Source organism: Mus caroli, unplaced genomic scaffold, assembly GCF_978045245.1.
Source record: "Mus caroli unplaced genomic scaffold, Mus_caroli_1 scaffold_18, whole genome shotgun sequence".
Classification (NCBI taxonomy): Eukaryota; Metazoa; Chordata; class Mammalia; order Rodentia; family Muridae; genus Mus; species Mus caroli.
Genome location: NW_028227273.1, coordinates 46,896,712 through 46,962,157, shown reverse-complemented (window position 1 = coordinate 46,962,157; position 65,446 = coordinate 46,896,712). Strand labels below are relative to the sequence as shown.

At 49.6% G+C, this 65,446-nt stretch overlaps 1 protein-coding gene and 2 non-coding genes across 3 annotated transcripts; 1 reads left to right on the top strand and 2 right to left on the bottom strand.

Annotated features, from left to right (window-relative positions):
• Positions 1 to 18,836: 18,836 nt before the first annotated feature.
• Positions 18,837 to 35,979, bottom strand: Mdfi (MyoD family inhibitor). Its single transcript, XM_085832762.1, has 4 exons — positions 35,645 to 35,979; positions 27,329 to 27,508; positions 23,901 to 24,128; positions 18,837 to 19,494 (listed from the first exon to the last, which is right to left on the bottom strand). The coding sequence occupies exons 1-4, from the start codon at positions 35,718 to 35,720 to the stop codon at positions 19,238 to 19,240; spliced, it is 741 nt and encodes a 246-aa protein (XP_085688888.1). The 5' UTR covers positions 35,721 to 35,979; the 3' UTR covers positions 18,837 to 19,237.
• Positions 35,980 to 43,871: 7,892 nt separating this feature from the next.
• Positions 43,872 to 44,041, bottom strand: LOC115029791 (U1 spliceosomal RNA). Its single transcript, XR_003835355.1, has one exon. It is a non-coding gene; the product is annotated as a U1 spliceosomal RNA (small nuclear RNA).
• Positions 44,042 to 52,304: 8,263 nt separating this feature from the next.
• LOC115029763 (5S ribosomal RNA) lies at positions 52,305 to 52,423 on the top strand. The gene has a single exon (XR_003835329.1). It is a non-coding gene; the product is annotated as a 5S ribosomal RNA (ribosomal RNA).
• The last annotated feature ends 13,023 nt before the right edge of the window (positions 52,424 to 65,446 follow it).

Here is a 65,446-nt window from a genome sequence, read left to right as displayed (position 1 = left end):
TATTTTATTATTTTTTAAAGGATTTATTTATTCACTATGTATATATTGTTCTACTTACATGTATACCTACACACCAGAGGAGGGCATCAGATCTCATCATAGATGGTTGTGAGCCACCATGCGGTTGCTGGGATTTGAACTCAGGACCTTTGGAAGAGCAGTCGGTGCTCTTACCCACTGAGCCATTTCTCCAGCCCTTATTTTATTTTTTATGTGTACTTTTTTTTTTTTTTTTTGCCTGAGCGTCTGTCTGCACTATACATGAAGTGGGCAGCAGATCCCCTGGAACTGGAGTCACAGGTGGTTGTGAGCGGCCACGTACGTGCTGGGAATTGAACCTGCATTCTATGGACGAGCACCCAGAGCCTGTCACTTCTCCAGACCCTCACTGCTACATTTGAAAATTTTAATTATGTGTCTGTGTGTCTGTGTCCACATGTGAGTGCAGGTCCAGAAGAGGGCGCTAGAGTGCCGGGAGCTGGAGTTATAGGTAGTTAGGAGCAGGCACATGTGGTGCGGGGAACTGAACTCCGGTTTTCTACAAGAAGAGTTCATACTCTTAACCCATGCTCAGCTCCTAGCATCCACATGGTGGCTGCACCCATCTGTAACTCCATTTCCAGGGGATCAGATTTCATCTTCTGACCTTGGGGTGGGGGGAGGAGGCACCAGGCACCCAGGCAATGCATTTGCAGGTGAAACACCCATACATATAAAATAAATAAATCCTTGTTAAAAAACAAGCAAGAAAAGAGGACCTACCAATAAAACGGGAGACTTCACAAAGCTCACAGGCTCTTGTCCTGTGGGTATCCTCCTCCTCCACGGTCTACCAGTCACGTGATCACAGTAAGGGTTAAAAGCACGGACTCATTTTGACCGCCCGGGATCGCTGTCTAGGTCTATCAAAATGTGCAGTCACTCCACCTCTGCCTCGATTTTCTTGTCTGTAAGATGGGGGATGATAAGGGCTTCTGGGTGTAGACAGGGTTCAATGAGTTTATCGGTGGAACGCACATGGTGCCTGGCACAACCCTGGTAAGTGTGTAGGGAGGCTTGTGTCCTGGCAGAGGATGCCCTCCAGGATGTGAAGGCAGTGGAAGGTAGAGCCGGGGCACCCTCCTAAGGCTGGGTGATCAGGGAGGGCCTCAAGGGGGAAGCAGGCTTGGGATTGTAACCAGCTTGTCTGTGAACCAGTACCCTCCTGTGCTGCTCAGCCGTGACCTGGTCCCTGGTGGGTAGTCACATCTGAGCAATGGGGACAGCTGAGAGTGTCTGGGAGAGGCCAGATGTGGGGCCACCCATTCCATATGCAGGGCCAATGGCATTCCTGCTGTACCTGCTATGGTCCTATCGGTGCACCCAGGAATCTAAACGGGCCTAGGGAGGCCACATATCTGCTGGCTGAGTCTCACAGGAGGAGGTGATATCCTGGAGAAATGTCCCAGGGAATACTCAGAGGTCATCGGTGAAGGAAGTCAGGATAGGAACGCAAGCAGGGCAGGCTCCTGGAGCCCAGAGCTGACGCAGGGGCCATGCAGGAGAGCTGCTTACTGGCCTGTTGCTCATACACTGCTCAGCTAACTTTTCTCTCTTCCTTTGTCCTCCCTCCCTCCTTCCCTCCCTCCCCCTCCCTCCCTCCCTCCCTCCCTCCCTCCCTCTCTCTCTCTCTCTCTCTCTCTCTCTCTCTCTCTCTCTCTCCCTCTCTCTCTCAGCAGGATCTCACTGTGTTGTCCTGGTTGGCTGGCTTGGAACTCACTATGTAGACCAGGCTGGCCTTGAATACACAGAGAGCCAGCTGCCTTTTCTTCCGAAGTGTGCCAGCATGTCCAGCTGTACTACCCAGGACCACCTGTCCAGAGGTGGCACGGTCCACTGTGGGCTGCCCTCCCCCCCACATCATTCATCCGTCAGGAAAATGCCCCATAGACTTGCCCACAGGCCAAGCGATAGACACATTTTCTCAAGTGAGGTTTCCTCTTCCCAGCTGACCCTAGCTTGTGTCAACCAGCATAGGCGAATCCCAATCGTTTTCTTTCTCTTTTGTCTTTATGTTTTCCTTACTTCCTGTTGTTGGTTTTTTTTTTTTTTTTTTTTGAGACAAGGTCTCTATGTAGCCTTGGCTGTTCCAGAACTCAGTATGTAGACCAGGCTAGCCTCAAACTCATAGCTTCATCTGCCTCTGCCTCCCGATTGCTAGGATTAAAGGCAAAGCTACCACACCAAACTATGAGTACCACTCTTAAATGTTGCTAGTTCAGGAAGAGATCAAAAGTCAAAGTTACAAATCTGGTTTTTTTTTTTTTTTTTTTTTTTTTTACTGCATATGATTCTTTTTGAGTCACCTTGAAGTTAAAAACACACAAGCAAACAACAGAAACCTACGGATGGGACCAGAGGAGGTGGCACTCATCTGGAATCCTAGCTCTTGGGGGATAAAGGCAAAGAGAGCAGTACAATACAAGTCCATTTTTAGCTATCAGCCTGATAGACATGAAATTTTGTCTCTTAAAAAAATGCTGGGCATGGTGGCATATGCCTTTAATTCCAGCACCCGGGTGGCAAGGGAAGGTGGATCTCAGTGAGTTCAAGGCCACCTTGGTCTACCAAGAGAGAGTTCTAGGATAGCCAGGGTCACACAGAGCAACTCTATCTCAAAAAGCAAAACAAAACAAAACAAAAAAGTCAAAAGAGGGACTGGGATGTGGCTCTGTTGCATACATAAGTCCTGAAGTCCTAGGTTCGACCTCTAGCACCAAACCAACAGGGACTGGTGGACCACATTTGTGATTCTAGTATTTGGGAGGTGTAGCTAGGAGTATCAGGAGTTCAAGGTTATCCCTGGCTACTTGAGGCCTTGAGGTCAGCTCGGGCTACTTGAGAATCTGTGATCACCTGGGAAGCATATGTGTTTGCATTGGTAAAGGGCACTGGATCCAGACTCCAACAGTGAGACCAACCGCTCCCAGATATCCTCTGGGGTGGGGTGAGACTGGGGTGGGCTACTGCTTTCAGTGGGCAGAGGGCCTGGGAAAGGGGAGGGGGGAAGGCTGCTTTCTAATGAAAAATTAGTGTCTGCTGTGCTTCTAATCATGTGGTTCCATGTAATTAAGAAGCTAATTAGTGCCGTGTCAATTCAGGTTTAATTAGTCCCCTCTTCAGAGAAGCCAGGAAGACCCTCATGCTAAGAGCTTCTGGAATAAAAATGTGGGCGTGGCATGGTAGGTGAAAGGGAAGACGTCAGGTATGGGGTAGGGGGAGCCCCACTTCCTCTTGTGATCAGTGACTTGGGCCTCCTTTATACCGTCCCTCAGTGACCTTGGCCGTGGAGACACTGGGGCCATCTGAGGCTCTCCCCGCGCCCCAGCATCTGTGGGGACACTCTACTAAGTGCCCTTATGATACTGTGCTCCTTTCCGGATTCACCCTGGAACCCATAGTTCACACCCCATTCTTTAAACTTGCTTTGTGATAAGCATTGGGTACTTTCCCATAGATGGTGGGGGAATAGGTACCCAGAAAGCTTAAGGAATCCACTCAAGGTCGCACGCACATCCAGTTCTGTGGGGGCACCCAGCCTGCCAGACCCCAAGCCCTGTGTGACCGAGGAAGCAAAGCTTGGCCCTCACACTAGGAGCCAGCTGCACCCTCCAGCGCTCACATCTTGCTGTTTCTCTGTGCACTGGCTGGGTTTTGTGTGTCAACTTGACACAGGCTGGAGTTATCACAGAGAGAGGAGCCTCCCTTGAGGAAATGCCTCCACGAGATCCAGCTGTCAGGCATTTTCTCAATTAGTGATCAATCGGGAAGGGCCCATTGTGGGTGGTGCCATCTCTGGGCTGGTAGTCTTAGGTTCTATAAGAAAGCAAGCTGAGCAAGCCAGGGGAAGCAACCCAGTAAAGAACATCCATCCACGGCCTCTGCATCAGCCTGCTTTCTGACCTGCTTGAGTTCCAGTCCTGACTTCCTTTGGTGATGAACAACAACGTGGAAAGTGTAAGCCGAATAAACCCTTTCCTCCCCAACTTACTTCTTGGTCATGATGTTTGTGCAGGAGTAGAAACCTTGACTAAGACACTCTGTGATGATGGCGGCTTCCTCTTCAGGCCTCTCAGATGAACGTCTCCGCAGTCAGAAAAGCCTCTGGACCCTGCTGGAGAACAGCTCACACTCCTTGTTGTATCTCTAGTGGAGCTGGGTTACCACCATGGGCTGTCTCTCACCTGAGATGAAAACTCTGCATGGGGGGGGGGTGCTTCCTGTTCTGTTCTGAGCTCCTGGCACCTAGGCTTTGTTCTGAATCTGTCTGTAGAATGAATGGACAGACATGCCCACGGGCATCAAGAGCCCTGGCACAATGGCTCTGTGCAGTCTACCTCTCTATGCACTCCCCACAGCTGAGCCTGATCTGACTCCTTCACCAGCCATTGTTTCTTCCCCAACCCCTTCTTTTGGTGACAATCTCATGTAGCCCTGTCTGGCCTTAAACTTAGTATGTAGCAGAGGATTCCTTGAACTCCTGATCCTCCTGCTTCTGTGTCCCATGTGTAGATTGCATATATGTGTATGAATATATGTATGCATATATAGGCATATATGTATACACACACATATATATATGTATGTGTGTGTGTATTTATATATACATATATATATATATTTAAAAACTGGGCACCTGGAATTCAGTGTGCAAAAATAAAAGATAAAATTCATTTCTGGTTCTGTTTTGAGAGAGGATCTCCTATATTCTAGGCTGACCCCCAAAGTGGCTCGGAAGGCAAAGATGACCTCAAATTTCTCTCTCTCTCTCTCTCTCTCTCTCTCTCTCTCTCTCGTGTGTGGGTGTGTATTTCCATCTGGGGTGTGTGGTCATGTGTGCATGCCAATGTGTGGATTGCCTGTGTACACGTGTGGAGATCTGAAGCTGATGGCGCGTGTCTTTTTGTGTCTTTTTTTTTTTATTGTTCTTCACTTTCCTGACATAGTCTCTCCGTGGAAGCCAGAGTCAAACACTTGCTAGACAGTCTAGCCGGCTTGACCTGGGCATCCCGCTCCCTGCTGCACCTGCCCAGCTCCTGTGTACACCCATGGGTTCCAAAGCCTGGTCCTGAGGCTTGTTTGACAGGCCTTTTACCCGGTGAGTCATTTCGTGCTGGGCAAGCATTTCTCCAACTGTGCTGGGTCCCCACCCCTCTTCTTGTCTTTCCCCTCTGGCCCCAGATTTAACCATCCTTCTGTTGTGGCTTCTTAACAGCGACCCTCACCACCCCTTCCCCTGCTACTCAGCCCAGACCTGCTGGTTGGGTACAGAGCAGTCCTGATGGCCATCCTTCTTGATGTCAGGAGGCAGTAGGCAGGGCAGCCAGAGGCATGCTGGATGGCCAGGCCTCCAGCTTGTTCAAAGACACTTGGAGGCATGTGTCACACACTGTGGCTTTTCCTCTTCTTGCTCAGTCCCCAGACAAGAGTAGAACATTTCATCACACCAACACAAAACCCTACATCCATTGGCAGTCACTGCCTTCAGCTCCCCTCCTTCATACCCCGGGCAGCTATCTGCTTCCAGTGTCTCAGGGGTGGCTTGTGTAATGGACAGGACTCTGGTCTTCCCTGCACCCTGAGGGCCTCCCTCTCTTTCCTCAACCTCCCTACTCCGTGGCAGAGTTTGAAGTCCATTGAGGACAGTGTCTGCTGGATGTGACAAAGGCAAATCACGGGCCACTGGGCTTCATCTGCTCAAACCCCCCCTTGGCCCTCTCTGTCTGCCAGAAGCCATTTGGAGTCATCCAGGCCCCAGCATCCTGGCCTGGCCTGCAGCCCTTCAGTTCTGTGTGGCTGGAGTGACTTTTCTTTGCTAGCTGACTGCCTTGGGCTCACTGGGTGAAGCCCACATACCTCCAGGTCAGAGAGAGGCCTATTCAGTTCCTCACAGCCAGCAGCCTCAGCTTTGACTGCATCCCCATACCCTCCCAATAGCTTAGCCTGACCTGACTCTATCCAGTCATTGTTTCATTTCTGTTTGTTTGTTTGTTTGTTGAGATGATCTCACGCAGCCCAGTCTGGCCTGTAGCAGAGGATGTTTTGAACTCCTGATCTTCCTGCTTCCATGTCCCATGTGCTCATTGCAGATGTGGAACAAGCTCCCCCCCCTCCCCCCCCCCACCCCCCGTTTCTGAAGTTCTGGGGATTGAACCCACAGCTTCCTGAATACCGGTTGAACACTGAATCAGCAGAGCTGCCCGGCCTGTGGAGTTTCCTCTTAACTCCCAATTTCTTGAGCCAAATGTCAGCTGTCTCAGGTCCAACGGTCTTTGCAGCCCAGAAAAATCACTTTTGAGCACTTTCGGAAGGCAGGCTGGGACCTCCAGCCAGACCTACAGGAATAATTGACAAGCCACGCCCTCTGCGTTTCCTAAATGGCCCCAGAGTAAACCACTAAGTGCAGGGATCCTTGGGAGTAGAAGCCCATCAGAGGCTGGGACTGAGCAGAGGATCGTGATTGTCATGGGCCTCTGGTACCCTCCCTCCCCCACCCACAGGAGGTGGTCCCACTGAGGGAGGAGAAGCAGAGAGATGTGGCTTGAGGGAGAGATGAAATGAAGAATAGATAGAATTGTTCCCATTTGACAACTTTTTCTAATTAGGGAGCAATTATATCTTCGGGTACCTAACTGGGGTCCTGGTAGATTCTCTAGTTTGCTAAGTAATTAGTGACCAATAGTCCTGGCAGGGGGAAGGCAGGGAAGGGTATATTGTCTCAATGTTTTGGTTTGCTCTGCTTGTGATGTGGGGGTGGTGGTTGTAGCTTTCTCCAGGGAGCAGGCAGGTACACTAATAATATTCGGGCTGTTTTGCTTTCTCCCTGTCCCTGAGTTCTGAGCTGGGAGCTCGTTGTTTCTTTGTAGCCATCAACCAACACGTGTAGGGACATCTGGGCTTGTGCTTCTTTAGCACCCATGTGTTCACTCAGCTTCCAGTAAGCCAGTCACTTTCAGTTTAGAAATTGTTCTAGGATGCTCATTTGTACATGTACACACACACACACACACAGAAACACACACACACATACACACACCGTGGCAGAGAGAGATTTAATGATATCATTATCCCTACTTTATAAGCAAGAAAACTGACATACGGAGTAATGTAAATATAAGGATTTGCCCTACAATTATCAAGGTTGTGACTGAAGGTACTGGAGAGATGGCTCTGTGGTTCAGAGCACTTGCTGTAAAAGGACCAGGCTTCACTCCCCAGCATCCACAACCATCTGTAACTCAAGTCACAGGTCTGCTGCCCTCTTCTGACTTCTTTGGGTTCTGCAGCCTGTGATGCACATATTCAAGCACAGACAAAACACACAGGAAAAAAATTTTTCTTAAAATGTGCTCGAAGAGTTTCAAGAAATGATCTATTTATTTTTATTTTGCGTGTGAGCGCTTCCAGTCTCCTGCTCTGTGGAGAGGTGAGCAAGTGGCCAATATAAACTCCCATCCTGAGGAGGCCCCTACTGCCATGCCCTCCTGCTGTGACAGACCCGATCCCTCAGACTGTGCACCAAAGCAAACTCTCTCCCCTGAAGTTCAGCTTGTCAGCTATGTGCTTCCAGCCACAAGCAAAAGTGATTAATACTTTTTATAAAAGTGATTTATGTATTTGGTGAACAAATATTTTATTATGCATATGATTTGTAGGTATTTTATCCTAGCTTGTGCCCCCCCCTCCAGGATTAAAACCCAGGGCCCTATCCCTGGTAGGCAACGACTCCGCCACCTCAGTCACTGGGATTTTTGGAGAAAGACAAAGCTGGGGTTTGCTAACTAGCTAATATAACCTACCTGGTGAGCTCCAAAGCCAATTAGAAACACTGTCTCAAAAAACTAAGGAGGCTGGGGGCCCGTGCCTTTATTACCAGAGGTGGGGACTATGCCTTTTAGGTCATCAGTGGCCCATGCCTTTAGTCCCAGGAAGCAGATGTCTTAGTTTGAGGCCAGGCTGGTCTATTGAGTTTCAGGACAGCCAGAGCTACACAGAGAAACCCTGTCTCGAAAAATCCAAACCAAAGCAAAATAAAAGAAAACAAAAAAGACAAGACAAAATAAACCCCCAAACAACAACAACAAACAATGTGGATAGTGGTGCTGGATATTTATTTATTTATTTATTGCATGTGAGTACATATACACATGTATATGTTTTTTTTTAAAGATTATCTATTTAAAGATTTATTATTATAAATAAGTACACTGTAGCTGTCTTCAGATGCACCAGTAGAGGGAGTCAGATCTCATTACAGGTGGTTGTGAGCCACCCTGTGGTTGCTGGGACTTGAACTCAGGACCTTCAGAAGAGCAGTCAGTGCTCTTACCCGCTGAGCCATCTCACCAGCCCCAGTACTGGCTATTTAACTCAAGAGGAGTGCTTGCACAGCAAGCACAAAGCCCCAGGTTCAATTCTTAGTGTGAGAAAGAAAAAGTAACATTAACAAGGTGTGTAGTACCGGAGATTTTTAACCTCCACCTATGCACAGACTCATATGCAAACATGCAGACACACACACACACACACACCCTAGAAAGTTTAGAAGTCTTACAACTTCAGGGCAGACATGACATCAGGAGGCTTTCACTGTCTTGACTCCAAGTCAATGTGTACAATAGGCTGACCTTTGAACTCTCACTGGTCGGCTGCCCCGTCTTGTCTCCCATGAGCTGGGGTTGCAGGCAGGAGCAGATAGAAGTTTCTGGCCTCCTTGGGAGCTGTCTCAGCTTCCCAGACAGGGCTCCTTCATGGCGCAGGAGAGAGAGCACTGCAGTGTTAGCAGGCTTGCCTAGCATGTGCAAGGCACTGGGTTTGATAAGCAAAGCAAAGGTTCGTGTTCAGGGTTATATGCGGAGAACGGTACAGAGCACAGAAACAAGAATGCCCCTGCCCAGGTCCTTGGAGCCTCAGCAGATGATCCTTGCGCTTCATCGGCCAGATACCCATTTCTAAACCAATCACTGGCAAGGGTCAGGGGAACACCGTGGCTGGCTTAGATCAGTCATGCTTCCTGCCCTGGAGCAGGGGCCTGCCAGAGACAAATCAGAAGTCTATTCACCAACAAAATAGGTGGAGCTGGAAAAATGGTTTAGCCCGTAGGAGAACTTCCTGCTCTCATAGAGAACTTGGGTTCAGTTCCCAGCGCCAGTTCCAGGGATATGACACCGTCTGAGAGCATTAGGCATGAATACACAAATACACTCAGGCACAACACTCCGACAGGTTAAAACACATACGTGCATGCACACACACATGCACATGCATACAGAAAGAATGTACGGGCCTGATGCAGTTATTCTACATTTCTTTTTCTAACTTTTCCCTGCTCCCTCCTCTTCATCCCTTTCTCCTTTTCCTTTTCTCCCTTCACTCTTCCCCATCTCATTCCTCTTCCTCCTCCTTCTCCTCCTCCTCCTCCTCCTCCTCCTCCTCCTCCTCCTCCAGGTCCTCTTCCTCCTGGTACTGCTCTCCTTCTCCTCCTCCTCCTCCTCCTCCCCCCCTCCCTTCCCACTTTCTCTGATCTAGGGATTGAACTTGAGACCTCATGCACACTAAGCAAGCACTCTACCACTAAGCCACACTCTCAGCTCAGTTTTTCCATTATTAGACATTTTGGCCAAGCGCATGGCCACCCAGAAGGAAGATTACACTCCCAGCCTCTTGTGCAGCTAACTGTGACTGGTGGCAGCGTTCCAGCCAATGGGAAGCTGCAGATGTTTCGGTAGCTCTCGGGAATCTTCTTTAAGGGAATCTTGGCATAAGCCTTGGCTCTCATTTCTGTCTTCTCTCCATTTGCTGCCTGGAATGTGGGTGTCGCTGTCCTGGACCATGAGAATAAGAATCGTGGCAGTTGCGAGGAGCCTGGGGCTGTGAGACGGCAGGAGCAGAGTCCAGTCTCTGCTCTGAATTAACATGGGGAGAAAGGAGCTGGAGCACACACTGTCTCAATGGAGACAGCATCATCAGTTACAGATAGCAAGAGTCCAAGTGAACAGAAAGCCTAAGTCAGCACCCAGGGTTTGGGCTCACTAGGAAACAATGTAACAAAGTAGGATGCTTCCAGGAGATCTGGAAACCAGGCTCAGTGGGATACTGCATTGGAGATGCTACTTAGAAAAGGTTGCCGGGCCAGGTGCTACAGGAGAGTGATTCCAGCTACTTAGGAGGCTGATACAAGAGATTTGTAACTTCAGGGCCTGCAAAGCAAGTTTAAGGCTAGCCTAGACAATTTAGAGAGCTCTTGCCTCAAAATAAATGGTATAAAAAAAGGGCGGGGAGACGGTTCAGTGGTAGAGCATTTTGGCTACCATGTGCAATGTCTTGGGTTTGATAAAAAGAAAAAAACCAAAAGGTTAGCTGGCTCTGCAGGTTGGTTGCCTCATCAGTAAGAAGGGGACAATAATTCCTGTGCTGGAGGACACTGGGTGCACAGCCCAGGAACTCACGAGGCCAGCAAATGTGGGAGATGAAGTGGGGGCTGCATAGCCTGATCTCTGGTAAACATACAGATGGCTTCCAAGGTGACTCCCACTGATTCCAGCTTCCCAGGTTCACTGACTCACACCCTTTCCGTGTCTGCTGACCTGAGGAGGGCTGTCTCGGGCCATTTAGGGTCCCATTTGGCTGAAATAGATCATTAGCTCTGAGGAAGCTGGGTCCAGTGAGTGAGTCCACTGAAACATCCCTGCAGCATTCCCCGAGTGGTGGCACATGCCTTTTATCCCAGCACTCGGGGAGGCAGAGGCAGGTGGATTCCTGAGTTGGAAGCCAGTCTGGCTTTAAGTTTTATAAAGGCAAAAACCCACCACCAACACACACACAAAAAAATCCCTGTAGCAAGGTAGTATAAAGGACTATACTGAGTATAGTCAGTACCGACTTCTAGCCACAGGAGTGGTCCACTGTCTTAGGGTTTTATTGCTATAGAGAGACCTCATGACCACAGCAACTCTTTTTTTTTTTTTTTTTTTTTGGTTTTTTCGAGACAGGGTTTCTCTGTGTAGCCCTAGCTGTCCTGGCACTCACTTTGTAGACCAGGCTGGCCTCGAACTCAGAAATCCGCCTGCCTCTGCCTCCCGAGTGCTGGGACTAAAGGCGTGCGCCATCACGCCCGGCTCACAGCAACTCTTATAAAAGAAAACATTTAATCAGGGTTGACTTTCAGTTTCAGAAGTTTAGTCCATTATTATCGTGGAGGGAAACATGGCGGTGTGCAGGCAGACATGGTGCTGGAGGAGCTGAGAGCTCTATATCTTGATCTGAAGGCAGCAGAAGGAGACTGTGTCTCACAATGGGTATAGCTTGAGTATATGAGACCTCAAAGCCCACTTCTATAGTGACCCACTTCCTCCAACAAGGCCACACCTCCTAAGAGTGCCACTCTCCATGGGCCAAGCATTCAAACACAGGAGTCTATGGGAGCCATTTCTATTCAAACCACTCAGTCACCTTGGAAATAGGTTCTCTAGTCCCATCAAGATGACAAGAGATGGTTCTACATGATGTAATTACTGCCACCACCATCATCATCATCACCATCACCATCATCATCATCTGTTACTAAGGGCTGACTGGAATGAAAATGGTCCCCACGGCTCATATACTTGAATACTTGGTTCCCCAGTTGGTAAAACTGTTTGGGAAATATTTGGAAGCATGCCCTTGTCGAGGAGGTGTGTCCCTGAGGGTGGACTTCGAAGTTTCAAAAGCCCAACCCATTCCCAGTTCGATGTCTCTGCCTTGTGGTTTCGGGTCAAGATGTAAGCTCTCCACTGCTGTTCCAACGCCACGCCTGCCTATCTCCCCGCCATGCTCCCCACCATGACGGTCATGGGCTCTAACCCTCCAGAACCATGAGTTCCAAATTAAATGCTTTTCTTTATAAGTTGGCTCGGTCATGGGGCCTTATTATAGCAATAGATAAGTAACTAAGCATTGTCATCTAAGCCAGGGTCTCAGATAGCACAGGCTGCTCTAGAATTTGCTTTGTAGCAAAGGATGACCTTGTACTTCTTTTTTTTTTTTTTTTTTTTTTTTTTTTTTTTTTTTTTTTTTTTTTGGTTTTTCGAGACAGGGTTTCTCTGTATAGCCCTGGCTGTCCTGGAACTCACTTTGTAGACCAGGCTGGCCTCGAACTAAGAAATCCGCCTGCCTCTGCCTCCCGAGTGCTGGGATTAAAGGCGTGCGCCACCACGCCCGGCTGACCTTGTACTTCTTCTTCTCCTGCCTCTACCTCCCAGGTGGTGATATGATAGGTGTGTGGTACCAATGATTCACAGTTTATGTAGCACTGTAGATGAAACCAATAACTTCATGCATGCTAGGCAAGGATTCCATCAGCTGTGCTACATCCCCAGAAACCCCCACTCCCACCCCAGCTACCATCTTGACTGGAATCTTCCTGAATGACCCTGAGCCAGACCCAAATCACTCTACTGTGTGCAAATTCCTGAGCTACATTCCTGTGTGAAGCCATGGCTGTTTCAATGGTTTAAAGCTGCTAGGTCTGGGTTTATTTGTTACATAGCAATGGAAATGAGCAACAAATTAGCACAGACTAGCTGTGAGTCCTCCCTGTTCCTCCTCCTCTTCTTTGGTTTTTTTGAGACAGGATTCCTTTGTGTAGCTTTGGCTCTCCTAGAACTAGCTCTGTAGACCAGGATGGTCTCGAACCAACAGAGATCTGCCTATCTCTGCTTCCCCGGTGCCAGGATTAAAGGCCTGTACCACCATTGCCTGTTGAATTCCCTCTTCTTTCTGGCAAGACTTTTCTTCTCTGCAGGATCCTGCTCCCCCTCACTCTCCATATGATTCCCAAGTCCCAGAACTACAGAAAGAAGTAAGAAGTAGCTCACGCTGCTTAGAAGGTGCCACCGTGCTGCCTGCAGAGACAGAGAACCCAGAGATAAGGCTTATCCCCAGGGGCATCCTGACTCAGCTGCCATAGAGGTATCTTGTGAAAGAAGATGGGATAGGGTCTGGGATGTGGCTCAGGTGATGGGGGAAGGGGATGGGGAATGGAAGAGAAGGGAAGGGGATGGGGAAAGGGAAGAGAAGGGAAAGGGAGGGAAGGGAAGAGGAGGGAAGGGGAGGAAAGGGAAGGGAAGAAGAGGGGAGGGGAGGGGAGGGGAGGGGAGGGGAGGGGAGGGAAGGAGGACTTGGGCTGCAAGAATGTCCCCATAGTCACAGGCATTTGAACATTTTATCCATAGTTGGCAGTGCTGTCTGCAGGTCTAGGAACTCCCCTCTAAGGATGTGCTTTCCCAGGAAGTTTAAAGACTTGTGCCATTTTCAGTTTGCTTTCTGCTTTTCCTTGTGGCTCAAGATGTGACTTCTCTACCCACTGCTGCAGCCGCCATGCCTGCCGCGTGCTGCTGTGCTTCCTTGGCATGACTGGGCTCTTAGCCTTCTGGAACCATAAGCGAAAACAGTCTTTCTGCTAAAATTTGCCTTGATCAGGGGGTTTTAGCACAGCAACAGGAAAGTAGCCAAAAGGAAAAACCTCAGTCATTTGCCTGCTTCCCAGAAGTCCTGCAGGTTCCTTCCAGCCCTACCCCATAGGACAGCATTGGGTGAGAGTGATTCTGACTTTAGCACGGGGGATGGGTGCCCCTTGACCTCCTGCTGTATGTGTACAGAGGCACACGTGTGGCACCCTTCACTTCATCCCTGACTTTGCGAGATGTGTCCATGTAGTTAGAGGCAGTGAGGATCCTGCCTCCTCATTGCTGGGGCGAACTCAATACACTGGCCTGTGTGTCTGTTCCGCCATCGTGAGACCATCAGATTCTCCACCGGGAGACTATGGTGAGCAGTGTCTTTGGTTTGGATGAGTCCAAGTTGTTTTGCACATCGCAAGCAGGTAGTATATATATAGTATGTGTATGTCGACTTGGTAGTATGTGCCCAAGTAGGTGCTCCAACCTGTAGTTGCCAGGGACAACATGTGAGGGGTAGGAGGACACTGGTGTACACCACCCTTAAGAGATGGGACTCGAGCTCAAGCCAAGCACTTGACAGCTGTCTCTGAGCGGGGGAAGCTGGACTTCACCCTGAGAGCAGGCACTCTGGAGAATCAGGACCATCTCTGGCATCAGTCCTTCTAGTCAAGGTAACAATACAGATGAGACCACACTGCCAGGCGGTGGTGGCACACACCTTTAATCTCAGCACTCAGGAGGCAGAGGAAGAGGGATCTCTGTGAGTTCGAGGCCAGCCTGGTCTACAAAGTGAGTTCCAGGACAGCCAGAGCTACATAGAGAAACCCTGTCTTGAAAAGCCAGAAACCAGGCCTGGAGAGATGGCTCAGTGGCCAAGAGCACGGACTGCTCTTCCAGAGGTCCTGAGTTCAATTCTCAGAAACCACATGGTGGCTCACAACCATCTGTAATGAGATCTGATGCCCTCTTCTGGTGTGTCACAGGTACAGTGTACTCATATAAATAAAGTAAATCTTTTTTAAAAAAGAAAGGAAGAAAGAAAGAAAGAAAGAAAACAAAAAAGAAACTAAAATCCCAAACAATGACCGCAAGCCCCACACATGATTAGGTGTCTGCTGTTTGCAGAATATCACTTACTGATGAAGCTTTGAGCCCTTTGGATGCCAATTTCCCCACCATTATCCTCAGCTTCTGGGATGTGGTCTTATAGAGGGGCTGAGAGAGGGTTGAAGTGAGGGGGAAGGCAGAGGAGGCCACAGGCTTGAACTCCACAGGTTGGCGGAAGACCTGGAGCTGTGTACCGCTGGTCCCAGAAGGGAAAGAGACACGAGAGCGGCTGGTGTCTGGGGTCCCAAGGACAAGGATGAAGAGGACAAGAAGTCCCCCCATCAATCTGACCACAGAGCACATTATTATTGTTATTATGAAGTATCCCGGGGCTGATGCTCAGCCTGGCCTGGCCGGGGGAGGGGAGGCCCTAATGGTCCCATAAATCCAGGCCATAAAGAGTAATGGGGGGAGACAAATGAGATAATTAGAAATAAATCTCACCGAGGTCTCTATTCATCAGCGTCTCTGGAACTGGCCAATCTTCCGAGCCATTAGCCAGGGCCTCTAATTAACGCTAAGCTGCCCAGTTCTGCGACGCTCAGCTCTGTGTCTGGGAGGGTCCCAGGCTGAGGGGCAGCTCTGCCCCCACAGCTCACGATGGGTGACCTTGGGAGGAGCCAAGGCCAGGTCCCCACAGAACGCTCCTCTTCAAGTGTCTAGATTCTTACTCTTCCTTCTCAAACACTGCCCCAACTCTTTTCTTTGTTTGTCTTGTGTCTGTCTCTTTGCCTGTGGGCCACCTCTTCCCTTTCTTTAGCTCACCCCATGCTTGCATCTGCTCTATGTCCTGGTATTTCTTTCTCACACTTGATCTTAGCCAAAAGGCCGAGAAGTGATCTGGTATTTCTTTCCCATTAGATGGTTGCTGTTCCTGTGGTTGAGCCATGGAGGGTCTTAGTTAGAAGGCATAATGGGGGGGATAATCCTCCACCATCTGTCTCCCCTGTCACCTGGTCAATACCAGAACAAGGACCCATGACAAACCATGCCCCAGAGCAGTCTGGGAATGGAGAAAATGCCCTTTGGGTTTTAGTTCCATATCCCTTGGGGTCTTAGTTCCATGGGTTCTGTTCATTCTCCCTTTCATTCTCTCTCTCTTGCTCCGTCCCTCTTCCTCCCTCCTCCACCCCCCCACCCCCGTCTGTCTGTCTTAGGGCCTCTCTTCTCTGTCGGCCCCTTACTCTAACCTCCATCCTATGGGGCCTAAGAGAGAGCTGCCATCTCCTCCAAGCCCAGGGTTGTTGAAGGCATACACCCTTCCTGTGCTGTGTTTTACTGTTGGAGCTTTCAAGTCCAACAACCCCACCTAACAGGGTTGGTCAGCCATGGTAGTCCAACCTGATCGCGGTGTCCATCCATGTCACGTGACTTCGACCTAGCCAATCACAGCCTTTCAGGATCAGCACAGCACTAGGCCTGAAACATAAGCTGAGTGAATTGCTCTGTTCTTGTCCATGTTAGAGGACTTCTCAGGGTACCAGCTGAGACTGTGGGCTGCTGGTGTGTGAACACACCCCGCCCCCTGGCACACACCTAGTTCCTACCCCTCTGCCGTTATGGCCATGTTATGCCCCAAAAGCAGGTTTAGAGGTGGTAGGTATTGTGGGATGAGAGGTGGTTGGGACAGGGTGGCAAAGCCACTGAGGTACTGTGGTGTAGGTGTCATCCCAGATTGTGACCCTCCTCTCCCCAGGGAAAGCCAGCATTCAGGAGCGCGCTCAGTCTTCCTATGTCTCTGCCCCCAAAGCTCCTGCTGTGACCTTCCCTAGCTACAGTGGAGTTCTGCTGCCCCCCTACCCCCAGCAATATGGGTTTGCAGCAGCCCTGATGGCCTCAGAGACCACCCCAAGTCCACCTTGGCAGAGAGCCCAGGACATGGCTGCAAATAAGTATGTCTGCTCAAGCTGTCCCCTTCAGTAGCTCTGGAGCCACTGGTGGTGTTCTGAAATTCCATGTGCCCGGCTTTGGGTCAAGAATGAGAAGTGCCAGCCGGGCGTGGTGGCGCACGCCTTTAATCCCAGCACTTGGGAGGCAGAGGCAGGCGGATTTTTGAGTTTGAGGCCAGCCTGGTCTACAGAGTGAGTTCCAGGACAGCCAGGGCTATACAGAGAAACCCTGTCTCGAAAAACCAAAAAAAAAAAAAAAAAAAAAAAAAAAAAAAAAAAGAACCAGCTGTAAGCAACAGTAGGTGCCACCAGAGGATTATGGGAAAGAGAAGGAGGCACCCAGCCAGGGCTTTCCTGGGTGCTTTCTGGTACAGTTGAGGAGAACGTGGCTCGGGGCAGTAACCGTCAGTTTCCCCAGGAAAGGGGAATGGCGAGAGGCCAAGCAGGTATTAGGATGCAGGCTGGACCCTGACCTCTGCAGCTGAGTCTAGGCTCTGGAAAGTAGAATAGGAGGCTACCACATGACTATGTGGAATGTGTGTATGTGTGAGGGGTGTGTGTGTGTGTGTGTATGTGTGTGCTGGGCCTGACTAAATCCTTCCTGTGTCCTGCCCCCATCCTGCGCTGGCTGGGGATTCAGCAACTATCCTAAAGAAAACAGCCTGGAGCCACCCAACAGGAAATCAGTGTTTGGACTGCTGAGGTGCCTCTTCCTGCCTCTGCCAGCATGTGTGTGAGCTGAGAGGGGGGCCAGAAGGGGCTTCCTGCCCACCTGGGCCAGAATGGGTCAGAGCCCTTCCCCATCTCCTCTCCCCTGGTGGCTGACTCCTCTCAGCCCTCAGCCCCTGACTGAGGGAGATCTGAGGCTGCCCGGGGCTGAACCGCAAGCCCTGCACATGTTTCTGATGAGATGAGATGAGATGAACGCTCACTGGCACAGGGATGCCATGTTCAGAGTCTCTACCTGCAACATGGTCTTACTCGCCCCCTAGCTTAGCCTCCAGAGCGTAGGACCACAGCATGGGCCATCCCAGCCACCTCTGATTTCTGGACCATTCTTCAGAGACCGCGCGTTCATGTAATGGATATGATATGCCAAGTCACCCATTTGGGAGCCGCCTATCCACAGAACCAGTGGCCCTGCCTCAGTCCTGCTGTTACTGAGACCAGAGTGCAACTGTCTGCCAATTACCTCACACTCTTTGTTGAAAACCCGAAAACAAAAAGAAGGGGCATATGCCGGCACACACCTTTAATCCCAGCACTGGAGAGGCAGAGGAAGGCAGTGGTAGCCATTTTGCCTGAATGGGTCACTAGACCCATGACCTCTGAGGCTCCTGTGGTCCTGACATGGCCTCCTTCTTTCCCAGCCTATGGCAACTGGGCAAAAGGACTTGAGCCATGGAATATGACCCTTGTTCAAGGCACATCTGCCCCCGGCCCCCAGAATCTTAGGTACAAGTCAGGGCGTGCAGGCCTGGAGAGACCCCTTCCTAGGCATCCCTCTGCAGCTGACGCAGGGTCAGCCGGAGCCTTGGAGCAACTCCATAGGGAAGCTTGGGAGAAGCTGCAGTCGGCGGCAGGAGATTAATTAATCAAAGCCTGAACACATCTGTTGCTAATTACACTGTGCCAAGGTGAACTGTTCCCTTGCTGGACTTGGCTGTCAGCAGGTGGGCAGCAGGAACGGGTGGAGGCGTGGGTCTCTCCTTTTCCATCATTGCAGGAAAAAAGAAGAAAGCAGAAGAAAAAGAGAGCCCAAGATAGCAACATAGGCTATGTATGCACGAATACCGTGTGCGCCCGCATGTCCATGTGTGTGCACACACATGTGCATACTCACACATGTGTGTAGGGTTCATGAGCAGGTCACAGGACAACCTCAGGGTCAGCCATCTCATCTTGTTGGAAATAGTTTCTTGTGTGATAGCTGGCCATCAAGCTTCCAGAGACTCTCCTGTCTGCTTCCCATCTTGCTGTAGTAGCACCCGAATGACAGACACAGGTTCCTGCATCCAGTTTTTATGTAGATTCCATCAAAGTCAGAGGGTGGCAAATGTTTTACCTACCAGACCATTTTGGCCCCACACAAGGTGCTGTCGGGGGTGGGGGTGCGTGGGGGGGGCAGAGGGCAGGTTTGCTTTCGAGCATTTATGTGCGTAGACTTTGTAAAGAGTTCTGAGATGGCGATTGAACAGATGTCTTTATTTACAGTAATGAATCAAACAGTCCCTCCCTCTACCCCCTTCCAGTCTTTTCCATATTGCGCCCCTCCCACCCCACCCCCCTAAACCCCATCCTCTTGGGTCACTCTATGGGTTAGGCCCCCCACAAGAGCCCAGGAAATGAGCTGGGGAGGAGAGTAGGGGCCTGGCAGTGGGCGGGGCGGGGGCCTTTTCACATTTTCTGTCCTCAAAGCTGGGGTAAGCGCCGAGGGAGGCAGGCACCTGGAGCAGAGGTAGAGAAGGACACGGGCCTCCCATTCCTGGCCCCCCCCACTCCTGGCCCCTCCCCTACTGTTCACAGTGTTCTGAGTTGTGGCAGCTAACTGGTTCTGTCCTACCAGGCTCTAGATGCCGTGTTCCTGGTCACCCGTGGAGGGGACCAGGCTACGCGTCTGAAAGCAGACCTGTTTGGTGGCTGAGGTGGCCCCTCTGAGCGTCCCACCTTCTCACATCTGGGTTGGGATTCTGAGGGGGCGGCCCGGGGTCAGGGGAGGCGTCAAGCTTTGTGCGGTAGCTCTGGGGCCACCCCATGGCATCAGGAGGAGAAACAGAGTCCACAGCACTCCATGCATATCTCCAAGCAGTCTGCGGACTCGCAGCAGGCATCCACGATGCCGCAGTCCAGGTCGCAGGGCAGGTCACAGTCGGCGCACTCGCCGGACCCACAGCAGCAGCAGCAGAGGCAGGAGTCCTCAGAGCTGCAGGAGCCACAGGTGGCGCAGTCCAGGAGGATGTTACAGAGCGTCAGGAACTCACAGAACAGACAGGACAGTATGCAGTGGACGCAGCAATCTATAGGCAGTGGACAGGAGAGTAAGAGGCTGGAGCCAGGGAGCCCCAGTAACAACAGCCCAACAGAGCTGCCAAGCACCTGCAGTTTCACTTCGCTCCCTTAGTCCCCATTGCCATGAGAAGTAGATGAGGCTAGTGGGGATGCCCATGGCATCTACATCAGGAGAGCCTGCTCTTAGCCACTGTCTGCTTACAGGCATGTGAGTGAAGAGATGGTCCAAGCACGGTTGTAAGTGCTGTATAAGAAGTAAACTCATCTAAGCCTCCGGTAACAGCTCTGTTCATTAGCCCCATTCTACAGGGGAGGAAACTGAGGCACAGAGATTAGCCACTTAAAGATATATCCAAAGGGCTGGGAATGTGGCTCAGTTAATATAGTGATTGCCTAGCAGGCAGGAAGCCCTGGGTTGGATCTTCAGTGCTGTTGAAACTGGGGATGATGGTGGCATGCATGCAATCCCTGTGTTTGGGAGGCAGAAGCAAGAGGGTTAGCAGTTCAAGGTCATCCTGAGCTACAAAGTGAGCTTGAGGTCAGACTGGGGTACATGAAGCCTATCTCAAAATAAAAACAAAACAAATAAACAAGATTATATAATCCGGGGGCTGGAGAGGAGGCTCAGAGGTTAAGAGCACTGACTGCTCTTCCAGAGGCCCTGAGTTCAATTCCCAGCAACCACATGGTGGCTCATAACCATCTGTAATGGGATTGGATATCCTCTTCTGGAGTGTCTGAAGACAGCTATGGTGTACTCATATACATAAAATAAATAAATAAATAAATAAATTTTTTTTGGTTTTCCTGGCATAATGAGATTTTTTTTTTTTAAAGAATATATAATCTAGAATTCTGCTTATCCCTCACACATTGAAGTCCCCACACTTGCTCTCTGGCTATACCTCACCAACCTGTCGTCTATCCCACATGTAGGAAGGAGCCTTTAAAAACAGGCTGAGCCGGCAGTGGTGGCGCACACCTTTAATCCCAGCACTCGGGAGGCAGAGGCAGGAGGATTTCTGAGTTCGAGGCCAGCCTAGTCTACAGAGTGAGTTCCAGGACAGCCAGGGCTACACAGAGAAACCCTGTCTTGAAAAACAAAACAAAACACCAGAGGCTGAAAAAATACAAATAGAGAGGCTGTGTATCAGATCATGTTTTGCTCAGAGTCATCACTGACCCAACCCCCACAGGGGAAAAACAGGTTCTCGGTGGTCCTCAGGCCCAGAGACCTCACTTTTCCTGACTAGTCCTGAGCGTCTTCTACCTTGCCCTGCCCATACTGGCTGAACCTTGGCCAAACTGGTGCCACTCTCTGCCTGGAGAGTTCTCACTCCCTGTTCTCCACTCCTCTTGCCCAGTAGAAAACAGAACCTCTCCTCACCTTGGCACACCCCACTCTCCTGTACGCCTCTGTCTTCCTGGCTCTGTCACCTCCCACCATGCCACAGGCTTTTGGCTGATGGGCATCCCATACTTTGCCAGGCCCTTGGTCTGTTACCTTCACAGATGTGTCACAAGTCCCCAGAACAGGATGCGGCTTGGTCAGTGCATGCACAAAGACCCGAGTTCTACCCCAGCCCTGTGTATATGTTGTAGTTCTGCATGTCGGTAATCCTAGCTCATAATAGGTAGAGGAAAGATGATCAGGAGTTCAAAGTCACTGTTGGCTACACAGAGAATTGAAGCCAGCTCAGGCTACACAAAGTGAGCATGGTAGATATTCAGTTGAATTGGTGAGCTATAGTTCTCACCTGAGTCCTGGGCAGTAAGCCTCCCTGGGGGCTAGGTCAGGGAACAGAGCGCTCATCCTCCCCACTGGAACTGCCCTTTGCTGATTAATGCGATCCAGCATCCTCTGTGGATGCCTGGTCTTCAATCCATGCCCAGCATGGATACAGTAGTTCTCTTCAAATGCAGATGATGTAAATCACTGCTGTATTTTAAACCCTCAGTCTATGCAACTGTCTGGGTGTGTAGGTAGGTCATCTTTGTATCCTACAACATAGTTGGGCATAGTTAATTAGGCCTTCCCTGGAGTCCCTATATGCCTGGAGTCTCAGTTTACCTGCCCAATAACCTCACACCCATTACCTGACACTTCCATGTTTTCATTCCCTACCTCACCCTGTAGACTCCACAACCCCTCTGCAGCCTTCTGGGCTGGTGTGGGTGTTCCCGTGCTGATGCAATCTCTGTGCCTGTCCTTGTCACATGGTCACGTGTGCCTTCTTCATGAGAGCTGAAGGGGGGGGGGGAGTACAGGCTAGGCCCCTAGCATACAGCAAATGCCCAGAATGCACAGGAGTTATTATTATTATTATTTATTTTCTTATACCACGGGACTTGAACCCAGGGCCTTGAACACACTAGACAAGCGGTCTACCACCTAACCTAGCCACTTCCCCACCCCTAGGGCAAGAATGACTGCCTGTCATAAAATACTTCTGGCAGAACCTACCCCCAGGGGTGAGAAGGTTTCAGAATGCCTTAACAAATGCACACCTGCATATGTGTGTGTGTGTATGTGTGTGTGTGTGTTGGGGAGGGGGCAGGGCAGGAGCCCTATGGAGATGGCTCTGTGGTTAGAAGAATTTCTGTTTCTTGCAGAGGACCTGGGTTTCATTCCATTCAGTTCAATTCCCAGCTCCCACATGGTAGCTCTCAACCATTTGTTAACTCCAGTTCCAGGGGATCCGATACACTCTTCTGGCCTCTGAGGATTACAGGCACACACGTGGTGCACATACATATGTGCAGGCAAAACCTCTCATACACAATAGTAGAATAAGTAAATCTTTGTTTGTTTGTTTGTTTGTTTGTTTTTTGTTTTTCGAAACAGGGTTTCTCTGTATAGCCCTGGCTGTCCTGGAACTCACTCTGTAGACCAGGCTGGCTTCGAACTCAGAAATCCGCCTACCTCTGCCTCCCAAGTGCTGGGATTAAAGGTGTGCGCCACCACCGCCCGGCAGAATAAGTAAATCTTAACAACGATGACGACAGCAACAACAACAACAACACAAATGCCACACTGAATCCTGCTTTCAGGATGCTAGGCCAGGGTTTCCCAACATGAAAAAGGCTGAGATCTGATAGTTCTTTGCTGTGCCAGTATACCTGGGCAAAGCCAGTTGATTGTTGACCTGGGCAACTGGAGGAGGCTCTGTGTTGTTGGAACAGCAGCTGGGTGTCGGATGTGAGAACTTCTGGCTTCCCTTGCTATACTTTGTCCCCACCATTCCCACCATACACCCCTGCCACCCCCACTTCCTCCGTCCCCCACCCCTAGGCCCCCACCTTCACCCTTCCCCCCTACTCCTACACCATTCTATTCTCTCCTATCACTTTGACTAAACTTTAGGTTGTCCACTCCAAAAAGATTTTTTTTTTTAATTTTTTTTGGTTCTGGGGATAGAAAGCCATCACGTGCTAAGCACGCGCCCCACAACCCCCCTTGTGGAAAATTTCTGATTCTGGAAATCAGGTAGCTTACTCTGGATCAGCCCAGACGAACTTTGCATGGTTTACTAAGTGGAACAGGATAGCAAGGTCCAAGGGGTCCAGGCGTTCACACTGAGTCTCCTCTGTTACCTTTCACCTTAGCTTCTGCTTCGCCTCTAGCGGTTTTTTCCCCCGTGGTCCCTGAATGATTCACTGAGGCTGGAGGCCTACCTTTCTATACACATGTACTGGGTGGTTTGTGTGTCAATTTGACACAAGCCAGAGTCATCAGAGAGGAAGGAGCCTCAGTTGGGGAAATGCCTCCATGAGATCCAGTTGTAGGGCATTTTCTTAATTAGTGGAGAATGGGGAAGGGTCCCGCCCATTGTGGGTGGGGCCACCCCTGGGCTGGTGGTCCTGAGTTCTATAAAAAAAGCTGGCTGAGCAAGTCATGGGAAGCAGGCCAGTAAGCAGCGCTCCTCCATGGCCTCTGCGTCAGCTCCTGCCTCCAGGAGCCTGCATTGCTTGGGTTCCTGTCCTGACTTCCTTTGATGATGGGCTGTGATCTGGAAGTGTAAGCCAAATAAACCCTTTCCTCCCCAACGTGCTTTTTAGTCATGGTGTTTTTGTTTCAGCTATTGAACTGCTAAGACACCATCCCACATATATGTGGAGGTCAGAGGACAACTTATTGGAGTTAGAACTCTTTTCCCACCCCGTGGGTACCAGGGAGCAAACTTGGGTCGTGGCAATTCTGCTTGGGCCTCCCGAGTGCTGGGATTATAGCTGCGTGCGCCACCACACCTGGTTTCTTGTTATTGCTTTGTGACAGGGTCTTGTTATTTAGCTCACGATGGCCTTGACTCTCCAGCCTCAGGCTCTTAAGTGCTGTTCCACTGAGTTGTGCATTTCTTAAGCAGCAAGCTGGTGATGCTGTCTTGTCTGTGGATTCGGACAGAAGGGGCCTTACCTTCCTGTGCCTGGAGCGGGACCTGTGAGGCTGACCGGGCGCTGCCTCTGCTCTTCCTTCCAGCCTGGCTACCCAGAGATGGATGCGTCTGCAACTTCCGGTGGGCCTTGGACCCGCCCAGAGCACCGTTCCCCGCATGCCCGGCACTGCCCGGTTCTGAGAGGTGGTCGTGGCTGGAGCCATTTGGCAGTAGTGGGGTGCAGCCTTGGGGGTTCCCTTGAGGCTGGCCTGGAGAGATGAAGAGGCAATGAGGATCCTCTAGTGATCCGTTTGAATCCTGCCTACTTCACTCCTAGATGCACCTCTGGGGGGCGCAGGCAGATGTCTCTTCTTTACATGGAGAAACTGAGGCCCAGAAAGCAGGAATGAGTAGCCCACAGTGACACTATGGGACAGGGGCAGGCTGAGGCTCAGTTCCCAACTCCTATAGCAGTGCTCATTCCAGAGAAACCAAACCCAAAACTAGAGGTACAAAGCGGGGGTGGGGGAGACCCCACTTCCTTACTCACATGAAATCTCTTATTTTAGGCTCTGGGATTTAAGCTACAGTGGAGTAGGGGAGACACAGTTGGCTGGGGTTGCTTAAGACGGCAGCGAATCGGTTAACCTTCACCTTGGCTTCTGCCAAACCCCCAGCTGTTTTCGCCCTTGGTGCTGTGGGTGACTTATTGGGAACATCTGTTTGGAGATGTATTCTTGGCCCTGGACTCAAGGGCCCCACACAGCAGCCCCTTTTTTTCTGCTTCTTGCCTTCAGCCCTACAGAGTCCAACCCGGCCCTGCTGTTGTGCGGAGGGGCTCCTGGGTCTAGGAAATGGGGTATGGGTCGGGGCTGGTGGGTAAGAGACCTCCAGGAAGGCCAGTTACCCTCCCAGCCTAAGCAACCAATTTTAGGAAGCTGAGTCTGCGGGTTCCCCCAAATCCTTGGCTCCTTTGTAGATCTCATTCAGAGGATGCTCAATTGAGCAATTTGGCACTTGTCTCGGGAGGTGAGGGTATATGTGTGTTATGCTGGTATGGGGACTAGAAGGGGGTCACAGGAAGTCTGGGACCCCAGCTGCTGAGTGCCTCCTACAAACATAGGGCATTTCCAGCCTTTAGCTGAGCCCTAGAGGCCTGACCTCTCTAGGCTGCCTTGTGGATTTAAATTTCACAGGAGGCCTCAGTGCTCAGAGAGACAAAGGGGGCTGGACACTCACTGTGTGCTGGCTGGTCACTTGCTAATTGTCTTCTCATGGAATCCTCTTTATAAAACTTTCTTTTTTTCCCCCATTGGATCTTTTGTAGCCAAAGCTAGACTCAAACAGACTCTGTAGCTGTCAAAGATCCTATTCAAGCCCCTCACCCCTCCTGCCTCCCCTTCCCAGGTGCTGGGATTATTGGTGTACACCACCGTGCCTGGATCACTATCTTATTTTCACTGATAAGGAAACCAAAGTTCCAGAGAGGGAATGTAAGTTTCCCAAGGCCACACAACTAGCAAATCTCAGCAGTGGAACCAATTTGAGATTTTGAACTGGATTCAGGACAGAGAGGAGGCAAAGGCTGGGGACTGAGGGACTGGAAAATAATCTTTTACACCCACATAATCACTTTAAAATTCATTTATTTATTTGTTTGTTTTTATTTTATGTGCATTGGTGCTTTGTCTGCATGTATTATGTTTGTGTGAGGGGGTCAGATCTTGGAGTTAAAGACAAGTGTGAGCTTCGATGTGGGTTCTGGGATTTAAACCCAGGTCCTCTGGAAGAGCAGTCAGTGTTCTTAACCACTGAACCATCTCTCCAGTCCCTACATAATGACTTCTTATAAGCAGTGGCTAGTTAACATGTTTCGAGTAGGTATTAGAGGCAAGGAGGTATACTAAGATACTTACACATAAGATTGTCTTTGGACATCACAAGCCATCTATTACTGGCCCATGTCTCTGATGAAAAACCTTGAGGACCAGCTGGTATAGTTAGAAAGATTCCACAGCTAGGAAGTGGGGGGAGGAGGCCTGGAGTCTAGTAGGGCAATACCAGCAACAAGGTGGGAAGCAGAGGTGACACCCTGGGAGCGTCAGGCAGGCATGGCTGGGGCCTGCACCTGGTAAACAGGAGCACCGCCTGGGGAGTGGCCAGGCCTGAATCATTCTGGCTCCACAGAGAGGACTGGGCTGAGCCTTTGGCCAGCTTCACTGTCCCTTGCCCTGCTGCCTAAACATGGACACAGTGGCCAGAGGGAGGGAATGTGTGGTGAGCCCAGGGCCCTGGGAGGTGCTGCAGACACAAAGCTCGCCTGTGGCCTTGGCTATGGGGTAGCCAAGGGGTGGGGGTGGTGCTGAGTCACAGAGCAAACACTCAAGACCATAGACACAGGGGTGTCTGTCCCACTCCCACCTGGGACGCCCTCCCTGTGGCTATGACCGTGACCTCCTTTTCTCAGTTGTGTGTGTGTGTGTGTGTGTGTGTGTGTGCAGGAGGCTAAGGACATGGCTCTCCCAAGAAGTCAAGAGCCTCGAAAAACCAAAAAAAAAAAAAAAAAAAAAAAAAAGCCCTGCTTCCACACTTGGCCCCGTTTCCCTGGCTAGAGATCTAGGAGGCACATTGATTATGCCAACACGGCAGGTGGGCACAGCGGAGTGGGGCCAGCAGACTTGAGTGCCAGGCTTGTGTCCTGCTCTGGTCTAGGTCTGTGCTCAGTTTCCTCTATCTGTAGAATGGGCCTGCTAAAGAGCTACGGCAATGTCTCTCTAAGGAAAGCACTCAAGGTCATTCAGAGACAGAGAATTCACTTTGAGGTGCTATCAGAGAAGGCTGTGGCTGCTTATCAGAAAATGATCCCGGTAGCTGGGCGCACGCCTTTAATTAATCCCAGCACTTGGGAGGCAGAGGCAGGCGGATTTCTGAGTTTGAGGCCAGCCTGGTCTACAGAGTGAGTTCTAGGACAGCCGGGGATATATAGAGAAACCCTGTCTCGAAAAAAAATCAGGAAAAAAAAAGAAGAAGAAGAAGAAGGAGAAGGAGAAGGAGAAGAAGAAAATGATCCTGGCAACCCCTTGCTTGGCTCCCAGGGCCAGGGGACCTCCAACCAGGCTTGGTGAAAAAGATGACTTTTCCCTCCTTCCTCCCCAACTGGGACCCGCTTCCCTCGTTCCTTTGCACCTTGGTCCTGCCCTGAAGGGTGCACTGTACTGTGTTCTAACTTCTGGCCCTGCCCAGCAAACCAATTCTTTTTCTGAGAGGCGAAGGTGCCTCATGCATACAGATGGACGGGGCAGAGAGGTAGAGAGCTGCTGACTTCACATAACCCGCAGGGCAGCCTCCCTGACACCCCCTCCCCCCTTACATCAGCACCCAGGGCAGAGACAAACTGTACTTTTGACAGCACACTGGGCTGGATTTCCCTGCCTGTTGCCACCCGAAACCCCTGGTCCCTGGAACTCACACGTCACAGCTTCTGTGGGGACATCGAGGTCAATGCTGTTCAGAGCCTGCTGAGCCCCGAGACCACTGTCATGGGGCATGGAGGGTGCCGCCTCCTCCGGGATGCCCTCTTCAGATGATGCCTCTACAGGGTGAGTGGATCTTGCTACCTCCAGCCCAGGGAGGAGGGACATGGTCTGGGCTAGGGAAAAGCAGATGATCAAAGATTGTTTTCCTGGTGTCCTGTGTGCCCAGGCCCAGGCCTGACCTACAGCCCAGAGCACCCAATGAGACCTCACTTCTGGTGCCGTCACGATCACTCAGCTATCACCCTATCTGGCTGTGGTGTTTGACTTCCAAATTGAGAGTTCCCAACTCATCGCTCCTACGTGTGCAAGGGCGTGTGGGCATGTGTTTATCCATGGGTGAATACATACATGTGGCATCAGGAGAAGGGGCCTGTGGTATAAAGAGATGTAGGGAGAGGTGAGGCACACAGTGCAGGAGAGATACGGACAAGCTGCTTACTGTTACAGCTGAAGAGTTAGCTATGGAGACTGACAGGCACTGGATGGTAGATCCTGGGAGAGAGAGTTTGGGAGACTGGGTTGGGAAGGCCGAGCCACTGAGATCTGGTGACAGGCAGTCTGGGATGAACAAGAAAGTCAGCTACGAAGAAGAAAGACAAAGACTAGACAGGGCCTGGGCCGACCCAAGCATGGAACTGTTATGAGATAGGAAGAAGGCAGATGTGGAGAAACTGGGTCAGAGAGGGAATGCTGGCATGGGAGAGACTTGAGAGAGCAACCTGGGGGTGAGGAGCAGGGAGGGGCCCTAGGCAGGAAGAGAGGCCGAGAGAGACAGCCAGGAGTGCTGGGAAGAGGTGAACCACAGGCCCATGTAATTAGAGTGGCTTTGGGCAGGGTGGGCGGACTGAGGGAAGGAAGCCTCCTACAAACCGCAGCTCCCCTGCGGCGGCGGCTGCAGGATTGGGCCCCTCGGGCTCCCAGGACAGCACAGGGATGGGAGGTGTCTGAGATCCTACAGTCTTGGTGTCTGGGCTTGGGAAGATCTGGGGGTAAAGCCAGGGGTCACAGGGCCCAAGCTATGGCAATTTTGGGGTGCAGTTGCCTTTTAGCAGACCCCAGGCTGTGCAGTGGGATTGAAGTCTCTGAGCATGGCCGCTCTACCTGTCTCCCTTCATACTTCCCATTCTGGGAGAAAGAAGAAACAGAAGCAAGAAACTCTGAGAGAAGCAGAGGGCAGAGGGCAGAGCTGTGAGGAATCAGATATGGATGGAAAGGTGGAAGGAAACTGCAAAAAGACCCAAAGATAAAAGGCCCCCACAACCTGGATTAAGGACGCAAAAGTCAAATGTCTTTTGACAAGTCACAGGGCTGAAATACGGGACAACAGACAAGCAGAGCTGACAGCCAAAGAGATGTCACACTCTCTGCTAGGTGGAATCCCTACCATGATTGGAAGGCGGACATTGAGTTGGCTTGAAAGAATACAACTAGGCACTTGGGTCCAAATTATAGAAGAAAAGCCTGCAAGTTCCAGACACCGGCCCCTGGCCCCTGGAAACATCTCTCTGTGGCCCCAGGCCCTGGGCTGGGGTCCTGACTGTCTCCCACATGGTGTCATGAAAAAGACCCAAGGAAGAGTACGTTTTATAGTTTTAAAATGTATTTATTTTTATGTGAGTACACGGTTGCTCTTTTCAGACACACCAGAAAAGGGCATCAGATCCCATTACAGAAGGTTGTGAGCTACCATGTGGTTGCTGGGAATTGAACTCATGGCCTCTTGGAGAGCACTGACTAGTGCTCTTAACCACTGAGCCATCTCCCCAGCTCCCAGTTTTGTGATTTGAAAAAAAAACCTTTGTCTTGGAGCTAGAAAGATTGGCTTGGTGGTTAAGAGCACTAATTACTCTTCCAGAGGCCCTGGGTTCAAGTCCCAGCAACCACATGGCTCACAATCCTCCATAATGGGATCTGATGTTGTCTTCTGGTGTGCACAGAAACAGGGCACTCAAAATAAAAACTTTAAAAAAAAAAAAAAAAAAAAAGCTTAACCTTAGCCGGGTGTGGTGGCGCACACCTTTAATCCCAGCACTCGGGAGGCAGAGGCAGGCGGATTTCTGAGTTCGAGGCCAGCCTGGTCTACAAAGTGAGTTCCAGGACAGCCAGGGTTATACAGAGAAACCTGTCTCGAAAAAACCAAAAAAAAAAAAAAAAAAAAAAAAAGAAAAAGAAAAAAAAAAAAGAAAAAAGGAAAAGCTTAACCTTATTTTTAATTCTATGTATGCGTGTGTACGTGGACACACATGTAGGTTTGTACACATGAGCACCAGTGCCCACAAAGACCAGAAGAGGGCATCGGCTCCCCTGGAGTTGGAGTACCAGCGGGTTGTAGGCTACCCGATGTGGATGCTGGCAACTGAACTTTGGTCCTCTGCAAAAGCATCACGTGTTCCTAACTGCTGAGCCATCTCTTATCCCTCCCTACCCCCAATGCCTTCGGCAGATACGGTCTCACTCTGTAGCCCAGGCTGGTCTTGAACACAATAGGCAACCCTCCCTCGGCCTCCTGAGTGCTGGGAGTCCAAGCCCGAACCATCACCACACCGGTTTGTTACAGAGTTGGAGTTACCTTGTGTGGAATGGAGGCATGGATACCCAGCTCTCAGAGCAAGATGCATAGCAAAGAGGCCATTTGCCAGCAGTCACCCACTTACCCATCTAGCCTTGCCTTCTCCCCTCCAGCACCACTTATTAGCGTCTAAAAGATGCCTAACCTAATCAAGCACCGGGTGTACCAGCATGAGGAAAACCAGGCCACCACCAAGGGAGTTGCCTGTCCCGGTGCAAGTGGCTCTCATATACACTGAGAGCAAGAACTACAGCAAGCTAGCTAGGCACGGTCATGGTGGCTCACATTCGTAATCTCAGCTCTTGAGAGGCTCAGGTAGGAGCTTTGCCCATGAATTCCAGGTCAGCTTGGGTCACAGAATGAGACACTCTCAAAAGCAAAACAAACAACAAATGAGTGTCTGTTGGCTGCTGGGGGTGATGGGGGCAGAGCTGTAGGCCTAGCACCCAGGAGGCTATGAGAGTTGGAGGTCTAGACTGAGCTACTATGTAGCAAGACCCATCTCAAAATAAAATAAATCCCAGCAGGGATACTTACAAGGTTTGAGAGGAAGAGGGTTGGGAATGTATCTTAGCTTACTTGTTATAATGTTACTTGTTAGAATGTTAGCATTTAAGGATATCAGTGGGGTACAGTATCACTTACCTATAATCACAGCATTTGGGAGGTGAGGCAAAGAGGATCAGAGTTAAATGCCAGCCTTGGCTACATAGCAAGTTCAAGGCCAGTCTGGGCCTCATAAGACTAAGTCTTTAAAAAAATGTTAAAAAAAAAAGGTCCCCCATGTGTGTAGGTGTGTGTATATGTAAGTTTGTATATATGTAGTTGTGTGTATATGATGTAAGTTGTATATATGTAGTTGTGTGTGCATGTAGATGTGTGTATGTATATGTAAGGATGTGTGTGTAGGGGTATGTGTGTGTGCATATAGGTGACTGTATATGTAGGGGTGTATGTGTGCACATATAGGTGTCTGTGTCCGTGTATTCAGGTGTGTGTGGGTATGTGTGTGTAGGGGTGTGTGTATGTCGGTGTATGTGTGTGTGTATACAGGGGTGTGTATGCATATGTGTGCATATATACATGCCAGGAGGTACTCTAGAGAATGCAAAATCCACTGAGCATAGTTATATCCTTAAGAATTCTGGAATTTGGTTTATTTAAAGAAAACAATGCACATAGAAAACTTATAAGCATGTGTTTTCATTTTATCCTAAGTGTGGGATGCGGGGCTGCTATGGACTGTCCACAGCAACCCAAGATTTACCTCATGCTTTAGCAGAAGCATGCTTTTGCCAGCCGTAGAAAATTTCTGTGATCGTGTAACACTTAGAATTGTGGGAACTTTTCTGAGGGTTCATAAACGCAAGGACCCTACGAGGTATTATCAGTGGTTGTTGGTTTTTTAGGGAGGTTGGTTGGGGGGGTTGTTAGCTGTGGTCAAAGAAGAAACAAAAGAGATCAGATTCAGGGAATTTTTCCTAATTCCTCTCTCCCCTCTATCCTTGTTTCTCTCCTATCTAGTGTCAGGGGGTGAAACTGGGGCGAGGGCGGGGGGGTGGGGTGGGAGGGGGAAGGGTGGGAAAAAGAAGAGCCCACAAAGTAGCAGAGACCAACTACAACTGAATCTTAGACAAGCACTGGGTTCCAAGCCTGAGAAGAGGAACCAAGACCCCAGAGCCTCCAGTTTGATGGGCTTGAGGAAGCCTGTGCCACTCGGAGCTACTGAGGATGGGGGTCTGGAACGGAAGCCGGCCACCGAAAGCCCTTGGCTTCCCAGGTTTCTTGTTGAAGTCAGAGTGTACAGTACTGATAGAGTCAAGATTCCTGCTCTTTTGGTTCCTAGAGTTTGAGGAGGGGGGGGGAGGGGAAGGGGGAGAGGGAGGAAGAGGAAGGTTTAAGCAGATGGGAGCTCCCCTCTCTGTCTCATTCATTCAAGTGTCTCTCCTAACCATAATCACCTACATGGCTGGTGACCTTGAGCCTGGCAGGAACACAAAAGTTCTAGAGAGATCAGACCATAGCCCGAGGAAGCTGACAATGTAGGAAATTGGACTTTCTAAGACCAAGTGCAGTGGTTGAACCTAGACACAGAGGGGCAGACCTGAAGCTAGGAAGGTCACGGTTGCAGGCAGAAGAGGGGAGCGAAGCACGTGCTCAGAGTCAGGCCCACAGTACTGGAAGGAAAAGGCAGAGTCAGGAAGACCCATTTGCTCTGCAGACGCTAGCTACCCTATGGACCTGAATTCCCAAGTCAAGGGCTGGGAACAGCACTTCTGGGATAAGTGAGCCACAGGTGGGCGGAGGACTTGCAGATCAAGAGGCTAAAGAGCCCAGTTTCCCTTCGATGGCCAAAAGCCTTCCCTGTCTGGCCATGGAGAAGAGAGTATCTCTGAGGGACTCTCCTGAGGAGTGAGTGTAAGGGGGGGTGAGGGAAAGGCGTAGTTGGCAAAGGCCACAAGGGAACAAACACTGTAGGGGCATGCACAAAGGACCCACTGGGCAGAGAGGGACTGATGTCTGCAGTTGGAGTCCTAGCAGGTGCCATCTGGTCACACAGTGACCTCAAACATGCCAGTGTCCTACACCCCTGGTGAAATCCAGGCAGGATTCACTCAGACACATACTCATACTCATACTCATACACGGGCTGAGGTTCCAGTCTGCACGTCAGAGCTTTAGAAAGGAGTGGAAGTTACATATTTAAATCTACACACTGCACAGGAAAGTCGGGGAGACTCAGAGCAGTGGCAGGGATCTGGTGGATGCCCTCGGTCCGTTATCCATCAGATTGGGGGTGGGGGTGGTTCCTGGCCAGGAAGAAAGGGGAGAAACTCTTCCAGGTGGGATGGGTTCACTTCAAGCCTGGCCAGTTCCTGTCCTGAGACTCCAAGTCTATACCCCAGCACTGTCATTATGGATAGTAGTAGACCTGGGTTCCCTTCCCTTTGGGCTATGACCATCTCTCTAGAGAGAAGATCCGGACTTCTGGCCAGAGAGTGATGTCTGGAACCCCACATTTCACACTCTGTCTGACCAGACATTCAAAGCCTCTGGTCACACATCTTCAGTGATTGTACAAAGGTCTTGTGTTCCAGGCAGACTAGCTTATCCACACCCTTGGGCTATCACAGCAGCTTCTGGCCAAACTCCCTCTGTACATAAAATTCCTCATGACCACGCTGCCACCATTCTTCCTGGTCTAGCCACAACATCATGTCTTTCTCCAGAAAGCTTCCCTGACCCCTGCGACATCAGTCCTTTGTCCAAACAGCCATGTTATACCCACAACTTGGCAATGAAGCACTCGCTGCCTTCTGCAGACCAGGCCCTTGTCCGTCCATCCCCTTCCCTCTTGGCGGTCAGGATTGACCTCTGCACCTCTGTGACTGAGTGTTAGTTCTCAGAATACCCCAGATAAGGGAAAGGAGAAAGAGGGGCCACATCAAGGGCTAGGGGTGGCATCTGGCTTTGAACCCTAAAGAGACAGGAGAAGGTAGACTCTTCTGATGTCCATGTCACAAGTGTGGATTCACTAGTCACAGACCCAGGCTACTGAGTGGAGGACTGGAGAGGGTCTGAGCTGCCACTTGGGCTCAATCCAGTTGTTTTAGGTCCAAAGGCTTCAATTTCCAGGAAATTAAGTTTAGACCCATAGGTAGAAATGTAACTTTCCAGTGCTGGGCAGAAATCTTGCGGGTTAGGGAGCCAGGCTCTTGGGGTTGTCAGGAAAGGGTGAGTGAGGTAGAGGCCAGTGCGGGAGTCAGAGTCTCAGTGCTTGGCCACCTGTCCTAACCAGAGCTGCCCCGAGTCCTCTTGTGCCCTGTCTGTATCTTGGATGCCTGAGAGAGAAGGCCATGTCACTCCCTGGCTATTGAGCCAGCAGCTTTTGCTCTAGAGGACAGTGTCATGGCCAACTGTTCTGTGGGCACACAGGGAGCAAGGGGGATTCTGGTCTCCAAAGTCAGGCAGGCGTCTGTGGGGTTTTGGCTGAGTCTCCTGCGGTTTGGGCTTCCTGGGTAGCAGGCAGAACAGAACAGGACAAGTGTTGTAAAAGCTGCATTGTCTGGCCCAGTTCAGGCTGGGGAGGGGGCTTGCTGGAACTCTGGGGGCCTCAAATTACAGCCCAGGACTAAGCCTTCCCAGCAGCTCCCCCTGGACTCGGCAGCCTGTCCTGGGCACACTCTGCTCCCCTCCCTTGCCACTGGGTGGAGGGCAGGTCAGATGAGGGAGGGGATCTTGGAAGGAGACATTATGGGAGAGCGGGAGAACACAGAGACAAACGAGTAAGGGAAGCAAACAAGCATGGAAACGTGGGGGTGGGGGAGAGGGAGGCAGAGAGAGAGAGAGAGGGCCTCCCAACCCCCTGCTCTGCACTGTCCTTCCAAGCTAAAGGAGCCTGATCCTTAGAGGAGGGTATCCCTAGAATTCTAAGTCTTGAATCAAGACTCTACAGGCTCTACCAGAACAGGGTCTTAGGGCTGGTGAAGTCAGAACACAGACACATTAGACTCCACTGGCCAGGCATCACTCAGTTTTGGGAGACTTTCCACCTCTACAGTTGGGAGAGGCCAGGCCAGGTAGACAAGCAGCCAAGACCATCCCCCAAACAGACAGACAAATTTGGGTGGTGGAGGCTCAGGGTAGGGGTGAGATTTGGGGATGGAGACCCAGGCCTAGAGCAGGAGAAAGAACGTGTCCAAGGCCATGATGGGAGTTTGAGGTCCAGGATGGGCTTGGGTTTTCATTACTGACAGTGTTGGGGAAAGGAGAAGTTGGTTTTGGTGGGAGGAAGGCAGGGCCTCCAACTGAGCCCAAATAGGGGCTTAAGTCAGGAAATCTGGGCCTACACTTCTGCACCCTGGCCACTCTGACTCGGAACAAATCTGGATGTCCATATGAGCCTCTAGAAAACTCTAGACTGTGAGGGCTGGAAGGCTAAATTGGCAGAGGTGCCCCCAGGGAACCGCACTCTCTTCCTTAGTCTGTAGGCTCCTGGGGCAATCAGGGTAGTTTAGCCTCTGAGGTGGGGGAAGGGTCATTTTACTATGTTGTAGATTGTGTGTGTGTGTGTGTGTGTGTGTGTGCCCGCGCGCATGCCAGTGTGTGTCCCATATAGGGTAGGGTAGGGACTGACCGGAGGGAACTTCAGCTAGCAAGAAGGAGGGAAGGGGCCAGGTTCCTAACCACTAGTTGCTGAGACAAAAGTTTTCAAAGAGCGCTCCAGCAACTTTCTGCTTAGTTTGGGGGAAGGGAAGAAGAGAGACTCAGACACCGCCCCCCCTCCCTGCCACACACCCCGCCTAAGGCCCTCATAAATATTTACACACTGGGCAGAAATGGTTCGGCCACAAATCCCAATATTATGGGCAGACATCACGGAGTGTGTGTGTGTGTGTGTGTGTGTGTGTGTGTGTGTGTGTAGCTGGGGCTAGGGGGAGTTGGAGCCAACTCTGCACAGCCATGGCCGCCTGCTCCGGGCCCTGCCTCCTCACCCTAGCCCTCTACTCCCCTCTTATGCCCTTGGACCTGGTCCCCAATACTGAGACTTCCCATCCCCACCCCCACCCAAGCTCCTGGGAGCCATCCGCCTGTATGTCTCCAAGAGGACTAACAACCCCACCCCCAAAACTCTCAGCCTCCACACCACTCTGGTCTAACCTTCGATTCCCGCTCCTACCTGGGTCCAGGGCAGCGCTGGGGACTCCATGAGGCGCGTCGCAGCGAGAAGGGCACTGACCGCTCACCTGGGACATCGGCCTGGGACCTGGAGAAAACAGCGCTCAGCGGGCGGGGCAGGCCTCCCTCGCGTGTGCGTGGGGAAACGGAGTGGGTGCCCTAGCGCATACTCGTGCAAGCTGCGCGCTGCTGGCCTAGGCAGGTCACCTCGTGGACCCCGCCATGCGACACCTGGGTGTCGCCCGCGCCCCCTCCCCGCTCACTCGCTCTTGGCTCCCATTCCAGCGCCAACTCGCACCCACCGATCGCCCCTTCCTTCTTCCTTCTCTCGCTCCAGCCCCCTCGCTCCTCCCCTCTTCCCTGGCCCACCCCGTCCCCGCCCCCTCCTCGCTGTCTCAGCCCCCCTCAGGCGTCCCCTCCCCCGTGCGGGACTCGCTGCTGCCAGGGCAGGACACGTCTGTCCGCGGGGCGTCCGAGGCCTGAGCCCCCACAGGAAGCCAGCTCGTCTGGTTTCCTCCCCTCGCTCAGAGCCAGGATCTCCAGTCTCCCCAGATCTCCGCCTACCCAGGGCCGGGAGAACCTCGCGGCTTGCACAAGGGGCCGCATGTTTTCCTTCGGTCTTAAACTTTGTAAAAGTTTCCAGAATATCAAAAGAAAGAAGTCACAATCATCCTGGGACAATGGTCTGAATAGTAGTAGCCCTCAAATCGCGTTGTCCCGAAGATCAGAGCAATCTAGTTCTTTTGGTGCCCTTTGTTCAAGTCCTGGATTTCCATTTAGGAGCTGGGTGTCTGGAGTTTGGGGCTCAGTCCGTCAGAAACTGGCTCTCCGGGAAGCTGGGCTGGTGTTGCACCAGCCTCCTGGTCCCATAGCAGCCAAAAACATCCCCAAGGCCTGCCATCCCCACCAGTGCCAGTTGGACACGGGAATTCGTTTTAGACGGACTGCCCATCCCCTCTTTGGGCGCCAGGCTGTCACTCCCAACTTTCTCACACGAGGGTGAGTGTAGAAGGGATTGAGGAGAAGCCAGTCTGTTGATCCGGCTTGGTATGGTAAGCTCTGGCTGTGCGGAGGAACTGTCACCAAAAGCGGGGGGTGGGGGGGGCGGGGGGGGGCTCGGAGACCCTCAGAGTGACCCCAGGAGCTTGTAGGCAGCCAGGTGGGGCTTGGCAGGTCCGTGGAGGTGATTCTCAGGTGGGAAGTCCCTCTGGGACTCACACTGGACCTGAGCTGCCTCCAAGCCCAGCGGCGTCTGGGTCCACACCACCAGAGCTAATTAGGGAGGCGGCGGCGCCAGGACACCTCCTCTCAGCCCGCGTTACAACCGAGAGGAAAGCTGGGACGCCAAGGATGGAGCTCCCCCTCGGTCGCCTCCCGTCCTCGAAGTCACTACTTACAGCTCTTGTAGGTCTTCTGGGCGCCGTCGGGGCCGGGACCCGCGTGGCCCCCACGGCGCCCGCAGCTCTCTCACCGCCCTCGGCCACGTTCCGGGGATAGGCAGGGGTGGCTGCGCTGGAGGGAAAGCAGGACGGGAGGGAGTCCCGCCTTGGACGTCTAGATGCTCGCTGCGGGAGACTTGGCGCCCCAGAGCCTCGGAGGTCAGGCTGCTGTCTGGGGGCGTCGCAGAGTTTGGGAGCACTCCTCCTTCCTGGTAGCGGCTGAGTCACTGCGACGCGCCCGCGGGAGGGTTTGGCGGCTGCTGCATTCTTCCCGGCTTACCTGAGCCGGTAGGCCAGGCCTCACCTGCCTTCAAAAGCAGCTCCCCAGACTCTCCTTAGCTTCAGCGCCCCGCCTTTTAAGTTTTTCTGTTTTTTTTTTGTTGTTGTTGTTTTGTTTTTTGTTTTTTCTTTTTTCTGGGACTAACGCAATCCTCGAGCCTCTTTGTTTCTAGGTGGTCCAGGAGGATGTCAAAGCGCCCCACCCCCACCCCGTCAGAAGTCTACCTTTACATCTGTGTGCAGAAACACCTTTACCTCATGCACGCTAGTCACACAGATGTGCCCCCTTTGAGGACACAGCAATCAGAAGAACTAGACAACAGCATTTGAGGGCTGTTACTAATTAGTATTATGCTACTGTACCAAGTATCACAAGGGTACTTGTGGTGCGGGAACTTCCTGTTGTTGGGACAGCATGCAGTCCAGTGTGGCCACAAAGTTCTCTGTGATGACCTGCTACTCCTACTTCCCAAGCGCTCTGATTACTGGGCACCACGTCCGCTTTGAGGGGTTCTAGAGATGAGGTTTCCTGTATGCTGGGCCAGCACTCTTCCCACTGAGCCATCTCCCCACCATGAGCTTTTTGGTATGGTACCTAGTATTTGAAAAAGAAAAAAAAAAAGCATTTTGGTAAGGAGGGATCAAGGTGACACAGAATCTTGTTGTGTCAACGAGCTGGCCTGAGCCTCCTGACCCTCTGGCCACAGCACCCTAGATGCTGGGATTGCAGGTGAACACCACTATGCCTTGCTTCATCAAGTTGTTTCTTATCATTATATTATTTTTGAGACAGGGTCTCACAATGTTGCCATGGCTGGCCTGGAACACACTATGTAGATCAGGCTAGCCTCAAACACTTGCTTTGCCTCCCAAGGGCTAGGAGGTGTATATCCCTAGGCCCCACTATTGCTAGTACTGTTAATTCTTAGAGTATCATATAAAATAATGAGTTTCATCATATGTCATTCTTCCGACTCGTTCCCCTCCCCCGCTGCCATCTCCTTTGCCCCCTTTAGCTGGTTGCCTCTTTATTACATTTATTCTGAGACCCTTGCTTTTCTTCTCTAGCTCCCTTCACATCTTTTTTTCTCCCCTTTCCTGGAGTTTCATCACATGCATATGCATATCTGTAGATACATACACATACACAGCTGTACCCAAATGCGTCATCTTAAATCAAGGCTCCACTGCGGAGAGAAGATGTGCAGTGTTTGTCTTTCTGAGCCTGCCTTGTTCTGCTTAACGTAGTTTCCAGTTTCAGCCAACCCCCCCCCCCCGCAAACGTCACAGTTCCATGTTCCTCCAGGGCTGCATAGAATCCTACGGTATGTGTGAGCCGTATGTGTGAGCCACATTTTCGAAATCCATTTATCTGTCGGACGAGCATCAAGGGTGGTTGCTTCCTCTATGACCAGCACAGCAGTAAACACGGAGAGCGAGTGCCTCTGTGGTCCTTCAGGTGCATTCCAGGAAGGGTATAGCTGGGGTTAGATGCCATCAGAAGCTTGCGTTCAGTGTGTTGAGGAGCCTCCACGTGGCCTTCTATCTGGTGCAGCTACACATTCCCACTGGCAGTGAATAAGGGCACCTAGCCTGCATTAGTGGCTTCCCCCGAGCCCCTTGATGACAGCCATTCTGACTGAAGTGAGATAAACAGGGTTGAATGCCCTTTTGATGTCTGCACCTGAGCCAAACTGTCCACCTAGTCTTGCCCTGGTACTGTCTCCTCCTAAGGGACTTGGCCAGGCTGCCTAAGATACACTTCATGTGGCGTTGCTACCCAGACACAGCCCCTTCCTTCCTTCCTGCCTTCCTTCCTCCCTCCCTCCCTCCCTCCCTCCCTCCCTCCCTCCCTCCCTCTCTCCCCCCTTTTATTTTCCAAGACAGTGCTTCTCTGTGTAGCTCTGGCTATCCTGGAACTCACTCTGTAGACTAGGCTAGCTTAAAACTCACTGCCATCCCCCTGTCTCTGCTATCCCAGTGCTAGGATTAAAGGTGTGTGTCACCACCACCCAGCTTTCTTGAAACCAACTGTTAAGTACAGAGGAAAATTCAGCCTCAGGACCTGGCACCATGCCTGGACATGTTCCCCAACATCTGGGCAACTCCTTTTTCCTATGTAGACCAGGCTGGCCTTCAACTCACAGAAATCCATCTGCCTCTGCCTCCCAAGTGCTGGGATTAAGGACTTTTGGCACCTGCCTGGTTTTTCTTATATTTTTTTCATGCTTGTACATGGTATGAATACATATGTGTGGGTGCATAGACATGTATTGTTGTGCATCCCATGGTTGCTGAGACCTAAGATTGATGCAGGCTTTCCTCTTTCATGCTACTCATTGAGCAAAGATCTCTTCTCCATCATACCTACGGCTCGCAGATATGGCTAGTCTTGCTAGCCAGCTTGTGCCAGGGCTCCCTGGACTCTTCCTTCTGAGACTGAAGCCCAGGGCAGGCCTCTGTGCCCCAACCAGCATTTACATGGGAGCCAAACTCCCATTCTCACACATTAACTGCTACCATCTGCCCAGCCTGTATTTCTAGAAAGAAATATAGCAATATTTCTTTTTTTTAAAAAAAGATTCCTTTTTGTTGTTTTTAATTACAAGTATGTGTATTTGTCTATGTGCATGAGTACACACACACACACACACACACACACACACACACACACACGGGCACATTCTTGGGGAGTGTCTTAGTTAGGATTTCATTGCTGTGAAGAGACACCATGACCAAGGCAACTCTGATAAAGGACAACTTTAATTGGGGCTGGCTTACAGGTTCAGAGAGGTTCAGTCCATTATCATCATGGTGGGAACATGGCAGCATCTGGGCAGGCACGGTGCTGAAGAAGGAGCTGAGAGTTTTATAACTTGATCTGAAGGCAGCCAGGAGAGACTCTGTCTTCCAAACTGGGTGGAACTTAAGCACAGGACCTGAAAGCCCACCCCCATACTTCCTCCAACGAGGCCACCCCTCCTAACAGTAGCACTTCCCATGGGCCAAGCATATTCAAACCACCATAGGGAGGCTGTAGACTGGAGCCCCCCTGGAGCTGCAGTTTCAAGCAGCTGTGATCTGCAGGATGTGGGTGCTGGGATCTGAACTCGGGTCCTCTAGAAGAGTCCCCTTTCCACTCTGTATTTCCTCTGCTACGGTGCAGTGAAAGCTCACCAAGAAGAGAAGGGGCTTCATACAAGTCACATGGGAACAGAGACTCCTAGTCCCGTGTTCTGCTATCTCCCTTCCAGAGCCCTCTAAATAACCAAGATGACAAGAAGCCACTGCACAGGCTCTGCAGCCCCAAGGCCCTCCTGAGCAGAACAAGCCCTTCCCCTCCAGTCTTTCTCAGTGGACTCACACAAAGTCAGGCCACTGCAGTGCTGCACACCCCTTGTGCCCAGCAACATGTGCCAGTCTTCCCCACTTCCTATCTTGGACAGGGGCCAGCCAGCTGGGCTGTACGCTGCAGCTGGACCACAGCTGTAGTCTCGGTGCCCTAGAAACCAAAGATAGGACACGGTCTCTGTGAGCTAAGATCCTCCCAGATAAGGGTCATGTAAAGTGGAGTGTGTGTGCCTAGACTGACCTCCAACTTCTCAGTTCAGCTGATCATTCCTGCCTTGGCTCTCATTTAGCTGGGACTACAGGCATGTACCACAACGTCTGGAAGGAGTGGGATGTTGTGTGTAGTAAGGGGAGCCTGCTCTACAGGAATTAAGAGTTACACTCCAGCTCTAACTAGGCATACTACAGGAGTCTGCTTGTAATCCCAGCATTCAGATGCCAAGGCAGGAGGATGGTGAGATCCAGGTTAGCCTGGGCTACACTTCCAGACCAGCCTGGACTACATAGGGAGACTATATGTCAAAAGCCAAAGCAAACTGAGCATGGTCTTGAGTGTCTGTAATCTCTCCACTGGGAGGAAGAATTAGAGGGGTCAGGAGTTCAAGGTCAGCCTAAGCTACCTAGCAATTTCCAGACCAGCCTGGGCTACATGAGACCCTGGCTCAAAAGAGCAATGAGTATTGGGCAGGTGAGCTGGAGGAGCAGGTAAAGGCGCCTGCTCTGCCAGCCTGGCAGTCTGAGTTTGCCTGTGTCGAAGTGGACAGAGAGAATCTGCTCTGCAGTCCTCTGACCTCCTCCATGTGTGCACCGTGGCGTGTGTGCCCTCCCCAGTGTGTTCACACTTTTGTGTACAGGCACATACACATATTAAATAACTAGATAATAAATAATTAAATAAATAAATACCACCAAAAGCACAATCTCCCCAAAACCAACCCTTCCTTGATGCTGGATATCATCCAGATCTGGGCTGTAGAACTCCCAGATGTGGATATACAGTGAGACCCTGTGTTAGAAGGAGTCAGCATGAGACGTGGTGTGAGCTCTCACAGAGCCCTTGACTGTGAGGCCCCAGCACATGAACAAGCTGTTTGTGAGGGTGCACAGCTAAGTCTGTGTTTTTCTAATAATACATGAGGGTGCACAGCTATAATTCCAGTCCTGGCTTTTTTTTTTTGTGTGTGTGTGTGTGTGTGTGGCTTTTCGAGACAGGGTTTCTCTGCATAGCACTGGCTGTCCTGGAATTCACTTTGTAGATCAGGCTGGCCTTGAACTCAGAAATCCGCCTGCCTCTGCCTCCTGAGTGCTGGGATTAAAGGCATGCTCCACCACACCCAGCTGTATATATTTTTTCTAATAATACATGATGCCAAATCACTTTTTCATAGGGAGGGACTGCATGGGACTGACCTAGGCCCTCTGCACATGTGTTACAGTCATGTAGCTTGGTGTTCTTGGGGGATGCCTAATGGTGGGAGCAGGGGCTGCCTCTGACTCTGTTGCTTGCCTTTCCAACCCTTGTCCTACTGGCATTAATAAGAGAGGAGGTGCCTAGTCCTACGGTAACTTGATATGTCATGGCTGGTTAATAGCCATGGAAGGCCTGACCTTTTCTGAAGAGAGGAAGGAGGAGTGGATATGGGGGGAGAGGCAGGAGAGGGGGGAGAGGCAGGAGAGGGGGAAGAGGTAGAAGAGGGGGGAGAAGGAAAAGACTAGGAAGAGAGGAGGGAGTGAAAATACTGGTCAGGATGTAAAAAATATAAATAAATAAAAATAGCTTTTAAACATTTTTATCGTATATATCTTATATTTATATATCTTCTTTGGTATATGATATATCTTTATATATCTTCCTTGGTGAGACGTCTGAGTTTCATTCCTAGTGGTTCACTATTTTATGAAAATAACAAAAATAAATAATAATGTAACGTGTTTTGATAGTTCTTCATATAATTAAAAACTTCTGTGTGTGTGTGTGTGTGTGTGTGTATGTGTGTGCACCCATGTGTGCGAGGCCGACAGAGGACATCAGTATTCTGCCCTGTCACCCTCACTGAACATGTCGCAATAGGCTGGCAGCTGCAGACCCCAGTAGTCCTCCTTTCTCTACCCCACAGCACTGGAGTACAGGCAGTACAGCTGGGCCCAGCTTCTTATGTGGTCACTGAGGGTTTGAACTCAGGCCCTCGGTTTGTACAGCAAGCCCTCTTCATCTGTTGAGTCAGTCTTTTAGCAGCTGTGACATTTTTTTCTGTTATTTTAATGAAATCGGATTTATCAATTATTTCTTCCATGGACCGTGCCTTTTATGGTTTAGGACCTAAACAGTCACTGGGAAATTTGTTCCCCCACATACATATTCTTTTTTTTTTTTTTTTTTAAGATTTATTTATTATTTTCAGACACACCAGAAGAGGGCATCCGATCTCATTACAGTCACCATGTGGTTGCCAGGATTTGAATTCACAGCCTTCGGGAGAGCATTCAGTGATCTTAACCACTCAGCCATCTCTCCAGCCCTTATTTCAACATTCAACAGTACCCAGTGAAGTACATACATAATTCAGCAGGGTTTGTTACATTACATTATTGCTTTAAATTGTAGTAAAAAAAAAATCTGAAATGTCTCTGGAGAGATGGCTCAGTGGTTAAGAGCACTGGCTGCTCTTCCAGAGATCCTGAGTTCAATTCCCAGCAACCACATGGTGACTCATAACCATCTGTAGCGGGATCTGATGCCCTCTTCTGGTGTGTCTGAAGACAGGGACAGTGCACTCATATACATAAAATTGGAATAATTATACCCATGATATTGTGTAACAGCCTGTTTATAAGGTTTTTCATCATACCACATGGAAACTCTTTAAATATTAAGCAGTATCTCCCTGTATTAGTAGATAGATAGATAGATAGATAGATAGGTAGGTAGATAGATAGATGGATAGATAGACCCTGCCCATCAGTCTTGAGTTCCTTGACTTGTGGACTCATCACTCTGACTCATCCTTCAGATTATTTATTCCTCTGGACAAGCTGGAATCCACACTCGTCATCGTCATGGGATAGATAATGTAGCATAAAAATACAAGCAAATTCAGTAGATCTTCCTGAATCCCACGGTGGCAGAAATAATGGTGTATCCCCCACCTCATCCCAATTCAGGGGCGAGCACAAACACAGTCCCTCATTGCCACAAATTACATGGTCAAGTTTCCCACATTGGGGAAAACACTGGGGTCAGCCCAAGCCGAGTGCACTGGATGAGCCCCGCCCTGGAAAAGCCACCACCTCACTGTCACGTCACGAGGTTGCCCCCGCCAGGTAACCACCAAGACAACCGTGCATGTGTTGCTCTGCCCAAAGGAATGAATATTCTACAGACAGTCTTGCCTAACCTCCTGGTTATTACTTTTCTAGGCCCTGTATTCTTTTGATAATCTGATGATAGCTTTAGGCTCCCTCTCCAATAACGTATTCCGAGAGCAAACAGAGTTGCCAATACAATCTTGGGAGATTCTTGATCTCGACAAAGCCCCATCGGAAGACATTAGGGGCTGGGGACATTACCTCTGTGGCCCTGTCCCTTCTCAGCTGGTTATTTTACATTAATGATAAAAGGTGACAAAGTACAATATAGGAGTTGGTGGTTTTGGCAATGAGAAGAAAGCACCCCCTAATAGAGAGAACAAGACTGGACTTCTGGTGCCAAGGGAGTAGAGACTGGGTGTAGCCCTATGTATCTCTAGACTCCTGTCCGGGGTCACCTGTTGGTTTACCCTGAAGCAGTCAGGCTGATGTGTGCAGCCAGCCTTCCACTAATAGGAAGATGATCATGAGTTTGGGGATTCGTCCTGCTTTGGATCTTTCTATAATAAGAAGCAATAGATTTTTCACTTTTATCATGTGATGTTCTCTGTCTCAATCATCAAGAAAACTGAACCTTCAAGGGGAAGGCTGTGCCAAGCCAGGAGGAGCTGGTTCGCAGCTGTCCCAGAGGGCAAATGGATGCCGTGCCAGCGGTAGGCAGCTGCTGGCCACCCTAGGCCGGAGCACAGGGACATGCTGGCTGGGTAGACAGTCAAATACAGGATCTGGGTGGCTGTCCCCAGGGATTGCCACACTTGCCCCGGTGCTGCTGCCCTCCTCCTTCATGAGGCTGCCACTGCCCAGCATCTAAGTCACCCCAGAGAAGGATGCCCCCCACGCCACCCCAGCCACCCCACCCCAGCCACCCCATGCCACCCCGCCACCCTGCCACCCTCGGGCCTTCCCATCCCTCATAAGCTCCTCCCATGGGGATCAGAGTATTGGGAACACAGTTTGTTGGCTTTTGAGTGCCACATAAAATACAGAAGGGGAGGGATGAAACTGAGTGCTCTTGGGCAAAGCTAAACACCCCCTTCCCCAGTCTCTCTTTCCTATTTGAACCTGACTGCTTCCCAGCGCCTCGCTAGAATAGACTCATGGTTGATGAGTGCAAAGCACGGCATTCTGGGAGACAAGGTGCCATCTCACCCGCTCCACTTTCTCCCACAGCTACGCCCAGGCCTGAGTCACTACCCACTAGAGATGCTCTCTGACAGCTCTGTCGTCTCTCCAACAGAGAGAGCCAGTGTTCTCCACCTTTTATATCCAGAGATGCCAGAGTCCAGAGAACCTGGACTTACCCCAATCAATACAGCTGCCGTGACTTGCCCGGTTGACCAGCCCAAGGAAAGCTGACTCAGCACTGCCTGCTCCCTGCCACGCCTCCCCAGCTGGTGCCGTGGCTCCCAGCCATGATCTTCCTGGTTTCTGTGAGTTTTGGGATCCGAGGCCAAGAACGGCTGACTCACACATGACCCCTTCAAGGCCTGCGACTTCCTCCTGCGCCAGGAAATAGGGCATCCTGCGCCTTTGCCAAGAGGACCACAAGGGAGGTCAAGGAGTTTGTGACTGAGGTCTGGGACAGAGAAACCTTATTCCCCAGGGTGGGGTTTTCGGGCACAGAGTTGCTGCTGTCCTGTCCTGACCATATTCCCCAAACTCAAAATTCTTAATTGTGGTTAGGCACACACAACTGTCCTCGAGAAGAAAATGGGAGAGAGGATTAGAAACTAGGCTTGTCTTGGGGTTTATCAGAGTAGGACCTGGCCCCATCCTTTCTTAGTTACTAGGCTTTTTGACTTCTGCTGGGGGGGGGGTGTCTCTCAGCAGACCTGCAGGATGTCCTCTTTCCTAGTACACTAGGAAGTTGCCAATCCTAGGGAAGTCCCCAGACACATTTCTCAGCCTTAGCAGCGTTACTGACTTATGAGGGAGGGATAATTCTTAGCTGGGGAGCTATACAGTGAACTGGAGGGTGCCCAGCCACAGGCAGGACCTCTGCTCAGCAATGCCAGGAACATTTACCCAGAAACCCTCTAATCATGGAAATAAAAATGTCCCCAAGCTGGGAAGAAGGACAGAGCTGAATGTCCCCAGACATGGACAAATGTCTCAGGGGAAGCGGTGACTAAAACTCTCTCGGTTGGGGAGTCCTGATCCCAGAACACAGGACATGAGTGTATGGGAGATGTTTGGTGTCCAGGAGTGAGTGTCAGAGAAATTCAGACCTCATAGTGTAAGATCCTGACGCTAGGCTGGGGGAAAAAAAAAAGCCTCACTCCGGAGAACTTCTGGGCCAAGGGAGGGAGCATGAACAGAACAAGGCCCTAGGGAGCAAAAAAACTGACTTTGTATCCAGGTCCCACTCAAGGCCTTCATGGGAGAAGCCATCTCTTCATGATTTTCTTCCCTTACCTACAAAGTGAGGTTCTAATCACCACTGTAGCAGGATGTGATTAAACTTTTAATTATTTCTCTTTATAAAATATTTTGGTTTTAGACCACATTTATTTATTTATTTTTACAGTTTTTTTTTGTTTGTTTGTTTGTTTTTTCTTCTCTCTCTCCATTTTAAATGATGTGCTTTCTGTGTGTCTGGGTGTGGGTATGTACACGTGAGTGCAGTTCCCTTGGGGGCCAGAAGAGGGCGCTGGACCTCTGGAGCTGGAGTTACAGGAGGTTGTGAGCCGCCCAAGGTGAGTGCTAGGAACCAAACTCAGGTACTCTGCAAGAGCAGTATGTGTTCTTAATTGCAGAACCATTTCTCTAGCCCCATGGCCAAGTTCATGTATACTTACAGAAAAATTGAGGTTAGACTTGGTGGTCCACGCTTGTGATGCTAGCACTCAGGAGGCAGAACTGGGCAAATCACAAGACTGAGGCCAGCTTGGTCTCCATAGTGAGTGCCAGGTCAACTTGAATTACAGAGGGATATGCAGAGTGAGACCTTGTCTTAAAAAGATAGACCTTCTAACTGGAGCATGGTGGCACATGCCTTTAATCCCAGCACTTGGGAAGCAGAGGCAGGTGGATCTTTGAGTTTGAGGCCAGCCTGGTCTACAAAGTGAGTCTAGGACAGCCAAGGCTATGCCTAAACCAGGATGTGGTGGTGTGTGCAATCCTAGTACTGGGGAGGTAAAGGCAGAAGGATCAGAAGTTCAGAGTCATCTTTAGCTACATAAAGAATTTGCAGTGAGGCTTGGGCCATCCTTGGCTACACAGGCTTGGTTTTATGAAGGAGTGGGATGGTTCAGTGGGCAGCGAACATTGAGCCTGATATTTGGGTTTAATCCTCAGGACTCCTTCGATGGCCGTGGTCCTCTGACTTCCACACACGTATACACTCCTGCAGTAAACACATTAATAAGAGATTTTAATTTGAAAAAATGACAGCAAAAAAGTACAAGGTGTGAGGAGACTTAGCTCAGTGGTAGAACACTTGCTTACGAAACATCAGCAAGGTCCTGGGAGAGGAAAAAGGAAAAAAAGAAGAAAGAAGAAGAGGCACAGAGATCTCATGCACACACTCTGGCCGATCCTCCCGCTGACAATCATGATAAAGGATAAACCAACACTGACCGGTCAATAGTAACTGGGGTCCCAGTTAATTCAGGTCTCCTCAGTTTTGATGTAATATCTTTTCCCAGAGACAGGATCCTGTCTAAGACATCTTATATTTAACTGTCAAAGCTCAAGCTCTCTCTCTCTCTCTCTCTCTCTCTCTCTCTCTCTCTCTCTCTCTCTCTCCCTCCCTCTTTTCTTCCATCCCCCCAGTTATTTTTATTTTTTACATATGAATGTTTTGTATGCATATATGTCTGTGCACCATGTTCATGACCAATGTCCATAGAGGGCATCAGATCCCCTGGAACCAACATTAGGAATGGCTGTGAACTGCCGTCCTAGTCAGGGATACTGTTGCTGTGACGAAACACTATGACCAAAGCAAACGGGGAAGGGAAGGGTTGATTTCACTCGCTGTCCCATATGACCGTTCATCATCCAAAGCAACGAGGGCAGAAACTCAGTCAGGGCAGGAACCTGGAGGCAGGAGCTGTTGCAGAGGCCAGGGAGGGATGCTGCTTACTGGCTTGCCCCTCATGGCTTGCTCAGCCTGCTTTCTTATAGAACCACCAGCCCAGGGATGGCACCACCCACAATGAGCTGGGACCTACCCCATCAATCACTAATTAAGAAAATGACCTATGGGCTTGACTACAGCCAGATCTTCTGGATACATTTTCTCAACTGAGGGTCCCCCCCTCAGATGACCATATCAGATGACCATAGCTTGTGTCAAGTTGGCATAAAAGTAGACAGCACACAGTGGTCGAAGGAATGGGCCTGCTCCTTCTCTTTGTCCTCTGACAACCATGACAGATGTGAACCCGCACACAAACACATAAAGTGTAAATGTTTGAAATACAAAAACAGAGCAAGAGAAAAGGAAAAAAAAAAAAACAGAAAAACAAACAAACAACCCCCCTCCCCCACAAAAAAAACCCCAAACCATGAACAGCTCAAATGTGAGGTGACACACCCAGCTCCGTGACAGGCAGAACAATGTTCTTTAAAGACATCACAGGAATACACGAATACACTGCCTTGCATGGCGGAATGACTCTGGAGAAACAGGAGGATACAGACCTTGAAATGGGATGACGTCCTCCTCTGTTGACCAAAGCATCACACGATCCTCAGAGTTTGGCTGAGACCAGAGAGGCAGGGTAACCAAAGGTCAGAGAGACAAAACATGGGTACTCAGTCTTCCCTCCTGGATACACGCCAGAGAGACACAGCCCCGACAACACCTTCAGCTTAGCCCTGCCAGCCCTGAGTTGGACCTCTGACGTTAATATTAAAAGTTCACAGGGCTTAATGCTTCTGACGTCATGATAATTGCAGCAGCTATGAATGAACGCGTGTGCTGGCAAGCGCGGCTGGTTGTGGGAAACAGAGTCACTGGGCAAAAATTACTGCTCACGGCCTTCGCAGGAGCTGCCCCCTGGACCTGCAAGTTCAGTCCTTTTAACAACAATCACCAAGACAACATTGTGTTGGGTGTGGTGCTGTATACCTATATTTCCATCACTCAGGAGCCCGAGGCAAGAGGATTATATGTTCCAGGCTCCGGTGAGATGGCTCTGTGGGTAAAGAGGCTTGCGGCCAAGCCTGACGACCTGAGCTCAGTTCCTGGGACTCAGACTCCTACAAGTAGTCTTCAGATTTCCCCTTGTGCGTGCCCTCCCCTTAATAAATGTAAAATAAGGGCTGGTGAGATGGCTCAGTGGGTAAGAGCACCCGACTGCTCTTCCGAAGGTCCCGAGTTCAAATCCCAGCAACCACATGGTGGCTCACAACCATCTGTAACGAGATCTGATGCCCTCTTCTGGAGTGTCTGAAGACAGCTACAGTGTACTTACATATAATCAATAAATAAATCTTTAAAAAAAAAAAGTTGCAGTTTAAAAAAAAAATAAATAAATGTAAAATAAGGCCAGGCGGGTGGTGGCACGCACTTTTTTTTTTTTTAAGATTTATTTATTTATTATAAGTACACTGTAGCTGTCTTCAGACACTGCAGAAGAGGGCGCCAGATCTCCTTACGGATGGTTGTGAGCCACCTTGTGGTTGCTGGGATTTGAACTCAGGACCTTCGGAAGAGCAGTCAGTGCTCTTACCCACTGAGCCATCTCACCAGCCCCCAAGTGGCACGCACTTTTAATCCCAGAACTTGGGAGGCGGAGGCAGGCAGATTTTTGAGTTCAAGGCTAGCCTGGTCTACAAAGTGAGTTCCTGGCTAGGGCTATTATACAGAGAACCCCTGTCTCGACCCCCCTCAGAGTAAAATAATAATAGCAACAATAATAACAATCATAGTAATAATAAACCTTCTGTGCCCGGCCAGCCCGAGCTACAGAGTGAGAAAAATCCCACCAATGACGAGGCAGAGACATCTGTTAGTTCAAGGACAATAATACGTAGTGAGTTTCAGGACAGTTAGGGCCATATGTTGAGGCAAAACAAACAAGCAAGCAAACAAAACAAGGGTCATCGAGGTGGCTTGGTAAGCAGAGGTGGAGAGAGAGAACCAAGTGTGTCACATTGCTCCAGGATCTCCACGAGGGCGCTGGGCCATGTGGGCATCACATGGACATTGCACACATGGGGTAATCATAAGAATACTGTTTTATTATTTAATAGCCAAGGCTATTATACAGCGAAACCCAGCCATGGTGGTGTGTGTCTGCAGTCTCAGGACTTGGAAGAGCAGGCTGTGTTGATCATTGGCTTGGAATGAGTCAGTTGAGGTTCTTCAGGCTGCCAAGGTCCTTTGAAGTCCAGAGACTTAATTGACGGAGGTATGTTTGCCATTCTGTCTCCAGTCCATACTCCCTGTGAAGGCCTGGGTGTGAAACACCCTACAACTTAGTCCCCAACTGGTACCGACATTTGGGGAGGTTGTGGGCATGTTGGGAGGTGAGCCCTTGCTGCAGGAAAGTGAATCTCTGCTGCGTGGGCTTGAAGGTTCATAGCCTGACCCTGCTTTGTGATGCATCTCCGCATCCTGGTTCACAGGGATGTGAGTGAGCAAGCCTGGTCCACCAGCCACAACGGCTGGGGGCTAGTTGGACGCCACCATGCCTTCACTTCCAAGATGGATTCACTGAGTATACCTTCAAACTATAGTCAACAAGAGAAGTAGCTGATGTATCGCCCACTACGGTCCTTGCAGATCTGCAGAGTGTCTTGCAGGCACACGCGCATTCATCCCTTTGTTCATTCATTCATGCAATGTTTGCTGTATTCGTTGCTTTTATTATTATTATTATTATTATTATTATTATTATTTTATTGCTGAGATAAAGTTTCATGGCCATGGGGCAGAGAGATGGCTCAGGGTTTAAGAGCACAGACCACTCTTGCTTGAAGAGTCAGGTTCAGTCCCCAGCACCCACATGTCGGCTCACAGCCATCTGTAACTCCAGTTGCCGGAGACACAACATCATCTTCTGGCCCCCTAGAGCACCAGGCACACACATGGTACATACACCTACATGCAGGTAGTATTCACGGGCATAAAACAAAACAAAACAAAACAAAACAAACAAACAAACAAATAAACAAATAAACAAACAAAAAACCCACAAAAAGACAAGCAAAGGTACACCCCACCACAGCCAAGGGAATTTCAGAAAAAAGGAGCTCATTTGGCTTATGGTTCCAGAGAGATGTGTCTATCCTGGCAGGGGTGTGTGTGACAGCACACGGAAGGCATGGAGGAGGAGTGGAGAGCTAGCCAAGAGATCACATCTTTACCACGAGATTAGAGAGATAGAGAGAAGGGGAGGGAAGGGGGAGAGGGAGAGGGACTCTGAACTGTTATGTCAACCGCCAAGGAAAGTAAGACTTTCTAACACCCCCCACACACACACACACCCTCACCGAACAGCGTCGTTAACTGAGGACCAAGTATTCAAATGTCTGCCCCTGTAGGGAGCATTCTTTTCTTTTTCTAAAGATTTATTTATTGTGTATACAGTGCTCTGCCTGCATGTATGCCTGGAGGCCAGAAGAGGGCGCCAGATCTCACTATAGATAGCTATGAGGCACCATGTGGATGCTGGGAATTGAACTCAGGACCCATAGGGAACTTTCTTATCCAAGCCATCAGCTATAGAGCCCTGGCCCTCACCCTTGGTTCCGGAGGGTGGATAAGAGACTAATAGATAGATATGAGGGTGGCCTGGAGCAGAGGGTGGCCTTCAGGAAGCATGTCGTGATTATGTGACTGGACGCTAAACCACGAGAATCTCAGCGGGCTTTACAGAAGCGGTGTGTTGGCCTGGAACAGGCAAGCTTCACCGCAGAGACGATGTCAGCAGTTGTCCATATGCATGCACAAGCATACACTTCAAAATAAAATAAATCTTTTAAAAGCCAACTAAATTATAGTATTAATTGATGGTGGTGTTGGCTGCCCAACTCTATATTGCAATTCTTTGAATTATACATTTGAGCGATTTAGACGGATTGAATTACGTGGTATGTGAGTTACATTTTAATAAACTGTTACCAAAAAATAACCATCTGTTAGATCATGCAAACCTCTCAAGATCCCGGGGTAGAACAGTTGCCCCGTATCCCCTGGTCCACCCTCGGCATCACCACCCCCTCCCCCCCAAAGAAAATCAAAGATATTAAAAGAAAAAAAGAAAAATAGCTGTCTACAGCCATACCACCCTGAATGCCCCCGATCTCATCTGATCTCGGAAGCTAAGCAGGGTCGGGCCTGGTTAGTACTTGGATGGGAGACCGCCTAAGAATACCGGGTGCTGTAGGCTAAAAAAAAAAGAAAGAAAAAGAGCAAGCAAAAGAGGTCCTGCAAGTGCATGGATGCACTAGGGGAGCATTTGTTGGTGCTACCATGTCTCTGGGGGCCTGGAGGAGGGCAGCCTGCACAGCGGAGGGGGCTGTTGGGACAGAGCGAGGGATGGGAAGTGGACGGGGCACAGAGAGCTCTTTCAAGGCAGTTGGCGGAGAAAGGAAATAGAAGAGGCGGCAAGGAGCTCCTGAGGGAGGCAGGAAGAGGACCCTCTCTGTTTGTGTTTAGAAGGTCTCAGACCGGAGCATGTCCTCTGAGAGAAAACTTTTGTGGCGATACGGAGAGGTAAAAACTTCCAGGACGGAGGGAGGGATGAAAGAAAAGGGGGAGGGGCAGACACAGGAAGATCCTTTTGCCTCATCATCCCCACCACTTCAGACAAAGAAATGACGCCTGGTACGAAGCCAAGCCGAGCATTCAGTGTCTTCTCCTCTCTCTCTCTCTCTCTCTCTCTCTCTCTCTCTCTCTCTCTCTCTCGTTTGGACGTCTGCCCCTTCATATCTCTCTCTCTCTCTCTCTCTCTCTCTCTCTCTCTCTCTCTCTCTCTTTCTCTCTCGTTTGGACGTCTGCGTCAATACCACGTGGTATTCTCTGTTTGTCAGTAGGAAGACTGAGGCACAGGCAGGTCGGTGATGGCATGAAATGACACTGTAGTTAGTCCTGTTCTTAAGTTCTGGCTGAGGGGCTCAGAGCCACCATTTGTTCCCTGGAAGGGTCTATATGTCACAGCCTCCAAAAGGAAATAAATGTGTTAACCAGTTGGCAGGCTCTGGCTATAGGGAAGTCCTGGTGAGCAGATTGACACTTCTGTCTTTGAAAACTACAACTCCAGGCCGGGGTGTAGCTTATCAGCATCCTTGCCTTGCATCCACTAAGTTCTGAGTTTGGTCCTCAGGGCCCTCAGTACCTATAGACCCAGTGTGGTGGTACATGCCTGTCATCCCAGATCATAAGGGGCAAAGGACAGGAGGATGAGAAGTTCAAGGTCACCCTCGGCGACTCAGATAGTTCAAGGCCAACTTTGGCTGTAAGAGACTCTATCTCAATGAAAGAGGTAGTGGTAGGGAGACAGCTCAGTTAGTAAAATGTTTGCTGGGCAAGCATGAGGACCCGAGTTCGAGTCACAAGCATCCACTTCAAATACAGGGGTGCTAAAATGGGTGTGGTTACCTTCCTCTTTCACTCCAGTGCTTGGGATGAAGGGGCAATTGGTTCTCTATGAATTTGAGGCCAGCCTGGGCTACCTAGCAAATTCCAGGGCTGTCAAAGCTACATCACCACTACCACCACCACCAATAGATCAGACAGGTATTAAGAAAAATAAAATTCACAGATAAATGATTGGGGACACACACACGCACACACACCCCATCATCATCATCATCATCACCATCATCATTATCATCCCGAGTTAGGTAATACAGACCCAAAAAGACACATCTGGTATGCTTTCTCTTACATGTGGATGCTAGCTTTAAAGCCCGTGTGTGCTATAATCTGAGAAACCACAGAGGTGAGGTACCCAGTAACGGGTGGGATAGAGGGAAGGGAGACTCTCCCAAGGCAGGGGACACAGCGTATGGTTATAGAAGGACAAAGAGAGAATGGGAAAAGGAGGATGTGTGGGGAGGGGGGTGGAGGAGAAGGTGAAGGAGGGGATACAGGGAGCGACAACTAACACTAAAGGCCATTTGAGAAACCATAGAGAAGTGTTCTATTGTAGAAATGTCCTAAAATATATAAATATAAAAAAGGAACCTAAAGTAATATACCAAATAACAGGGGAAACAATGCCCCCGTAGCACAAACTTACGTTGCCAAGTAAAAACTCGCAGTGCTAGGAAACGGGTTGCATCTTGTTGAGTCATTGGTCAAAGGGCTCCCATAGAAACCCCCAAACATCACAGGTATTGACAGGGCTGGTGGTAACTTCCCACATCCTGACGCCAAGGCCCTATTGCCATCAGCCATGGAGAAGTGGAGCTGGTGCCTAAGCGGGAGTTCACCCCTACCTCTAGTGCATTAAGGCACTAGAATGCACTCTGCATGTTATCAGAGGAGAAATGTAGCTCTTAGCATCTATGGAACCTGTGACAGTGACCTGTCTGCAAGATACATTGATGCATAATGGTCCAGGTGTTGCCAGGGCAACCAACCACTGTCTAATTAGATTTAAGGCCCACTCCATGAGTTAAAAACCACCCCAGACACTGCTAAAGCATTCAAGAACCTGAAACTAGAAAGCACATGGGCCTAAGGGAAAACCTAACACTGTTACTCTGCCAGAGGAACCTATCAATAAAATAACATAACAACATATGGCTATACTCATAGATCAATGTCACACTCAGTCCTCATAGAGACGCTTCTTCTTGTACCATGTGGGAACTAACAGGACCGGACAATGTTCAGAGAGTCAGAGACTTGGGAGCACTCAGTCCTAAAAGGGATGTTATCAATTCCCTTCCCTCAAGGCCCAGGAACCCACGCAGAAGGGAGATGGGAAGACTGTAAGAGCCAGGGGGTATGGGTGACTCCAAGTAAACAGCCTTCCAGATACAACAGGAACGATACCTATACGAATCTACAGCAGCAGCAGCAGCAGCAGCAGCAGCAGCAGCAGCCACAAGGCCTGCCCATGTTCAAACCAGACAGGGTCCAGGGCACGGGCTCCTCTCCTTGAGCTAGCTGCAATTGGTACCCACTTGCAAAGGAAAATTTCAGGGTTTTTTTTTTTCCCAGTGGAGTCTCACTGGATATATTCACCAAACCCAAGGGAAGGGCCCATGCCCAGGAGTGGTTGGTCAGCACAAAACAACCTCAATAGTATTGTTTTTTTAAAAAAGACTTTTGTCTCATTTTTCTTTGGGCATTTAAAAAATTTTTTGTTCATTTTGATTTTTGGTGTGTGTGTTTCTTTTTGTTGTTGTTTTATTTGTGTGTGTGTGTGTGTGTGTGTGTGTGTATGAGAGAGAGAGAGAGAGAGAGAGAGAGAGAGAGAGAGAGAGAGAGAGAGAGAGAGAGAGAGAGAGAATAAAGTTAGGTGGTGGGGAGGTAAAGAGGATCTGGTAGAAACTAGGAGAGGGGAAAACATGTTCAATATATATATATATTTTAAAAGCAAATAAATCAGGTATGAATAGGCTAGGCATGGTGACACATGTCTCTAATGCCAGGACTTGGAAGGCAGAGACAGGCAGATGTCTATGAAGTCGAGGCCACCCTGGTCTACAGAGCAACTTCCAGGTCAGCCAAAGCTACATATAGAGAGAACCTATAACAACAACAACAGCTATAGCAGCAGCAGCAACAGCAGCAACAGCAGCAGCAGCAGCAGCAACAACAAACCAAACCCAGACCCAGGGAGCTGGGGCTATAGTTCAGCAATTTCTTAATTGTTCAGTTTCCACGCTGTGGCTCAGAACTGCCAGTAACTTCAATTCCAGGGAATTGGACACTGTACTCGCCTCACGAGGCAGTAGGTACACACACGATGTACAGTCTTACATGTAGACAAAAGTCTCCCACACATTCAAAGTAAAACACAAAGAACCCAAGAGTCTGATCCTCAGCATCCCAGGGAGCACACGAAGCAAGGACAGACCAGTGCGGCGGGGCTGCTCACACAGAGTGCATGCTAGAGCAGTGCCGGCTGCTCACACAGAGCGCATGCTGAGATTGTATCCGATATTGCACAGAATCCTCCCAGTTCTCACAAGGGAGTTACCTTAGGGAAAGCCTAAACTAGCCTCAGTCGGCTACTCTGTTTTCTGTACCAAGCAGTCTTAAAGGCAAGCATCACAAGGAAACACTGATTCCGGCTGGGGAGATGGCTCAGAAGTTAAAGTACAAGCAGGAGGACAGGTGTTCGGGTCCCCAGAGCCCCACTACGTGCCAGGTGGTCTCAGTAGGCCACCTGTAGTTCCAGCCTTTGGAAGTGGAGTCAGGAGATCTCCAGAGCAAGCTGGTGCAAGACTTGCCAAACTGGCAAGCTTTGGATTTGATGGAGACCTGCCTTGATGAATAAAGCGGGAAATACGGATCCCAACATCAGCCTCTGGCTTCCACGTGCATGTGTGCAGACACGCAGTCACAGGAACAGAATTGTCCCATGGGACGAGATTCCTGGAGAGACGTGAGCAAACTCACTGCAGATAGGGGACAGATATCAGATCACAATGAGAACACCACTAAAGTCCACTTGGTGAAGGGGTGAGTTTATTGGGTTCCTCACAGGGATACGGGTAAGACCGCATCACCAAAAGCTGGCACAGCATGGGAGATGCTCCCCAAAGCAGGAAACTTGGAGGGCACTGCACAACCTGCAGGCAGCTCAACAGGTTAGGGAGCGCTGGTCCAGGAAACTCAAATGTGGTTTCGGGAAGGGAAACAAAGTATCTTAAAGACAAGATACACTGGGTTAGACAAAGAGTCCGGGTTGAGGAAAGCCCACAAGGAAAAGCAAAAGGCTCACGGGGAGACTAGAGCAGGAGAATAAAGAGAATACCAGAGACCTGGGGCTTACAGAAAACAATCTAATGCACAATTGGAGACCCAGGTTGAGAGAAGGGGTGAAAACACATTTTATGTGTGGGTTGGCGATATGGCTCAGCAGGTAAAGGAGCTTGCTGCCAAGCCTGTCACCTTATTGACACAGGCAGAGGCCAGAGGAGTATGTTGGATTTCCTGTTCTGTCGCTACCTTATTCCTTTGAGACAAGGTCTCTACTGTATCCGGAGCTAGGCTGGTGACCTGGAAGCTTCCGTGTTTCTTCCCTCACAGCACTCGGGTTATAGGAACTCACATAGTCACGTGGGTTCTTTTAATGTGAATTCTGGGATTCAAATGCAGGACCTCAGGCACAGACAGCAAATGCTCTTACCCACCGAGCAACCTTTCAGCCCTTAATGTTTTATTGATTCTATTTATTCATTAATCTATTTATTCATTTTTTTCAGTGCTAGGGATTGAATCCAGGGCCTTGGGCATGTTAGACAGGTACACTACCAATCGCCTCCATCTCTGGCACACCTCTCTCTCTCTCTCTCTCTCTCTCTCTCTCTCTCTCTCTCTCTGCTACTAGAGATTGAACTCAGGACTTCACTATGCTGGGCAAATTCTCTACGACCTGACTACATCTTGAGACCGCTTTTATTTTGAGGCAGGATTTCACGAGGTTGCCCAGGCATCCCTAAACTCATTCCATGGCTGGGGTTGGCCTCAAACCTGTGATCCTCCTGCCTCAGCCTCCCTACTAACTAACTTCCAGGACCACAGGCATGAGCCATCATGCCCAGGTTACATTTTATTTTAGTCTTACAGGTCATTGCTACCAATACAGTTATTACATGAAAATCTTGGTCATAATACTCTAAGTGTGGGCCAGATGGCTCAGTAGTTAAGAGCACTTTCTGCTCTTGCAGAGGACATGGGTTCAGTTCCTACCACACTGGATAGCTAACTGCAGTTCCAGGGCATGCAATGCCCTCTTCCAGCATCTGTGCACACGCGCACACATACACAAGTAAGAATGCATTTTTTTTTTTAAAAAGAAAATTGTGACTGGTGACTTTTAGAGCATAAAGGAGAAGTTTTGAGGAATACACATTTAACCATGTGTGGAATATTGATTTTTTAAATTAATTATTAAACCAAATATTGCTGCCAGCCCTCTAACAGACTTTGAGATATTTAATATTACCTACATTCAGTGATTTGTATATTTTTTCTCAAAAAAACAGATGTATGGGAGCTGGAGAGATGGCACAGCAGTTAAGAGCATTGGCTGCTCTTCCAGAGGGCCTGAGTTCAATTCCCAGCAACCACATGGTGGCTCACAACCATCTGTAATGGGATCTGATGCCCTCTTCTGGTGAGTCTGAAGACAGCAACAGTGTACTCATATACATCAAATAAATAAATAAATAAATAAATAAATAAATCTTAAAACAAACAAACACAGATGTATGGCAATACAAGATTTTTGTTGTTGTAAGGAATGTATACATATATACATACATACATACATACATACATACATACATACATATGTAGACACAGCTAGTCTGCTGGTGCTCAATGTTCATTCTGGAGGATGTATTTCTTATATATATTTATGGCATATATATCCCTAAGACAGACAGACAGACAGACAGACAGACACACACACACACACACACACACACACACACACATCTTAGGATTCTATTGCTGTGAAGAGACACTATGACCAAGGCAACTCTTATAAAGGACAACATTTAATTGGGGCTGGCTTGCAGTTTCGGAGGTTCAGTTTATTATCATCATGGTGGGAAGCATGGCAGCATTCAGGAAGGCATGGTGCTGGAGAAGGAGCTGAGAGTTCAACTTTTCTCTGCACTGTATTGCCTGGGAGAAGAGGGTGGGTGTGGGTGTGGGGTTTAGAAAGAGCAGAAGTGGCGAAGTTTCTGGAAGAGGTCTATAAAGATGCCACATAATGGAGAATAGAAGGAAATCTAGAGGAAAAGTTTGCTGGACTGTAGCGTGAAGACAGATTAATGGTGGTAGACATGCAGGGAACATTGATTATAATCCCCCTGGGGACATCAGACTCATTGAAAGAAATGTCAGTAGGAGAAAGCTTGCAGCTTGCAGCTGAGGCCTGAGTTCTGAGCCCTTTTTTGAGATGACTTCTTTACTCTGATTGCTCCTTGTCACCCTGGGAATAGAAGCCAGTGCCACTTGGCAGTCCTAAAAATAAACGCAGGCCAGACAAAGATAGAGACATGGCTGGGTCAGAGCCAGAGACTAGCTAGAGCTGCAGAGGGCATCCTGACTGGCCACATGAAGCCAAGTCCTTATGAATCAAAAACTTGTGATCTGATGGAATCAGATGAATTCAAGGCTTGTGTATGTGGCTCATCTGGTGGAGTGCCTGCCTAACACTTGTTAGGCCCTGGGTTCAATTCCCAATATCGCATAAAACCAAGTGTGGCAGGCAGCACAGTCCTTTTACCCCAGCATTTGAGTGGTGCGTGCAAGAGGGTCAGAACTTTGAGTGTGTGGCCAGCCTGGGTCACAGAAGATCCTGTCTTAAAAAACCCAAAAAACAAAAAAACAAACATGAAGAAGTTACTTCTCACTGTGCTTAAGGTCCCCCAAATGATCCCCAGTGCCTCAATGGCATGTTCCCACGGCCTGGTTTCCCACCAGAGAAACTGACCCCTTAAATCAAGAGAGGCCTCTGCACTGTGCCATTTGCTAAGCCCTCCAACCTCATGGTTGCTCCTGGCAATCTCTATCCTCCCAGTGCCTGTCCCTTTAAGACATCAGTTAAGGTCTCAGTCTTAAAAAAAAAAAAAACAAAAACCCAAAAAAAACCCAAAAAACCAACAGAGATCAAACTCCACAAGTGACAGTGAACCATTGCCAGCCCCAGGCTTTGGTTGTTTTTGTTTTTGTTTGGTTTTGTAGCCCAGGCTAGCCTTGATCCCCTCATCCTTCTCAGGGTGGGATTAGAGATGTGTCCCTCACTCCTGTCCCCAGCTCCCAAGCCCAGTCTTAAAAGGAGCCTAGGCGGCTTCAGTCTGGATTCCCTGGGCTCTGAGTTCACTGCTAGGGGAGAATCCAGCCAGCCTGTGTGAATTGCAAGCACCCCAGCAGAACTCAGCCAGATGAGGAACAGGATCGCCCAGCTTCCCGACTAAGTCTCAAGTGTAACAGGAAGTAGTGGCCGTGTTAAGTCCCTTAAGCTGTGGAGTGGTCTTTCTTGTTGTTTAGACATCGTCAAAACATGTAGTCATCCTAGAACTTGCTACATAGAACAGGCTGGCCTCCCTAGTGCTAGGACTAAAGCATGTGCCTTGCTCAGCCTTGGAGTGGACAGACATACAGAGCTCTGGGGAGAGCCTTCTAGACAATTCCATCCTGATATGATCCTTGAGGGTGGTACTTTCAGTTCTGTTCTCAGATGAGGAAACTGAACCCCAGGGGTAGCCTCATCTAGCTCTCACTCTTTCAGTTGGGAAGCCATATAGCCTGGCTCCAGATCTAGGTCTGTCTCACTACTAGGAAGCAGGGCTGGCTAGAGGGTGGCAGGGGTGGGGGGGACTATGTCACCTGACGTTAGCAAAGGAGAAGCCATGTTCTCCGTGCATCTTATCTACATTGGGCCATCTTAGGCTATACAGCAGGCACAGAGCGAGGGAAGGACAAAGGCCAGCTGGAGTGGTGACCAGGCCCTGAGTGAGCTATGATTCTTTGTGGCCAAAGGCTCCTTGATCCTGACTAGGACCCTCACCCTCCTTGCCCCCTACTTTGTGTGACACTCTGGTGTCACAGGTCCTGGCTGAGTAATATTTTCTCAAAGGTCCCCTGGCTCGGCCAGTTCATCAGCCTGCTGCTCCTGCCCCCATGTGACCAGCCTCTTGCTGTGTGTATCTACAAAGTGGCTATCACAGGGCCACCTGTGCTGAGCAGTCATCCCCTTGGTATATGGAGAGTCCCTGAGCTGAGGGTCACGGGAGATTCTCTTTCCAAATCACTTCACTCAAATCCTTTCCCGTGAACTCTCTGTCCCCTCCCTCTGTCTGTCAGCTTGTGACACACTGCCTAATGTTCTCCTCATGGTGCAAAGCCAAACTTGAACCCTTTGTTCCCCTGGGGTAGCTGGATTGATTCTCTTCTGATGGACAAGCCAGGAAGGCCAAGGTGGCCTGCTAATGACACTATACACCTGTGAGCCTGAGTCTGAAGATCCAGCTGGGGACAGCTGGGTGAAATTCTGCAGGAGTGGTCGGCCAGGTGCTCTTCCAGGTACCTGTTTGTCACACCAGGCAGTGGACATTTCCTTGGGAGGAGAAAGGAACTTGGGGGAAGAGAGGTTTGTGTGTGTGTGTGTCACAGAAGGTGTGTGTGTCAGTTAGCCTCAGATTTTTGTCACAGCTGAGCTAATAGCAAAGTAAAAGAATGTTCTGGAAGCTAATGAATGGACATTGGGGTCTGTTGTGTAGCTTTCTGACACCCGATTGCAGCCTGGAATATTACTTTGTACTTAAATTATTGATTGATTGACAATTGATTTGTGTGTGTGTGTGTGTGTGTGTAAGTCAGGACAATTTGAAGGACTCCCATTCTCTTCTTCCACCATGCACTTCTCACAGATCAAACTCAGGTTGCCGATCTTTGTGGACAGAACTTTACCTGTGGAACCACCTCACTGACCACACCCTAGGGCTCTTACTCACCTGTGGCCTTAGAATAAAATGTCCCTGCTGTCACCTCCTCTTAGGTGACTTTCCATTTTCTCAGCTTTGGCAACACGACACAATTCTAGTAGGGACCACATAAGCCTCTTCCCAAATTCCCTTCTGAATGGTGGTTTCCCTTTCCTCCTCCTCCTCTTCCTCCTCCCCCCTTCCTCCCCTCCCCTCATGCCCTCATGCTCTTCCTCCTCCCCTCCCTCCTCCTCTTTCTCACTCTGCCCCTCCCCCTCCTCCTTCTCCCCCCCCCTTTTCCTCATGCTGATGTTGGAAGCAGGACAGGCAGTGTGCTAGGTGAACACTCCTAGCCATGCCAGTCTTCTTTCTCTTCCTTTTGCTCTCTTTGGTAAGCCCCTCCCTCCAGAGGCGGTGTGTGTGTGTCTCAATGGGTTAAGTGCTTGGTGTGCAAGCATGAAGATCTGAGTTTAAATCCTCAGGATCCACATAAAGCTCCTACAGGGAAAAAGGAGGCAGAAACAGGAGAGTCTTGGAAGCTGCAGGTCAACTAGCCTGGCATACACAACAGATAACAAAACAAGAGGCCCTGTCTCAAGGCGGAAGATGAGAACTGGCATCAGCTTGAATTACCTTTGCATATGCCTTGTGTGGGTCCTGCATGCACACACACAGATGAGTGTCTCTGTGTGTGGGACAATAAATAAAGAATAAAGCCTTCCCCGGGATAGCTATTCTCCTGTATAACATGATATGACTGTGTATGACACTATAACCTTGAAGTTGCCGCTCATGTCTTCATAGGCCTCAGTTTCCTAATCCACTGGTGATATGGCAAAGCAAAAGTTGTCTGCCCTCTGGGACTTCCAGTGACTCACCCTATAATCATGTAATTGAGGGCCTGCTGTCGGACAGGTCCTGCCTGGGCTGGTGCAGGCCAACATGGTGAATAGGGCCTGGTCCATGTCTGTGTGGTCTTGACCCTTCACACACACACACACACACACACACACACACACACACACACACACACACACACACATATACACACACACAAAACATGCACACACATACACACCACATACACATAAAAACTCAATCACAAACACACTCAAACCACACACATGCTCACATTACACACACAAACACATTCACACCACACACACTCATACTACACACACAACCACACACACTAACACTACACACACACAAACACACATGTACATACAAACACAAACATATTCATACTCACACACAAACACACACTACATGCAAACACACACTCATACACATAAAAACATACTTACATACAAACACAAATATCACACACAGACATACAGTACACACACAAACACACACATTTATACTCACACACAAAAGACACACACTCACAGTTTAAAAGCGACTGTGACATTTTCATCTTCCCCTTTTAGCTATCAGTTGAAGTCTTTCTCTGAAAAACTCCGATTAAAATTTCTCACCCACTTTCTACAGGGTGACCGCGCTCGGAGCCCTTGTCTCCCATCTCCAGTGTGAGGCAGTCCCTGGTTACCCAAGGTTGGTAATACTGTAATCAGGGCTAAGTGTTATATACAGACTCTCTGTTGCTATGGCTGTCCTTTAGACATTTCCCTCTCTTTGGCCTCCCTCCTCCTCCTCCTTTGTGCCTGTCTTCTTTATATCTGTTAGTGATTTGACCCGTAAGCCTGCAGGGTAGACACCGTTCCAACACATCCCAAGGTTAGACTCCAGACTGTCAGGCTGAACCTTCTGGGAGAAAGAACACTCGCAGGAGCCTTGGAAGTTTGACTTGCTCTGTCCCTGCCTCAGTGTCTCCATATCTCCTCCCTAGGTTGACCCTGGGCTTTCCTTGCCTTGTGTGTAGGAGCCTCAGATCCACTCCATCACAGTGAGAAATGGTGAGCAGGAGCTCTGTATGGGGAATTTGCATGTCTCCGCGGTTCCCCCGTGTGCTTAATTAATAGTCGGGCAGGGTGAGTTTCAGGTTGGGGATAATTTCCCCTTAGAATGTCAAAGGCAACACTCTTTTTTTTTTTTTTTTTAAATGGTGTGGTTGAACAATCAAGTGCCACTTTGAGTCTCTGCTTTTGATGTGTCTCTGCCTTCTCTCTGTGCGTCTGTGAGATCTGCTCTTTCTGCCTGTGTTCTGAAACTCCGTGGTGATGGTGCTCTGGGGAATAAGTCTATACTTGCTCTCTGGCTTACACAGCTTGGAAATTCAAGTTGAAAAACTCTTGAATGGCTCATTTTTTCCCCTCCCCTGTTCCCTCTCCAACTAACCCCCACTTGTCTCTTTTGCGACGTCTTCAGTGTTGCCTGGGTTGGCCTTGAAAAACTGGGCTGAGGTATGTCTCCTGCCTTGGCCTCCTTCGTAGCTGGTTCTACAGGTACCATTGTCTTTCCTGTTTTCTTTTATGGTCAATGTGTGTGTGTGTGTGTGTGTGTGTGTGTGGTTACTTTTTATATGGTCTTTATTTTATCATTAATTGTTATACTTTAATAAATAATAAAACTATTAACTTATCTCCAGCTTTTAAATACTTACTTTAACAGATCTATTTATATTCTATTTATATGAGTGTTTGTCTACACGCATGTATATGCACTACATGTGTGCAGTGCTGATGAAGACCAGAAGAGGGCGCTGGATTCCCATAGAACTGGACTTACGGGTGGTCCCGAGCCACTCTGCGGGTGCTGGAAAGTGAACTTAGGTTCAGTGGAAGTGTACAGGGTGTGTTCTTAAACACGGAGCCATCTCTCTCCAGTCCCTGTTTTGGTTTATTTTGAGAGAGGGTCTCTCATATCCAAGACTTGGCTCAGATTTTCTGGTTAGCAGTTGTTCTTGAGTTCCTAATCTAATCCTCCTGCCTCACTCTAGCTCCCAGTCACTGGCATGAAAACTGTGCCTGGCTTATGTAGTATTAGACAAGTGAGCCTAGGGTCTGTGCATCCTAGGCAAGCAAACACTGTATTGGCTGAGCTGCATCCTGGAACCTGTTTTTATTTTGTTTTGTTCTTTCTTGAGACAGGGTTTCTGTTTGTGTAGCCCCAGCTGTCATGAAACTCGCTTTGTAGACAAAGCTGACCTTGAACTTATAATCATAGAGATCTGCTTGCCTCTGCTTCCCAAGTGCTGGGATTAAAGTCATACCACTATGCCTGGCTCCTGGCTCTATTTTTTTTTAATGACATGATCTTGCTATATAGCCCAGGCTGGTCCTCCTATCTCAGCCTTCTTAGTGCTGAGACTACAGGTTTGTACCACCATGCCTTGCCAGACCCTGTCTTTAACTTCCAGGCTTCCTGGCTTTTGTTTTCATTTCTGCTATTATATTTTTAATTTCTAAGACTTTATTTTGTTCTAGGAATGTTCATGTTTATATCCCATGACTTGGACTTTATGGATATAGCATGGTATCTGAGAATAAATGATTATTTGAGACCAGGTGTGGTCATGCACACCTTTAATTCTAGCACTCAGATGGCAGAGGCAGGTGGATCTCTGTGAGCTTGAGGCCAGAGCTGCGTAATGAGATCCTGTCTATAAATAAAAAAGAAAAAGAAAAGAAGTGAAAAAATTAAGTGGAGATTTACTCAAGCATAGTGGTGCACGTTAACTCCAGCACGCAAGAAGCAAAGGTAGTTGAATCTCTGTGGTTTCAAGGCCAGCCTGGTCTACACAGAGACTTCCAGGACAGTCAGAGGTATTCAGAGAAACCATATCTCAAAAGAGAAAAAGTTCATTTCATATGTGTGTGTTTCTG

Coding starts and splice junctions, on each gene's coding strand:
- Mdfi (XM_085832762.1), bottom strand. CDS start 35,720: ATGTCCCAGGTGAGCGGTCAGTGCCCTTCTCGCTGCGACGCGCCTCAT. Junction 27,509..35,644: donor CAGCGCTGCCCTGGACCCAG/GTAGGAGCGGGA, acceptor GCTTTTCCCTAG/CCCAGACCATGTCCCTCCTC. Junction 19,495..23,900: donor CCCGCTCCAGGCACAGGAAG/GTAAGGCCCCTT, acceptor CACTGCCTATAG/ATTGCTGCGTCCACTGCATA.